Here is a 66,053-nt window from a genome sequence, read left to right on the forward strand (position 1 = left end):
TCACGAAAGGATCTGTTCCAATGATGGTTTTTTTTTTTTTTTTTTTAATTTATTTATTTATTTATTTTTGGCTATGTTGGGTCTTCGTTTCTGTTCAAGGGCTTTCTCTAGTTGTGGCAAGCGGGGGCCACTCTTCATCTCGGTACGCCGGCCTCTCACTGTCGTGGCCTCTCTTGTTGTGGAGCACAGGCTCCAGACGCGCAGGCTCAGCAGTTGTGGCTCACGGGCCCAGCCGCTCCACGGCACGTGGGATCCTCCCAGACCAGGGCTCGAACCCGTGTCCCCTGCATTAGCAGGCAGACTCCCAACCACTGCACCACCAGGGAAGCCCCCAATGATGGTTTTTAAAGATGGGTATGGAAGGCTGGAGGAGATCCTGAGGTGCTTGTCCTTCTTCTTAAAGCATATAGGCAACTGCTGCTGCCCCTCACTAATCTTAGGGGAATTTAGGGTGGTGAGTGGGTGGTGAGGAAATCTGATCACTGCGATCTGAATGGGGTGCCTGTGCAAATGGTGGAATTTAAGTACGCAGTTCTAGTCACACGCTGAGAAGCTGGCTCTCTCTTAAAAAATGCCCTGATTGGCAGCAGCAGCTGTGGACTCCTGTGCCCTACATACTAGCACCATAGCTGAATTCAAGCAACCGCTGTCAAGTCACTGACTGCAGGGTTGGAAGAGATGCACACAACCAGCTCTCACCAGCCAGTGAGCCACCCCAGCACCCACTGGAATAGTAACCGGGGGGCGGCCCCCCAAAAGCCACAGGAAGATCACAGCTTCTGCAGACTCTATGGGGAGCCTTGGGAAGCCTCAGCTCTCACCCTGCCTTTTTTGAAGATTAGAAAGTATCTATGCCACTCTGATTTACAGCAGCCATCCAGTTACCTTGATGGCCATCGAGGCTGCTGGTGGGAAGGCACCCTCAGAGTGGCCCTCAGCTCCTCTTTGGAATACACACCCTGTTGCCTTGCCTCGGGCTGGGACAGAGTCCCCTGCCCCAAGCAGGAAAGGCAGCCCTAAAGGGTTCTTGCAGTCAGTTCTTCAGAAAGCAGTTCATGTGGCGCCATTCCAGGAGGGAGGATGTGAGTGTGTCGGTGCCATCAACGACTCTTCTGCCTCTCACTTGGATCTGGATAATACTTTCCTCCCAAATTCCAGGAAATTGTAAACACCAAGGAGTCTGCTGTTCCTGGATTGGGCCTCAACCAGGGATCAGGCCCAGCTAGAAGGCAGCAGGCATCCCTGAAGAGATGGCGGAATGAGGGGGTGGGAAAGCAGTGAGGGACTGGGATGTGCCTGCTTCTGGCTGTGGAGGGACTCTGCTCCCCAGCTGGGGCATGGGAGCCAAAGGGCAGGTGCTCCTGAGATAGGCAGCTCTACAGGGAAGAGGAGGAACAGATGTGGAGTAAAGGGGCTTGTGCTGGGGATAGAGATCCTTGAGAACCTACACATTTTGCATACCATTAGGTCTTTCTCTCAAGTACTTAATACTTTCCTGAGCATAGAATCAGCACTTGAAAATAAGCTGAGGGAGAAACGAGACCTTTATTAGCCCCCAGAACATTTTTCAATATTAAGGCAAAAAGTAAAATGCAGGGGCAAGGAAGACCTGAAGAAGGACCAATAAAGGCCCCTAGGGCTCAACCAGGGCACACGGCAGAGGCCTTCTCTTCAGATCAAGGGTATGCAGCAGGTGGGCGGGAAAGGCGGCCTTGTTCCACTGAGATAGGCCAACCACTCAGCCCAAAGGGAAGCAGAACTGTGTCGGGCCAGGAGGGTTAGAACTTGCTAGCATAGAGGGTCATAACCCACTTGGGCACTCGGAGGAAGCCAGGCAAGTAGGAGGCCAGCCAGCCCAGGCTGGAGACATGGGAGAGAGCGGAGCTCAAAGACAAATAGTCCTGGACGGGGCGGCCTGCGGACCACAGGAAAAGAAGGATTAGACCCTTGCTTCCCACTCCTCAGACACCCCCACCCCGGCTGAGGAGACTGAATGGAAGGTGAGGGAGGAAGGAACAGGGAGAGAGAGTGGGAGAAGGGGTGAGCCGGGAACAGAAGGAAGAGAGGTCCAGGCTGGCTGCTGGGCCAGAGCTCTTACCATCAACGTCCTGCAGGCCGTAGCGCCGCGCCAGGTCACAGGATGGCAGTACCTTCCCGCTTAGGCTCAGGATATTGGGGTCTGTGGGCACACAGACAGCTGAGACACCCGGGTGTGGCCCAGGGTGACAAGGCTTGGGCCCAATGGCACAGGGCACTACTGAGACAGGCTTAGGGACCCAGACTTGTTTCTGTTTCTAGGAAGGTTCCTGGGCCTCTGGCTCTTGGCCATGTCTCCCAGGATCCAGTTCCTGAGGCTCCCACACCTCAAACTGGGCATCAGACCCTTTGGGGCTCCAGACGCCAGAGAAAAGAAGGGCGTATTCCTGGCTTGGGACCCTGAACTGGCTGCCACCACCCTGCAGATCCTCCAGGCCCTCTCCTGCTACCAGCTGCCCCCAACCTCTTCACCTGTTGCCAAGGCCACCACACATTTGCCACTCATTTCTGTGGTCTCCGCAGATGAGAAACGAAATTTGAACTGAAACACAGGGGTGGAGAAGTGAAGGGTTAATTTCCAAGAGCACTGCCCAAGTCCCTTCCCTGCTTTCAGCTTCTGTCCAGGAGACAGAGGCCCTCATCACTGCACCTGCGGGACTCAGCATCTCAGAAGGTATGGGAATAATTCCTCCCCACATCCAGTGAGTCCTGTACCTCAGTACCAGGACCCACTGCCTTTCCTAAGTGGAAGGATGTGGCGTTGCCAATTATGTCTGGGCCTTCTAGATTAGTTCAGAGCAGAGGTCAAGGGCATGGGCTTTGGAGCTGGATAATCTTTCCACTTATGGCACATGTGGCCTTGAGCAAGTTTCTTAGCCGCCCTGAGTTTCAGTTTCCCCGTCTGTGAAATGGAGACACCGTCTCCCTTACAGGAGAAAAGGACATAACATGTGTCAGTGCTCAGCCCTGCGCCTGCCGCGACAAGCACCTGGGTATTTACTCTGTTGTTACTGTCTTGCGGTTGGGGATGGAGTGGCTGATCCCCACATTTTCTGCCACCCTCGCCCTCCCCTTGCCAACCTGCTCAACAAGGGGATCAGCAGTGTTCTCCTCCTTCATCATGTGCTCCTTCAGCAGTTCTGTCTGCACCAACCCTGGCCAAAGCGACACGTAGCTGACCCCGTGGCGCCTCAGCTCCCGGGCACAGTCAGCAGCCAGCCTGTCGCACTGCAGAGGGACAGAAGGCCAGGTGGAGCCAGGGCACCTGGTCACGTCACCTCCCCCCTGCCTTCCCTGCTTCCACCGAGGATGCCCCAACCCCCTGGCCTTCCCAGGAGCCCTGTCTCAGCTGTCCACCTTCCCCAGTGCACTGCCTAGGCTGGCCAGCTGAGAGGAGCCCAGGCAAAGGAACCATCCATGCAGGGGCAGAGGAAGAGGTGAGGGTCAGTCAGCCTCACCACTCTTACTACCGGGGACTGTCTCTCCTGAGCTATGGGTACCACGACTGTCCCCAACCCCTGTGCCAGTGGGTCCTCACCGCAGCTTTGCCCACGCCATAGGGGACGTTGAAGATATACTGCAGTCCACCAATGGAGGAGATGACCACGATGAGCCCCCGGCCAGCTGGTACCATCAGCCGTGCCCCATACACAGAGCACAAGTAGTGGCCTCTAGAAGGTGGGGCAAAGAAGGAACGAACCACGTTCAGGGCTGTCTCGGGAAGTTTCTTCTGCCCCCTAATGGCTTCTGATCCAGGAGAAGGCTGCAAACCTGGTAAATCAAGGGCTTGAGGCCACATTCTGAGAGGGACACGGGTAATATTAACCACCGAAGGTTAAGAAACAGCAATCTTGGGCTTCCCTGGTGGCGCAGTGGTTGAGAGTCCACCTGCTGATGCAGGGGACATGGGTTCGTGCCCCAGTCCGGGAAGTTCCCACATGCTGCGGAGCGGCTGGGCCCGTGAGCCATGGCTGCTGAGCCTGCGCGTCCAGAGTCTGTGCTTCGCAACGGGAGAGGCCACAACAGTGAGAGGCCCGCGTACCGCAAAAAAAAAAAAAAAAAAAAAAAAAAAGAAAAGAAATGGCAATCTTTAGAAGACTATAATGGAAGAAAAGCACTCTGTCACGACAGCAATAACAAAGCTAAAATAGCTCAGGGGATAAAACATAATAAATGTATAGGATCTACAAGGAAAAACTATAAAGTTCTGCTTAATATAAAAGAACAAGTACAGACATAATTTGTTTAGAAGAATCAACATGTAAAACATCAGTTCTACTTAAACTAATCCACAGATTCAGTCAATTTGAGTTATATCTCAATAAGACTTCTGGAGAAATCAACAAAACAATCTAAAGCTCAATGAGAATAAATGTGTAAGAATAGCCAGGAAAATTCTGAAAAAGGAAGAGTAATATCGTGTGGGTGAGGGGGATATGCTCCCCTCACCCAGCCAACCTGCGTTAAAATGTACAATGACATAGTAGTTAAAAAAATGCAGGGCTTCCCTGGTGGCGCAGTGGTTGAGAGTCCGCCTGCCAATGCAGGGGACACGGGTTCATGCCCCAGTCTGGGAAGATCCCACATGCTGCAGAGCAACTAGGCCCGTAAGCCATGGCCGCTGAGCCTGCATGTCCGGAGTCTGTGCTCCGCAACGGGAGAGGCCACAACAGCGAGAGGCCCGCAAACCGCAAAAAAAAAAAAAAAAAAATGCAGGACTGGCATAACAATACGTAAGTAAGTCAATGAAAAAAAATACTCAATAATTAATCCAAGTGTAAAGGAGAATTCAGCGAATTACAAACAGAACATTTCAAACCAACGGGGCGAGATGGACCACACAATAAATGGATTTGGAACAACTGGTCAGTTATTTAGTGGGTGGGATTGGTTCTCTACCTCATTTATTGTTTTAAAATGCATTCCCAAAATATTTGAATATAAAAAAATGAGTGCACAAAAGCACTAAAAGAAAGCATGACAATGTGTTCATAAACTTGAGGTAGGGAAAACTTGTTTCAGTATCACACCTAGATAGAAATGTGACTTCTTAACAGTAAAACATATATATAGACAGAAAGATGTACAAATACATATATGTGTACACAATTAAGTATACATAGCTGAGGAGAGCATACATGCAAACAATGAGTAATAAATTGAGAAAGATACTTGTAAAACACACATCAAAGGAATCTAAAGATCTTGTACAAAGATCTCTTATAAATTGATGTGAAAAGAATAACTTAGTAACACATCTCACAAAAGAATCAAGAACCAATAAAAAGTGAAAAAAAAGCTCAACTTCACAAATAATAGAGAAGTGTAAATTAAAAAACACCTTCAGATATCTTTGGCCTATTAGAATGGCGAAACTTGCCTGACCTCGTGGCCTGATATTGTCTAGTATGATTGAGGACATGGGGAAACAGATATCCTCCTTCACTGTTGTGAGATTATAAATTGGTGGGGTCTTTTTAGAGGACAGTTTGATAATGCTTATTAAAATCTTTAAGAAGTCATATATTTTGACCTAATTTTTTTCCACTGTTGCAACAAATAAGGCTTAGATAAATAAATTATGGTATCTCTTCCTAGTGGAATATTTAAATGAATGGTAGAATATATACTAGGCTATTAACAGTAGCTATATCTCAGGCAAAAGAGGAAGCGGTGGTGACTAGGGGAATAAGATTGTACTGGTCTTCACAGTATATTTTTAAAAAAATAACACACACATACTTGGTAATCAGAAAGAAAGTTCTTTCGCATGGGAAACAGGACCCTCCAAATGAAAACAAGTAGAGTATGGTATCAAAAGGAAGCCCGGCCTCAGGCAATGCAGAGGAAAGGCACAGTAAGTGTGAATGTGTGTGTGGGAGGTGAAAGGAGGTGTTGGTGCACTTCCAGGAGGCTCACAGAGTGACCTTCACCTTGGAGAATTCATCAGGGCTCCAGGGCTGGGGTCCAGGCCTTTGTTTCACAGGCTCAAAACCCTGACCAGCAGGAGATGAGAGTGTGGAAGGCCCTCCTCTTTGGAGGGCTAAGGATATGGGTGTTGCCAATTTCTAGCTCTTTGGGTTTTCTTTTCTTTCTTTCTTTTTTTTTTTTGGCCACGCCATGCAGCACGCGGGATCTTAGTTCCCCAACCAGGGATTGAACCCACGCCCCCTGCAGTGGAAGGGTGGAGTCTTAACCACTGGACCACCAGGGAAGTCCAGGTTTTCTTTTCTTGATTGTTGGCTGACCATCCCCCTCTGTCCTCACAACGTTTATTTCACTTGGGAAATGACAAGTGGATTCTAATCCTGCTTCCCTGGGGTTGCCACTAGAAGCCGTGAGTGTCCTTAGACGCTTTAGAAGTAGATTTGCATATAATCTCTTGGTGACTCCCACAGGTGGCTGATCACACCCATGCAGTGTAGTTTCTGAGAGGGTACCCTCTTTCCAACAATAAACACAGACCTAACTGATGTATGTCATGCTGGGTGAACTCTAAACGCAGTGTTTCATCTCACTCCTTTGCCAGATGTATGTGTAACCCCATGACACCCCTGCCCTCCCAACTTGGACTTGGGAGTACCCTTGCCTGTGGGTCTGGAGTGAGGAGGGAAAGGCTAAGAGAGCTGGCACTCACTCTTCCTTACTGACCTTCTTCTGATCCAAAACAAAACAATTTCTTCCCCTAGCCATCTTCGGAAATACTGACTACAGGTGGCATGCTTTTCTGAGGGAAAGAGGCTCCCTTCTGGGTCATGCATTTAGATGGGCAGAAAATGAGGCAGGAGGGAGGGCAAGGGCAAATTCAGATGAAAATTACTGACAGAAACAAGGCAAAAGTTGACATTCTTAGGTACAGATTCACCTGGATTAAACTTCTTTAGAGGTTAGTGGACAAATGGGACAGAAGGGAGAAGAAAGAAACAAGGTCAGAGGGAAAAGGAGAGGGCACGTGGGAGAACGTCTGGGCCCTCAGCTTGGTTGAGTGAGTGAGGGGAGCCCAGGCCCTTAGCGGGGTGGCAGGGGAGGCACCTACCTGAGTCCGACGTTGTTGATATCATCCCAGATGGAGGCGGGGCTTTCCCAGAATGCCTTTTTAGTGTTGTTCAGGATCGCCTGGAAGACAGGGAGAGTGGTGAATAGGATGCTTTGAAGGCAGGAAGGGGCTGGATAATGGAAGGGATAACGGTGGGGATGAGGACTCAGGTCAGAGGGAAAGGTCAGGAGTGTGGAGCTGGGGTCAAAGTTCAAAGAGCACCTGGACCCCAGCATAGGCGTTGTTGACCAGCACATCCAGACGCCCCTGCTGTTCTCGATCCACCTGCTCAAACAGGCTTCGCACTTCACTCTCCTGGCTTGAATCACACACCACGGGCACACACCGGCCCCCTCGGGATTGTGCCTGGAGAGGGTTAGAGAGGATATGAGCTTCCCGTCGAACATAGTATGAGACATAACACAACTCCCCTCAACTCCCAGCGTCGGAGCTGAGAAGGCAATCATAGGACTCACAGCCAGCAGCTGAGGGAACATGGTGGGGAATACTGCCCTCTGGTGCCTGTTTGAGGAGTTTCAGGAATGCTAGGTCCTGTCATTGTAGAGTAAGGTGGATGGGGATCCCAGGTTTAAAATCTATAGACATTTACTGAGGCCTACCATGTGCAAGGCATTGTACTCTGCATGTGGAGGGTGAGGGACAAATAAGGCTTGGAGGCTGCTCTTGAGAAATGTGTATCTATCTTTTTCCTCATTATTGGTCATTTCCATTTCGTGTGCCCTTAGCTCCCACTCTTCACCACTCATGTGGAATCTCAACTTAAATTCACAGCCCTCTTACCCTCACTCCACCAACACTTCTGCCTGGTAAACGAGAAATCTAAGCTCTCAGACATGAACTATCTCTACTTCCTGTTCTGCCTCACCCTCTACAAATGTGCCCCCATCCTCCAACTTCAGAAAAAGAATACCTTATTCAAGAACAATCATCATATTCTCCAGAGCCATGCTCTGGGTCCCACCCTCTGACCTCCCTGCCTAACTGCTCACCCATATTCCCAGTGCATTCTGGGCACACTTAGCACTTACCATATTCATATTAATTACTTTTATCACTTACTATATTCACATTACATTGAAATGATCCGTTTCTGCCTTAGACTTCCTGCTGGACTCTCTTTTAAAAGCAGAAGTTATGTCTTACTAATCTTGGTAACCCCAGTGCTTCACCCAGTGCCTAGCATATCAAACACACCCCAGTATTTATTTAACTGAAATTCAGTAGAAAAGTCAAGTGAAAATGTACAAGTCAATAAAGTCTTAACAAAAACAGAGAAAAAGCACAGGTCCACAACTCTTAAGATGCAACTCCAAAATCCCTGAAGGTCTCAAACAGCAAGTTTCTTCATAAAATTCACTTGGTGGCAAAATATGACCTGATCTGAAATTACTTATGGGGTTTACTTATCCCACTTTGAGTAAAAATGTTCATGTTTACTGAGGAATATTTTGGTTTCAGGTAAGGGATTAAGAGGAGTGGTTAATGGGAAAGGCTCCCTGAGGTGGTTTCTGCCCCTGGAATCCCAGAAGAAGCACTCACCTCCTGAGCAGTGGCCTGCAGCGTGTCCAGATTGCGGCCAGTGATGTAAACTGTGGCACCTGCTTGGCAGAGCTGCAAAGCGATGCCCCGGCCAATACCCCTGGAAGCACCAGTAACCACGCACACTTGGCCCTTCATGGGAGCTGGCATGACTCACGAGCGAAGGGGTTAAATCTGTGGAAGCAAGGGCTTGCTCTGAGGGAAGCCTGCAGACTGTATATGCAGAGGGGGGACCTTGACAGTGATAGGAAGGGGAGCCAAGGTTGAGATCCTTTGATGGGAGAGAAGTTTCAGAGGGGGATAACCAGTGCAGGGCCCAGGACAAGGCTGGTTGTCACTTTTGGGAGGCCAAGGAGTGAATAAGGGGGATAACTAGTGCAGGCCCCAGAACATGGCTGGTTGTCCCTTTTGGGAGGCCAAGGAGTGAAGAAGTGGGGCTGTCCAGGAGGGCCACCTACTGAGACTTTCTGAGGGGGGTTGACTGGATGGGGGACTGTAGTGGGCGGTCCCTCCCAGCGTGTCCACGCGGAGTCCTGAGCTCTCTGGAGCTCTGGCCGTTGGTCCGGAGTTGAGACTTCCGGGTCGGGGGTGGGGGCGAGGCCAAGGGACCCCGAGCCCGAAGTGGAGGGAGCTCGCGCCCCTTACCTGCCACCTGTGCTGCTGCTGGAGTTCGCGCGCCGCCTCGCTCGCAAAGTTCTCGAAGTCGAGGACTTTAATTCTAGCCACGGGAGCGGGACAAGGTGACAACGACGGGGTCAGAGTACGAGGCTGGGGTGGAAGTCCGCGTTCTGACCCAGTTTCCGCTGGCGACGCGGAGGGGAGGATCAAAGAGTACCCCGCGGGTCTGGGGCAACTACCGGTGGGGTCAGGACTGGCAAGCGAGAGCTGGGAGATCCTGAGACTCAGCCACGCCCACCCCGGAGCGGCAGTCGCGGGGCTATGACGTAAATGCTGCGCCCTGAGCGCGCGGGCGTGACTAAACTCTGCCCGGCCCCGGCCCGCACGCGAGTGCGTGTGGTTCTCCCTGCGGCTAAGGAAGTTTTTGCGGACGGAGAGGCTCCGAAGCACTCATGGGGCTGGGTCCGCGCTCCCCCCACCAGGCGGGGCGCCGGTTCCCAGCTGGCGGCAAAAGAGGGCGCGGAGCCAAGGGCTCGGGGCGTCCCCCACCAGGGCGCCAGCGACAACCCTGCCCGCCTCCGGATGGGCGCTCAGAGCCGGCTCCGGATGCGCACCCTCACCTGAGCCCAGAAGCTCTGGGGTATTTCCGCCGGGCGCTATCCGCGCTGAAAGAGGTCTCCGAGACGGGAGAAGAACGAGGTAGGTAGCAACTTTGGGGTGGGATCAAGGGAGGCACTTAGTTGGGCGTAAAATCCAGGACCGGTAAGGACATTTTTGTGGGTCCCCAGGGTGTGAGGACTTAGTTTCATCTCCTATATCCCCTTCCTCCCTCCCCACCCCTTGGTTAAGTGATGGAACATAACCTTAGCCTCCTCTCATTCTCTTTAATATATGTCTTTTCTTGTTTTTCCAGAACTGATGGTGCACAATGTTTTGAAAGAAGTGGAGGCTCAGGCCCTAGCCTTGGCCACAAACAGGGCTGGTAGTGAGATGCTGCAGGAACTGTTGGGGTTCAGTCCCCTGAAACCGCTGTGTCGAGTATGGGCTGCTCTGCGGCCCAACTTGCGCTTTGTGGCCTGTCATCGATGTGGGGTCCATGTATTGCAGAGTGCTTTGCTGCAGCTGCCTCGATTGTTAGGGAGCCCTGCAGAGGAGGAGGAGGAGGAGGATGGGAAGGATGGTCCTTTGGAGACCCTGGAGGAGCTGGGCCTGGGACTAGCCGCTGAGGTGTGTGATGATTTTCTTTTCTACTGTGGAGACACACATGGCAGCTTCATGGTCAGAACTTTGCTGCAGGTTTTGGGAGGGACTCTTCTGGAGTCTGAGAGAGCCAGGCACCGTGGCTCCCAGTTACCTGGTAAGTATTACAAGAAAGGGATATGGACTCAGAGGGAAGGAGAGTTTAGGAAGTTCAGAAGGAGAGAATAAGCAGAAGATTTCTTCATGACCTTGAAGAATTAGCAGAGAAATTAGGTCAGGGATAGCAGGCCAAAGATTAGTGTGCCTAGAGGCCCAGAGGTGAGGATGCATAGGTGTGTTTAGGGAACAGCTGTTAGAAGAATGGGGGCGAGTGGAAGAGATGATTCACTTGAGCATTGCGTTTCAAACTTTTTTTTAGAACTCACAGTATGGAAAAGTTTTTTAAGCATGACTCGACATACATATGTGTATATATACACATGCTGGATTCAAGCAAAAGGTCAGGAAACAATACCCTTACTACATGCAACCCACTCTGATATTTTCTCCCCCCCCCCTTTTTTTTTTTTGCTGAGCCACACGCAGCTTGTGGGATCTTAGTTCCTCGACCAGGCATCAAACCTGTGCCCCGTGCAGTGGAAGCTTGGAGCCCTAACCACTGGACTGCCAGGGAGTTCCCTCCTTTTTCATTTTATTTTGTGTGTTACATTTTAAAAAATGCTTAGGACTTCCCTGGCGGTCCAGTGATTAAGAATCTGTGCTTTCACTTCAGGGGGTGTGGGTTTGATCCCTGGTTGGGGAAATAAGATCCCTCAGGCCACGCAGTGCGGCCAAAAACAAAAAAGCTTGTTGAGACCCACTAGATTGATTTCGTAATACACTCATAGGCAGCGGACCTACATTTTGAAAAACATTGGGAAATAAGATAGTGAGTTTAGGTGAGGCCTGATTTTGGAACACCTTGAATTCCTGATTGAGGAGTTTGGACTGTCTCCTGTGGACCATGGGGGAGCTGGTTGAAGTTTCTTAGAAAAATTAAAACGGAAATGTAGTCTCAGTTCAGTCATCCAGATCAGACAAGACATTCAGTTGTACCAGCTGAGTTGTATGTGTTCTGCATCTCCAAGCCGAATCCTTGTTCAACTACGGAATTATTCTTGCTCCTGGATGGCAGTTTGTGATCTCACCACTGCATACGTTCTTGATCTTCCTTCAGAAGCACAAAGGGCCCCATCTCGGGAATGTAAGGCAACCGATTTCAAGGTCCCTGAAACCTTCTTGAATTGTCTTCAGAACCTGAGCTCCTGCTTTCTGAAGGACATTGCTGGTAAGGAGGGAAATAAGAAGAAATCTAGGATCTTCTTTTTTGGAGGTGCTTCTCATCAAACAAGGCTCTTATTTTGATCAGTCTTATCCCTCTTGTTTTCAAATCTTATCTGGTTTGATGTTTTAAAGGCCCTATGTAGACCATTTGTGTCCACAGTCCCTTGAACCTTGTTGCCTGATTTCTGAGGTTTTATAGGTTGTCTGGATTTTGGGAAAGCCGCTTTTATTATTTCTGCCCTCCCCCACAGTGTTTATCACTGACAAGGTCTCCAGCTTCTGCCTTCAAGTAGCCTTACAGATCTTACACCGCAAGCTGCCCCAGTTTTGTGCCCACCTCTGCAATGCTGTGATGGGCTACTTGAGTAGCCGCAATTCCTCAGCAGATGGCAGGTATGGACAGGGCCTCAGGATTGACCAAGGTGGTGGACTGTGTGAAATGAATGACATGATATGGGTATTTTGTTTGTTTGTTTTAAAAGACAAAGGTTTTCATTCTGTGTATGTATGTGTGTACATATGTATATATATGAAATATATATATGATATATATATATGAGGTATATATATGAAATACATGTATATAGCCGTGTTATTTTTTTGTCCAGTTTTATTGACATGTAATTGACATATAGCACTATGTAAGTTTAAGGTGTGCAGCATGATTTGACTGACTTACCTCACAAAACAATTACCACAATAAGTTTAGTGAACATCCATCATCTCATTTACATACAAAATTAAAGAAATAGGAAAAATTTTTTATTCCTTGTGATGGGAACTCTTAACAACTTTCATGTAAAACATACAATAGTGTTAGTTATATTTATCATGTTATACATTACATCCTTAGTATTTATCTTATAAGTGGAAGTTTGTACCTTTGAGCGCTTTCCGCCAATTCCCCCTACCCCGAGGGCCCCTGCCTCTGGTAAACACAAATCTGACCTCTTTTCCTATAAGTTTGTTTGTTTGTGAAGTATAATTGACATACAACACTGTATTAGTTTGTCACACAACGTGATGATTTGCTATTTCAGTACACTTCAAAATGGTCACCATGGTAAGTCCAGTGATGTGGTTATTTTGGATGAAGTGAAGTGAAGACTACCTGATCACCTTCTCCTTGTCCCCAGTCCCCTACTGCTATTTCTGCGTGATCAGACGAGCTCCAGACTCCTGGAGCAGGTGCTGCTGGTGTCGGAGCCCTCAAGGCTCCAGAGCCTCTTTGAGGGTCACCTCCAAGGACAGCTGCAGACCCTGGCTGCACATCCTATTGCTAACTTCCCTTTGCAGCGTTTCCTGGATGCTATCACCACTCCTGAGCTGGTGAGTCCGGAACTTGGATGAGTGTTTCTTTTAGTTCTTGTTCATTGGGACTTGCTTTATTGTATGCCTGCTTCTGTATTTTCAACAGTGTGCTGGCCGTTCCCCTTGAGAGGTTATTCCTGGAGGCTTCCCAGAGCTTAGGGTGAAGGTGCCTTCTTCCCAGAAAGGATTTGCTTTGGCTTCTCTCAGGTGCCAATGCCAGCAGGAGACCGGTGTGATTCAGGTTCTCAGCCTGAGCTTCCATGGCTGGCTCAGGCTCTGGGTACTTGGCTACAAATCCATATGAGCAGTGGAGCTGCTGTCCTAGCTGCTCATTTCCTTTGCTGCTTAGTGCCAAGGCATGCTTCCCTGGGATCTCATGGGTTGAGATCTAGGGTAGAAGGGGAGGTTTAATTCTAGTCCTCCCTTATCCTGAGAGTATGGCCATTTATAATCCCCTCCCCATGGGAGGCCACACCTCTAAGACTGCCCCTTTGTTCTGGACCTTCCTTATCCATCCAAACCAAAGTCCTGGTATTGGCAATGCTTTTATGTTTTATCTAGCATTTTTAGTTGTTTTTGGCGGGAAGATTTCTCTGAATAACTCAGCCCACTGTTACCAGAATGCCAGATTCTTTAACCCATGTCTCCCCTCAGCTGTCCCCCGTGTTTGAGGAGCTAAGCCCTGCCCTGGAAGCTGTGCTGGCTCAGGGTCACTCAGGGGTAGTCATTGCCCTGGTCGGGGCCTGCCACAGAGTTGGAATCCACCAAGCCCAGGTCCTAAAGCTGTTGTTGGAGGTGAGTGGTGGTTACCCGCAACCCATTTATGCCCTCAGTTCAAATTCTGCCTGCTACGACTTAGCTAATCTTCAGTCGTTGTATCTGTGGACCCAAGAGGTCTAGTGCTCAGGGAGTTCACAGATAACAGGGGGAAATGAAGCCAAAACCATCTCATGGCCCTGGAATGAAAATTGTCTCCCAGGACAGAGAGAGAAGTTTTAAGGAATAAATATTTATTCGGCCCCTGTTACATATATGGAGGCTGTGGATACAGCAAGGCAGATGAGATCCTGTCCGCATGCAGCTTATGTTCTTGTGGAGTTAGGCATTCTCATCTGTCCTGAATGCTTTCCCCTGTCTGGGAAGTCGAGGTTAGGGATCAATTAGTTGAGGTTAGTTCTCAGTTTCATGTTTTGTCTTCCTTTCTAGGCGTTCCACTGCGCAGAGCCCTCTTCCCGGCAAGTGGCCTGTGTGCCTCTCTTTGCCACTTTGATGACTTATGAGGTGTACTATGGACTGGCGGAGGAGGAGGGGGCAGTGCCCGCGGAGCATCAGGTGAGGTAGGGGAGAGGCCAAACCTGTGACTAACTGGGGATCAGGCCTCCCAGGGCTTAGGAAGCCCCTCACCACTGAGGTGAGGGTGGTGAGATCTCTGGCTTCATCCAAGTGAAGGTGGCAGTTTGGTGGCTGCCTCCTAATTCCCTGTCTCTGTCCTTCCAGGTAGAAATGGCCACCGCCAGGGACCTGGGGGAAGTGACAGTCCTTGGGTCTCTACTGCTCCAGCATCTGCTGCACTTCTCCAGTTCTGGTCTTATACTTCGAAGTTTGGGTGCCTTGACAGGACCACAGCTTCTGACTCTGGCCCAAAGCCCTGCTGGTTCCCACGTGCTTGATGCTGTCCTGACCAGCCCCTCTGTGACACGCAAGCAGTGCCGCCGGGTGCTGAAGACCCTAAAGGTTAGATTTCTGGCTTCTGCTTTGATTCCTCTGCCATCCTCCATTTGGAGAATGTGAGCTTCCCCCAGAACTGTGCTTCAGAGTCACAGAGAGGATATGTAGTTCCTAGACTGCTTCAACTCAGCCTCTTAACTTCAGCCCTCATGCCCACCCCCACCCAACACACTTGTGTGGACTGCCCTAGAGGGCCCTACCTCGCTTGTCTCAATGCAGGGACAATATGTGGCTCTGGCCTGTAGTCGCCACGGCAGCCGTGTGCTTGATGCCATCTGGAGTGGGGCAGCCTTGGGGGCCCGGAAGGAAATTGCTGCTGAGCTGGGTGAGTACCAGCACCGATCTTTGACCTTTCCAAATGTTCCCTTTCCTCACTCTAAAGAGCTGGGTGGCTGGGAATGGACCCAAATTAAGCGGGGACTTCAGTTCCAAAGGGTGGTCTTGGCCATGGGTTCTTGGCAGTCTGTTCTCCCCTGCCACTCTGCAGACTGTGCAGCCCTGTGCTCCCACCCCTCCTCCTGACTTCTCTTCTTTGGACAGTGAGGTGTTAACTCTATCCTGAGGCAGACCCAGGGTTCCAAAAAAAATGGAGGGACCTTCACCCCAAGTAGAGTCTCTTCAAGGATGGGTGGGTGACTGCATGGTGATACTGAACATGAATGGTTCCCTTTGCAGGGGCGCGGAACCAGGAGCTGATAAGGGACCCTTTTGGCCACCATGTAGCTCGGAACGTGGCCCTGACTACCTTCCTGAAGCGGCGAGAGGCTTGGGAACAGCAGCAGGGGGCGGTGGCCAAGCGGAGGCGGGCCTTGAACTCAATACTTGAAGACTAAGGCCTTTGGATCTGGGACTGGGTGTTCATGGGGCAGGGGGAAACGGAGTATCTATCCTGTCCTGTTCCTAGTTTAAATTGGAGTCAAAAGTCTTATTGATAAACATTTTTATATTTTTATTGGAAACACCTTTGTTATTTTTGGGGGGAAGGGTACAAAGAAACAGAGATCCCAAGGTAAAGTTAGAGAGGGCTCTCTTCAGGGCACTGGGGAGCTTAGGGACAGGAGGGGAGTGGTAAGGACCTCTAGATGTAGCAGCAATCAGGGTGGGATCCAGATGCCTGTGGACAGGCTGTGGCCTTTCAGGGTAAGTGGGAGGCTGGAAAGATGGCTAGGAATGGATAGTATTCTTCAGCAGTGGGTATAGGCTGGGGTGGAAGGCGTTAGGCTGATGGGCCTGTCACTATGGGATCAGAAGACTGGAGAAAACAGGCGAGCTAGTGAGTCTGCATTGTGTGTAGGCCCCAAACTTGATGCTCTCACAGTCCTTACAGTCTGTCTCTTGGAATGAGTCTAGGGGCAGAAGCTCAAGAGCCCCTTCTCAGTAGGGTTGGAGGCGACCCTGCCGCTGCCACCGCTCAGTCCCTTCCACTGCATGACGAAGGGTGGAGGAAATTCCCAGCAGCATGTGGCCCAGGCCTTGCAGCAGTGCGGAGGCCCATCGGAGGAGCTCCCTGAAGTGCAGAGACAAGAGGAAGTCACGGGGTGGGGGAGCCTGGGAGGAAGCCACAGGCTGGGGTCTGGGGGTTTTCCACAGGGGAGAGCTAGCAGGGTAAGGGAGTGCAGCTGTATGGGTGGGGAAGTGTGACGTGTTGGTCTCTGACCTGAGTATTTTCTTTGGGCCGAGTCCTTGAATGTCACAGCTCATGGAGTAGAGCCCGTAGAACGTGGCTTTGACGTTCAGGCTGCCAAAGAGGTCTCGAGGGTTTTGCTTGTACACGTCAAAGGTGATGCGGGCGATGTCCTTGCTGTGCTTGGGCTTCTCTCGGCCCAGGCCATACGACAGCACCCCACTCTGTAGGGCCCCCCCATCGGAGCAATGGACCCTCACATACTGACACCCACCACTAATCCCCGTCAGCACTGGGACAGACCCACCCTTGCCTGGACTGTTGGTCCACTATAAGGAGTCCTCGACAACTCCTCACCTCTCCCGTCACCTCTGCCCCCAAGATCAGGGTCAGGCAGCAGAAGAGGCTTGGGAGAGACAGAAAGGGTCAGTGGCCTAAGTAGCCCCAGTGTGGGCCTCTCACCCTGCTGGGGCTCCAGCTCTGTCCCAACTCCAGCACCATCAGGCATGTGTCATCCTCCAACAGCTGGAAGAAGTCCTCGCTCTCCACTGTGGTCCCATCGTCCTCCAGCACAAGTGTTAGCACTCCACTCAGCGCCAGGGTCTCCAGCGCCTGCCCGGTGGCAAGTAGGAGGGAAGGGGCAGAGCTTATTCCATGCCCCTTCCCTGTCCAGCTGCCCAGCACCCAACGGTTGACCCTAGGTGCTGACTGATATCCCAACTCCCCTTCCTGGTGCTTTGCCATCCCTTCTAATGGCTCTAGCTCACGGTATTCTTTAGTTGCTGGGGGACCCTCACTAGGGGCTGTCCTTTTCCTATTTGTTCCTGCTTTGCTCCTACCATGTCACTGTCATCTCTCTCAGCTTCCCTCCAAGCCATGCCTACTGGTTAGGAATTGAAAAGCTAGCCAATTTCTCTCTTTTTTTTTTTTTGCGGTACGCGGGCCTCTCACTGTTGTGGCCTCTCCCGTTGCGGAGCACAGGCTCCGCACGCGCAGGCTCAGCGGCCGTGGCTCACGGGCCCAGCCGCTCCGCGGCATGTGGGATCTTCCCGGACTGGGGCACGAACCCGTGTCCCCTGCATCGGCAGGCGGACTCTCAACCACTGCGCCACCAGGGAAGCCCCTAGCCAGTTTCTCTTGAATGGATATAGGCATTATGCTGATGGGGCCTGTCACGATGGGGTCTTATCTCCAGTGTCCCACCTCACTCTCCCCGACCCTCACAGAACTATTTTCAGTAATAATGACTTTTAACCTTTTTGAGTCTTCACTAGTGTCAAGTATCTATGTAGCACTTTACATACATTATTCTGTTTTACTCCTTTCAGCAGCCCTAGGAGGTAGTTGTATTATTGTTCCCTTTTTACAGATGAAGAAACTGAGGTTTTGATAGGCTAACTTCCCAAGTTTTGACACTAGGAAGCGGCAGAATCAGGGTTTGAATTTGATCTGTCATACAAATTGCAGTTCCATACTGAGTTCTGAAATCTATCCCAACCCTGTCTCCTACTTTCCCGCCCCCAAAGAAAAGCCCACTCCTTGGGAAAAAAAAAGTGAATTGACTCAAATGCAGCAGAAGCTACTGGGCTCACCCCCCTGCTCTTAGCCCTCAGAGGGAGGGGCAGCCATGTAGCCGCAGCCCTTCCTGCTCATTATTCCAAGCTCACACTCTTCCCTAGCCCCTTGGCTGCCCCTGCTCTTGGAACCCAGGGACGTGGCCCACTCACCTTGTCTAGCAGTTCCCGGCGGGTGGCAGCTGTAAGGCCTTTCCGGGTGGCCCGCTTGTGATCACAGACGCGGAAAGGTCGCCGGGGTGGTGGAGCCGAGGTCCAGACCCTACGGCCCAATTCGGAGCTCATACTGGTTACTGACCTGGTAGGTGGGAAGAAAGGTCAAGAAGGAGTGAGGGGTTTGGTGAGTGCAGCAGGGGTGATGGGCGTGGGGTAGCTGGAGCGCTAGGGAAGTTGGGAGGGAGGGATCTAGGTGTGCAGATTAAAGTAGCTCAGGGAGAGAGGGAAAGACCACGGACTGGGGCGGGTGGCGGTTCAGGAGGTGGACAAGCCCACTGTGAAAAGGGGCAGGGAGGGGAAGGGGTACAAATTCGAAAGTTTTTTAGGGTCTAAAAGCAGCTTTGTCATCCTGCCTATATCCCCAGAGCTGGAGACTGGAGAGGAGGGTTAGAAATCACCGGAGCAGGCCGCTGGGGTCCAGGGCAGAGAGGTACTCCATGGTGGAGGGAAGGAGCAGGAGAGTTGCCTCTCCCGGGAGTTCTGGGCTCCGTGGTTCTCGGCGGGGTTGGAGCTGAAGTGGTGGTGTTTTCCGTTACGGAGCTGGGACCTCAGCCCCAGTGAGGTGGCGTATGAGTCAAGCCTGGACTCTGGACCCCCTGCCTGGCCAGTGAGAAGGGCAAAGTCCAGGGGGAAGGAGGAGGGGAAGGGCCAAGTGGGGTCGTGGAGGAAGGATGGAGGCCCAGATATGTCCAGCAAAAGCCATGGAAGATTGTGTGTGTGTCTCCGGTGGCAGCGTGTGATGTGAGGGTAAATGGGAACTATGTAATTGGATGGAATGTGATCTCCGGTGTGTTTCTTTATATCGAGGTAATTTCTAGGGCCAATTTCTTCTGGCTCCCAATCTGTGTGAAGCTGGTTATGTGATTTGCTCTGTATGTGCTGCCATCTACTGAAAAAGCCATGAACTGCAGCTTTAGGAACAGGGAGGCCATGCTGAGGATGGGCAGGGCTTGGAGAAAATAGGACTCCTCCAGGCAGTGTGCCTGGGTGGGGTGCGAGGGGACGATGGGTCCTGATCCATGGATCCAGAATCACCAGGATCCTGTCTGGGACCCTGGCCTTCCTGCTTTCATGCTCTTCCCTCTGTGGGCTAGGGGAGGGGCTGGCTCAACACTTCTCTTCAGAAGAACCGCCTGCTTCAGCTGCACTGGATTAGTCATTCTCTCACCTTTCTCCATTGGCCACTTTATAGGCATGAAGGAGATGTGGATGGAGGAAGAGGAGATGGGTCCTTTGATGGCATCAGGACTTCAGCATTCGGTGCCCCGTGTCCCATCTCTGATTTCAGCTGCAGTTGTGACGAACAGTTGTGAGGAAGCTCAGACTCTCACTCTCAGTGAATCCCTCACATGGGCATAAGTCTCTCTGATTTCCTGCCCAGGAGTCTTACCTGAAGCTGTAACAGCCCACTCAGCCCCCTGACAAGTATAGGCTGCAAGTGTGTATAAGGGCATTAATGCCTCTAGGACAACCCTCAAACGATGGGGAATGTGAGCTGGCCATAAACGCCCATCTTCTGTCTTTCTGGAAGTTATTTTGTGCACTCAGAGGTTCCTGATGCCCACTGAATATTGGAACTCAATAACACACTCTTACTGGCTTTCCTCTTCCCTCTCTTCCCCTGCTCCCTCACTCCTGCTTCCCGACCTGACCCCCCCAAATACAAGATTACCCATGCCCTCGACTCAGGCTCTGCTCTGGAGAGAACCCAAACTGAGACAAGACTGGTGTCCTGGCTCCCAAGGAACCCCCTTCTGGCTGTTGACTGGGCAGAAGCCTTTTTCCCTTTCCCTAAATTTCATCAATCTACCAAATTTCTTCCTTTCCAAGCTTTGCCCAACCTCACGACCTACAGAAATAAGTCTCTACACTGCGCCCTTTCCTTTTCCCTTGCGTTGTATCCTGGTGCAGCCTGGCAGGGTGGCCTCTTCATGGTTGTGAGTTAGGACTCCTCAACCAGGCTATAAGCCCCTCACACCTCCATGCATCTCCCATTCCGCCTGGAACTTAGCCCATGCTTTACACTGAAAGGTGTCATTGACAGCCCACTGAGAGCTGTGAGGGCGGAATGACTGGGGCAGGGTCCAAGGCAAGAGGTGAGAGGGGTAGGTAGGAAGCTGAGGAAAAAGGGGGCTCAGCAGGGTCAGGAGTCTGAAAACAGGCAAAGGTAGAGCAGCTGGGGGAATGAGGAGTTGGGTCGCCTTCTCTGCTGAGTTCAGGCAAGAGCGGCCAGACAGCGTAAGAGCTGCAGGGTGGGAGAATTGGGACCAGAGGGTGGGGGGCAGGGGGTGGGGAGGGATGAGCGCAGAAGCAGGACCCAGGGGCAGGATCCGGCAGTGTCCCTACTCAGCCACACGACCAGGGAAACTTATCTGCACCCCTTCAGCTTATGCTGTTTCCTGGGGAGGCGGGCTCTCACACGCCTGGACGTGTTAGTGATGGGAAGCAGCAGGGTGAGGGAGGGGCCCCAGGAAAGGCCCGAGAGGAGCCCCACCTTGTCCCTCCCTGTTTGCGCCTCACCCTCTGCCAACCTGACAGGCACAGGACAGGATTAGGCACCTGGCCCACTGCCCCTTTGCCTTTGGGCTTCCCCAAGCCCCTGGAGGGCCCCCAACCCTGCTCGCTCCCAGCTGGGTAAGTAGATCTGCCCATGAGACCATACTCCCTTCCACTCACTTTTGCCCTGAGGTATAGGCAACGGGGCTGGACGAAGAAGGAGAGGCCAGGTTAGGAGGGTGGAAGGTGGAGGCAGTGACAGCCTGGGAGTCAGGACTGGGGAGGTCGGCTGACCCAGAGCAGGGGATTTGGGTTCCAGGAAGCAGTGTTTGAGCTGGGGCTGGGGTCCTGGAGGAAGAGACAGAAGCTCCCAGACAGAAGAGAGGCAGGCTGCAGAGGAGTGAGGGAGGCACAGTCCCTTCTCACTAGCACCAGGCGTAACGTGGACTTTTGCCCCACCTGAAAGCGCTCCATGGCTCTTTCCAGCCTCCCGTAGGCGCCTAGGGATGTCGGGCTGCTACAATCCCCCGGGGAACGAGACGCTGCTGAGCTCGAAGACCTCGCGGGTCACAGGCACGGCCTTCCTGCTGCTGGCGGCGCTGCTGGGGCTGCCTGGCAACGGCTTCGTGGTGTGGAGCTTGGCGGGCTGGCGGCCCTCAGGGGGGCGACCGCTGGCGGCCACGCTCGTGCTGCACCTGGCGCTGGCCGACGGCTCGGTGCTGCTGCTCACGCCGCTCTTCGTGACCTTCCTGACCCGGCAGACCTGGCCGCTGGGCCAGGCGGGCTGCAAGGCCGTGTACTACGTGTGCGCGCTCAGCATGTACGCCAGCGTGCTGCTCACCAGCCTGCTCAGCCTGCAGCGCTGCCTCGCCGTCACCCGCCCCTTCCTGGCGCCCCGGCTGCGCAGCCCGGCCCTGGCCCGCCGCCTGCTGCTGGCCGTCTGGCTGGCCGCGCTGGTGCTCGCCAGCCCGGCCGCCGTCTACCGCCACCTCCGGGCGGACCGCGTGTGCCAGCTGTGCCACCCGTCGCCCGCCTACGCCGCCGCCCACCTGAGCCTGGAGACCCTGACCGCCTTCGTGCTGCCCTTCGGGCTGGTGCTCGGCTGCTACGGCGTGACGCTGGCGCGGCTGCGGGGCACCCGCTGGGGCGCCAGGCGGCACGGGGCGCGGGTGGGCCGGCTGGTGGGCGCCATCGTGCTGGCCTTCGGCTTGCTCTGGGTCCCCTACCACACTGTCAACGTGCTGCAGGCGCTCGCCGCGCTGGCTCCGCCCGAAGGAGCTTTGGCGAGGCTGGGCGGGGCGGGCCAGGCGGCGCGAGCCGGAACCACGGCTCTGGCCTTCTTCAGCTCCAGCGTCAACCCGCTGCTCTACCTCTTCACCGCCGGGGATCTACTGCCCCGGGCGGGTCCCCGCTTCCTCACGCGGCTCTTTGAGGGCTCCGGAGAGGCCCGATGGGGCGGCCACTCTAGTGTGGGGACCATGGAGCTCCGAGCTACCCCTCAGCACAAAGTGCTTGGGCAGGGCCGTGGCAATGGAGACCCTGGGGGCGGGGCGGAGGACAGTCAGGGATTAGACCCTTGACGTCAAACCCTACAACCGGGCCTGCTCTCCCCTATCCCCTTCCATCGCCTCCCAGAACTCAGGGAACCACTCTGGGCGGTTTGGGGATCCTTCTCTGACCATAGTTTGGATCTGTCTGGGCAGAATTATCATACATCTGGGGCAGGCTCAGTTTCCTCAAACTGAGGGACTATGAGTGGTGATGGTCAGTGTTAAGGAGTATCATGTACTTGCAGGTTGGCATGTGCCCAGGTGCCAGAGCTGCTTACTTGTTGCCAATAGCTATTGTGAAATACACTGGGTGGTCATTATGTTGCAGCAAAAATAGAAATGAGACTTTTCTGATAAGCAAGGAAAATAAGCAAACAATGAACAGGCTTGGGAAACAGCATAAACAGGCCTGAAAGAGTTAAGCAATCTTGGTTACTCTTTAGCTGTTACTACTAACAAACACGTGTAGCTAGACTTGTCCTTCACAAAGCTAAACAAAGCTAATTACTCTCCGATTCCATAGGAATTATACTCTGCACCTGGCATTCTTCTCCCCCTACACTCTCTCGCAGCATTAAAAGAAGGTCACGGGCTGATAACTTCAGGGACACCAGACCCGGCTGCCTTTTGCTAGCTGTGGCTGTTTTAAAATATTGCAAGAAGAAGAAGAATGCAAAACCTTCACCACTTTGATCCTTATCACTTACCCTGGACTGCAAGTTCCCCCTATAAGACCCTCTGTAAACCCCCAGGAGAAGGGGGGCACAGTTCTTGAGGTGCTAGCCTGCTGTGTTTCCCTCTTGCCTGGCCAAAGGAATAAAGCCACTCTTTTCTATTTCCTCCAGACTTTGTCTCCGTATGTCTATTCGGCATTGGTGGACAGGGAGCCAAGATTTTGGCAACAGTTACACGATGGCTTAAGCATTCTCCCTCCAGTGGTTCATCATACCTGAGTGATACCGAAGTCACCTAGTTCCCTGCTGGGTCGGGCCAAGGCTGGGCAATGCCAGCCTTCGGTGGCATCATGACCTGTCCTCCCCAGCCCAGGTGGCCTGGTTCCCCCAAGCCAACCCATAGAACCACTCTGGAAATAAAGAGAGAAAGAGGAAGGAAAGGTATGAGTGCTTGGATGAGGGGTGGTGATGGGGTCCATTCTTTGGGGTCTGTTAGAGCTGAGTGGAGAGGAAACTGGCTGTGGAAGGGGAAAGTCAATCTGTGGGGTTTGAAAGGAAAGTTTTCTTGTCTGTCTTGTGGTTGGTACAGTGGGGGAGGGGCCGTGGGAGTCTGAGACTTACCTTCTTTGAATCTAACTCTCCCTGCAAAGGTCACCTGACTCAAAAAGGAGCCCAGGAACAGGCATTCACTCACCCAGGGACCCTCTGGGGGCTGGGGATGAGGGGTATGGGGAGTGGTGTGGATATCTGGAAGACAGGAGGAATTTTTCAGGGAGGTGCCACCTCTCCTTTCTCTCTTTTTCCTCTCTGCCTAGTCTTGACTCCCTCCAAGACTGCTAGCTGTTCCTCATCTCCCCCAGTACTTCTCAGCCCCTATCTTTTGGAATCTTTCTATCTCTAGGTCTCAAAATTGTTCTGGATCCTGACACTTTTGAGTTTGGGGATGTAGGATGGGGTCCTTTTTAGGGGATGTCCCTGTGCACACACATGTGCTCACCATGGTGACCAACCCATCCCCATTTGCCCAGGACTTTCTCAGTTTTAGCACTGAGTCTCTTGTCCCAGCCCCCTCAGTCTCTGGCAAACTTAGATGGTTGTTCACCTGAGAGGTCACCCTGACCATCACCCCGGTTCTGCTTTGTGACTGTTCACACCACCCAGGCAGAGGCCAAGAGAGAGAGCAAAGGAAATCCAGTTCTCAGGGTCACATCAGGGCCACCAAAATGGGTTGGGATGAAGCTCCGGACCTGGGGGACAGAGAGTATGCCTAGAGTGTCTAGTCTAGGGCAGAGGAAGACAGGCCATTGAGAGAAATGGAGGTGGGGAGCAGTTTGGGACAGGAGGCAAAGACAACAGAGTTCCTGTCAGAAGGGACCTCTGGTTGACCCTGGAGCTCTGAGCCGGAAGCTTCTATCCCCAAACACCAACTTCATGGGCTTCTTCCTGTCCTCGCGCACCAGGGCAGAGGCTCCCCAGCTCCTGTTACACACTCCCCTTCTCACACACCCTCTGTGGTCAGAAAGCCCTTCCTCAACTCTGTCTTCAGTTCTTGCTGCGGTTTCAGCCCATTTCTTTTCGCCATATCCTCTGCCTGATAACTGCTGGGTCAACTCTGCTCTGGCTTTTCTCAAAGCAGGAAAGGTAGGGGCACTACAGAGGATAAGGGACCTCAATGACCACCATTACACTGTGCATCTTTCCTGAGAAGAGGCAGGGTTGGGAGGGAAGCAGGAAGGCTCATGGTCAGATGGAAGATAAGACTTTTTGGTTCTTAGCTTCACAGGAGAGTTCAAGAAGAGGAGACTGTCCTCCTTCCAGGGAGCCAGAAGAATGACCCTTCTGGGGCTGTTTCCCTTTCCACCCTCCTGGTTCCCCCTCTTGGCAGGGCAGGCATAAGGCATCGCTGCCCTCACTCCTTCATGTCTGCTCCCCTGTGCTCACCTCTGCTCTCTCGGTGTGTCTAAGGTGGGACAAAACAGTCAGCTGTGGGAAGGTAGGGAAGAGGTGGTGCTGACTTCCTTGTCCAGTACCCAGATCCTGGGTCCAAATTCATGTGGCAGGGTAGCCACATGGGCAAACACAAGGCAAGTGGTTCGGGAAGGGGAAGAAATTGTCATTCTGTGTGATACTAGAGAGACCATTTGGACTTTGACTTCTACCAAAGAGAATGGAGATTGACCTAGAATGGAACTAGTTCTTTTAAGTGAGGAGAGGGATAGGGGTGCTGGAAGAGGGTCCTCTCCCCTAAATCCCGGTCATGGCTTGAATCCAAGCCAAACACAGAATGCTGTCCTCTTTGACGTCACCTGACCCAAACCCAGGACCTAGCCACAGCATCAACCTACACTTCCTCTTAATCTAAAAATTGACATCGCTCACAGAAAATATAAAGATACCCAACATTCTGACCTCTCAGTCTGAGTCCATTTTCCCTCTCTGGCTTCCTTCCCTCCTTCTCCTGTATGATGCAATTTATTACTCTGTTCAATTCTTCAGTCTAGACCTGCATCTGAGGCCACACCCCAGCCTACTCACCCCCTCATCCCTCTTTCCTCTCTCACTGCCCCTTCCGGGGCTCTTCTCTTCTGGCCCCACCTCTGAGGAGTCCTCCTCCCAGCTGGGCTCTTCTGGAACATGAAGAATATTCCACCTCATCTAGTGAAGGGAGGCGGTAGGAGTTCTCACCCCACCCTCAGGAAGATGTGTCTTCTCCCTCCCCTACTCTGTGGTACTTTCTCTCTGGCTGACTTAGCTGATAGAACCTGGACCCCAGGCCAGGCCCCTGGCACTGGGACAGATCTGGGGATAGGCTACACCACTCTGTTCTCACCCTGGGATTGACACCAGCTTCCAACCAGGGCTCGGCAAAGCCTTAAGTAAGTTTCCTGGGAGTAGGGGAGGCGGGGGGAGGTGGGGGGTGGGTGAAGCCATAAGAGAAGGTCCAAAGGAATTGCCAAAGAAAGCCTGACCAGTGGTAAAATGACTTGGGAGGACTTAGTCTTGTCTCCTATCCACGAAATCCTCCCCATCCCTGTTATTCTTGGTGGGCCCCGGGAATCTCTGGGGCGAGTGGGTAGGTGGTTGGAAGAGGTCAGTGGGACTGAAGGGCTGAGGGCCTGGCGGGGGGAAAAGGAGCTAGCCTTTTGAGGGGTGCGGCATTGGTAAGGAAAGTCCCCACTTTGGTTCTGGGTTTCAGGGTCTCCTGAGGGAAGGAGGCTGAAGGGTCTGGAAATACTGCTTCTGCTGTTGCCATATATTTTGCAATTGGGTCTGTGGGCAGGAAGGGGCCCTGTGGCTCAGTTAGGAAATTAGTCTTTCTACTCAGCCAGATCCCCTTAAGACAGGTCAGTTGGCAGTGATGAGGGCAGTATACTGCAGAGGTGCGTCTGATGCTGGTGATCTTGGAGACAGAGTAGAATACACAGGCTAGGTGTGTCCAGGGTGTCAGGAAACCCTTGTCCCTCCCCTCATGTGCGTGTCCGCCCTCGCTCTCCAGGTCCTTGCAATGGCCGTGAACGCTACACCCCCTGAAGCACCCTCCTCCCCAGGTGTCATGCTCACCTCTCTGCTGTTATCGCCGCAATGTCAGTGGCGCTGGCTGTGGGGCCGCCCGGCAACAGCTCTGCGGTGCGGAGCATCCTGGTAGAGATGCGGAAGCGCTCGCCACTGCCCTGCTGGTGCTACACTTGGCCCTGGCCGACTTGACCATATTGCTCACTGCCCCCTGTTTCCTCTACTACACGGCCCAAGGCACCTGGACTTTTGGACTGGCTGGCTGCCGCCTGTTCCACTATGTCTGCGGAGTCAGCATGTATGCCAGCGTCCTGCTTATCACGGTCACGAGCTTGGACCGCTCGCTGGCGGTGGCCCTCCCCTCTGTGTCCCAGAAACTCGCACCAAGACAGTTGCCTGGCGGGCACTAGCAGGCGTCTGGGTGGTGTCTGTCCTGCTGGCCACACCCGTCATCTTGTACCGCAAGGTGACGTTGGGACCAGACAATAGGAGCCTGGTCTGCTTCCCGAAGTACCCCAGCGAAGCACATAGGGCTTTCCGTCTGTTCTTCGAGGTCGTCACCGGCTTCCTGCTGCCCTTCCGGGCCGTGGTGGCCAGCTACTCCGACATCTGGCGCCGGCTGCGGGTCCGGCGCTTCCGCCGCAGCCGCTGCACCGGCCGCCTGCTAGCCTTTATCATCCTGGCCTTCGCTGCCTTCTGGCTGCCCTACCATGTGGTGAACCTGGCCGAGGTGGTCCGCGTGCTGGCGGGAAAGACAGTGGGGTCCCGGCCCGAGAGTCAGCGGCTGCACCTGGCCCGCAAGCGCTCATAACGCTGGCCTTCCTGAGCAGCAGCGTGAACCCTGTGCTGTACGCATGCGCTGCCGGCGGCCTGCTGCTCTCGGCTGGCATGGACTTCGTCGCCAAGCTGTTGGAGGGCACCGGCTCCGAGGCGTCCAGCAGCCGCCTCGGGGGCACCCTGGCCCCCCGCCTCTCCCGAACCTGGCCCCGCCAGAGAGCCTCACTGTCTCCACCAACCCTCTCTAGCGAAGCGAAGTCAACTAGGCCTGCAGGGTGGTGGCAGCGTAAGGATGCTCGCTTTCCTCCTGGGGGAATACGCCCACGCTGGCCTGACCCAATTCTTCAACCTCCTCTTACCCAGGTGGCGGGTGGAGCGGAAGAGAGGGAGGAGAAGGGCAAGTCAGGGCAGAGTGGGAGCCTGGCCCCCACGGGCAGCTTTGCTATTAAAACTGAAGTCTGAAATTGCGTCAACCCTGTGTGTGGGGCATGTGTATTATGGTGGACTGGGGTGCTCCTGGTTGCCCTTATGGGTGTCCTTCTCAATAGCTGAGAGGCACATCCTTTAGTTTCCCATGATTTTCAGTTTTGGAAGAGACACAGACATAGAAATCAGACCTTCTTCCCTCCCTGCTTCTGAGGCAGGTGGCCTGCAGCTCATACTAAGAACAACACAGGGCTGCAGTCCCCTGAAGGAGCTGGCCAAGGAAGGCCACCCATGTGGGCTCATCACTCCAGACTCCCCGACTCAGCGGACCTTCACTCCCTGACTTAGCGAACCTTCTGAGAACACTTAGCACTGCTGTGAGGTGTCTGCCCTGAAGGCTGTGATGGGTACCTTTTTTTTTTTTTTTATATCTTTATTGGAGTATAATTGCTTTACAATGGTGTGTTAGTTTCTGCTTTATAACAAAGTGAATCGGTTATACATATACGTCTGTTCCCATATCTCTTCCCTCTTGCGTCTCCCTCCCTCCCACCCTCCCTATCCCACCCCTCTAGGTGGTCACAAAGCACCGAGCTGATCTCCCTGTGCTATGCGGCTGCTTCCCACTAGCTATCTATTTTACGTTTGGTAGTGTATATATGTCCATGCCTCTCTCTCGCTTTGTCACAGCTTACACTTCCCCCTCCCCGTGTCCTCAAGTCCATTCTCTAGTAGGTCTGTGTCTTTATTCCTTTCTTACCCCTAGGCTCTTCATGACATTTTTTTTTCTTAAATTCCATATATATGTGTTAGCATACGGTATTTGTCTTTCTCTTTCTGACTTACTTCACTCTGTATGACAAACTCTAGGTCTTATCCACCTCATTACAAATAGCTCAATTTCATTTCTTTTTATGGCTGAGTAATATTCCATTGTATATATGTGCCACATCTTCTTTATCCATTCATCCGATGATGGACACTTAGGTTGTTTCCATCTCCTGGCTATTGTAAATAGAGCTGCAATGAACATTTTGGTACATGACTCTTTTTGAATTATGGTTTTCTCAGGGTATATTTGATGGGTATCTTTATTAGCAGGACTCCAACTTCCTACCAGTAATCTTTGTCCTCTCAGTGGGAGATGTCCTAGGGGATTGCTTTCCTTCCCCGTGTCTCCCAAGGAGGCCTCACTTGAGAACCAAGTCATCAGATCTCATCCCCTAGAATTCTGCGCATCAGCATTCTGCCAGCCCCTAATACGCTCTGGTGCAGGCTGAAGCTGAGGGCCCTCTGTGGTGTGGTCACCCTTAGGAAATGAAGATTTTGCAGAAGTGAGAAGGCTGAGTCATTCTTTCCTAAGAATGACTGTTGCCTTGGAGAGTCTTGGACTGGCTCTGTTCCAACAGCGTTTTAAGAAGATGGTAGGGGCTTCCCTGGTGTCTCAGTGGTTAAGAATCTGCCTGCCAATGCAGTGGATACGGGTTCGAGCCCTGGTCCAGGAAGATCCCACATGCTGCGGAGCAACTAAGCCTGTGCGCCACAACTACTGAGCCTGCGCTCTACAGCCCGCGAACCACAACTACTGAGCCCATGTGCCACACGTACTGAAGCCCGTGCGCCTAGAGCCCGTGCTCCACAAGAGAAGCCACCGCAATGAGAAGCCCGCGCACTGCAACAAAGAGTAGCCCCCGCTCGCCACAACTAGAGAAAGCCTGCGCGCAGCAGTGAAGACCCAATGCAGCCCAAAATTAAAAATAAATAAATAAATAAATAAAATAAAAATATACGCTATTCGTTTTAAAAAAAATAGAAGATGGTAGCAGCGGTGTACTTTTTGAATGTCTCCTATAAAAAAAGAAAGACAACTAGGAGAAAACCCCCAAATCCACGTGCAACATCTGCAACAAACTTAGGGTGTCAAGATATCTCCCATGGACCCAAAAATATGAGCAAGTGGGAATGAGCCCTGGATGCTTCAAGACCCACGGAATATCGGCAACTGTGCAGAAGGATGCAAAAGGAAGCAGGGGGGAATCTGAGGGACCTGAGAACAGGAGACCCTCAAACTATCTGTCTACAGGTCCTTGCTAGAAAGAATGGTGGGCCTGTTTGAGAACAGCAGCCAAAACAGGGAGGGACCCAATAGATTATTTCCCAGGCCTCCCGCCCATGCTACATAGTAAGCACATAACAGGTGCTTATTTAGTGTTTGTTGAATGAATAAAGATCAAATGACATTTTACTGGAGATTCTTTCCAGTATTTGTGGATGGGGAGCAGGAAAGGACAAGTCTTTGTTTTGAGTCATGTGGATAAAATCCTTTCTGCTTCCAAGGGCACAAAACACTGGAACCACGTTGGCAGGCAGGCAGGAAGGCTGAGGCAGTCGTCTTGCTGAGCTTGTGAGAAAGAATCACTCCTTCTTAACACACTCATGCTCACACTTGCACACACACACTCAGTTTGGCCTGAGAAGAAGCCATACTACTGAGAGGCGAGGAGAAGATGCTCCCCAGATACACTAGTAGCTTCTGACATCAGTTCTAACCCAGACATACCAGAGTATCTTTATTGAGGATCTTATAGGTGGGAGGAGGGTGTGGGGTTCTCAGCCTAGGGTGGCCGAGGGAGGTCCAGTTCGTGTCAAATCTGTGTTCAGGAAGTAGGTGCAGAGCTGCCCTTTGCCTTTGACCTTGATGATGCCCCGGCTGTAGCAGGTGTAGCCTAAGGATTGCAGGGCGCAGGCTGTCTCTTCGGTCACCTGCAATTGGAGGGGGGTGAGGGAATGTGGGAGTGGCCCTATCCCCATCCCCCTGCCCCCATGCCTCCAATGTGGCTCCCTCACTTGGATCTTGCCCAGGACACCTGTACTCTCCATTCGGCTGGCCACGTTCACCGTGTTGCCCCAGATGTCATATTGTGGTTTCTGGGCCCCAATCACTCCGGCCACTACAGGTCCGTGGTTTAACCCTGACAAGAGGTACGGTAAAGAGGGGCCCTGAGGGGGGGATTTCAAGGAAGCGGAGGAGAAGATGAAGCTCAAGGAACTAGGGTGAAGAGCCCAGGGGCCTTGGAAGAAAGGAGGAGGGGCTGGAGGAGTGTGGCTTAGGGAAAGAATTGGATGGATCTCATAGCTTCTGGCCCAGCAGCTTCATGCTCCATCCCAAGGGGTGAGTCTGGAGGGGGCTCCCGGGGTGAGCTGGGGAGCAGCTAACAAAGGATTCAGGAGAGGGAGAGCTTGGGAAAGTGAGGAGGAGGTCCCAGACTATCCCAGCAAGGGAGGGTCCTCACCCACACGCAAGCGGAAGTTGTTGAATGAGTGCTTGTTGATGACGTCCAGCTTAGACCCAAGGGCCACGGCAAACTCTACCATGGTGCCAAGGTGGCTGCAGCTTTGCTCCGCATCCTGGCAAAGGGCCGGCCCACCGGGATGGATCAATGAGGTCACAGGGATAAGGCCCACTTATGGGCCCACCAATGAGAGCCCGGATGAGGGTTGGTAGGAAATGAAGGGACGCTGTACCTGCTGTGCGTCCTGTCCAGAGGTGGCGTTCAAGCCTGTAGCTGCCATGTAGGTGCTGCAGATAGTTTTGATTTTCTCCACCCCACTGAACTTGGGCTTGGAGAGCAGCTGTACGGAAAGGAGGCTGTGTCCCCAGTCTCTCTTGCTCTCTCCCAGAAGCCCAGCCCCAGGATTTTGGAAGCTAAAGGACCAGTTGTGGGGTCAGGGATGGTGGCAGGAGGAGAGTTGGTAGTGGGCAGAGTTGCTGGGGAGGGCAGAGCTGGGGGATCAGAGGAGAAGCAGGAGGACTGGGGAGGGAGGATGGGCCTCATGGCTGGGAGAGCGAAGTGGAAGGAGGGACTGGTGGGAAATGGGAAATTCTAGAATCCAGGTCATAGGGTCTGGGGAGACCTTTCAAGTTGTCACCTCATCAAAATCAGCAATTATCTCATTGAGCAGCCGCAGACACTCTAGCCCCTCATGGTTGATGCTGGATTCAGAGTAAAACTCCTTAAAGTCTGGGACTGAGGCGAAGAGGACACAAACACACTCGTAGGACTGGTGGTAGAGGTCCTGGGAGGGCAGGAGGTTGGGGTAAGGGGCTATGCCACATTCTTCCCCCTTCTGGGTCTACATGGGTCCTCCTCCCTGTGTCCACACTCCTCCGCCTTGGTTTAAGAAGGATCGGGAAGGAAGGAGAGGGGTAGGGCCAGGTTACCCCAGGGATGTGACTCAAGAGTTAAAGATTGGGTATCATTGCAATTCTATCATTGCAATTCCAGGAGAGACAGAGGTTCAGAGTCAAGATCACCTCACAGCAACGTGAAGGGAGTCTCTTTTGGAACTGGGATCATGTCCATGGGAATTATCTGTGTATCCTATCTTATTGCTGAAAAGTGTTAAGTCAGTTAAGTCAGCTTACAAAGATAGCTACAGTTTGGAAGATAAAATGAAGCAATAGCCTCCAGAGCTTTGAGGAAAGGATTTTGCTGTTCAAACTCAAAAAAAAAAAAAAAAAAAAAGAGCAGTAATAGGGAAAGGGGGAATCCTCATTAATCCTAGATTCTGGCTCTGAGCTTCCTAGTAGCCAATGAGAAGACAGAAACAGGATCAGTTACCAGATTTCCAGTGTCTATAAGAGAAGAAACCAGGAGAAGCAGAGCTACTACTGATCTTGAGAGCAGAGAGCATGTGGTGAGGCACAAGGCTGCGACATAGCCCCTGAGCCATTTCTTTTAACACCCTCTTGATACAGGCCAAGAGCATTTCCACAGCAGACAGTGTGAGGTGGTGGTGGTACAGAGAAGATGGTGTGGATATGTGAGTGACCTTCTGATCCTCTGACTGTAGCAAGATATTTGAGGATCTAGAGCAGCATCATTCAACCGAAGTTTCTGTGGTGATGGAAACGCCTATTATATGTGCCGCCCAGTATGGCGGCCACTAGCCACGAGCAGCTGTTGAACACTTGAAATGTGGCCAGTGTGACCGAGGAAGTGAATTTTCTATTTTCATTAATTTAAATTTAAATGGCCACACAAGGCCAATGGCTACCATACTGGATAATGCAGGGCTACAGAGATGGGTGGACTGTGTCCTTCACACAATTCCCATCGACATGCGATGAGGCTTCTGAAGTGTAGAGAGTGGCCATTAGAGAGGACACTCCTTCCAAGTAAGAACTTGGGCGGCAGAGATTCCGTGCTCACCAAAGACAGAGCCTAAGATCTTGTGAAAATGGAGCCACCTAAGAGGCACCAGGGCTCGGGCAGCCACCCAACCCATGGTACAGGAGTCAAGAGAGGATGGGCCAAGCCAAGACTTTCATCGTCTGGGGCTCAGGAGCTGGGGGTGGGGAGTCACCTCGTTGCGCCGATTCTGGCCGATGAACTGGGGGGCTACATGCGCGGGGAGCACATTCTCCAAGAGCAGTCGAGTCAGGTTTTCCATCGTCTCTGTCTCCTCCTGCTCTTGCCTCAGCTTCTTCTTCCACAGGAAGTCCAGGCGGCAGTAATACTCATTCTGGGGAGGGTCACCAGGGGGCCACGGGAAGAGACAGTACAGGGGGAGCCCCAGCTCCTGAGTGTCCACCCCTCACTCCATGACGCTTAAAACCATCCCCTACCCCCAGTTTAGAGAAAAGGCTTAAGGTGCAACTATCCCTTGGGAGACTGCCTTGAATCTAGATTCAAACTAGCAAGGAAAGTAGTGGTAGCAGACTTTTCCTTAAGCATGATTCTCCTAGATTGGGGTGGGAGGGAGGAGGGGAGGGGAGAATTTGAGGGCGCTCCCCTCGGGGAGTGAAGGAGAAAGAAAGGGAGCAGGAAGGTTCACTTAGAAGCGTCTAATGGACACCCATTGGGACTCCACCCTGGAGAGGTGAGAATAAGGGAAAGGCCATAAGAGAATAAGGGAAAGACCAAGTCACACACATGGGGACTCCGCCTCACCCTTCCTAGGGAGGCCCTGGAGGGCTGAGCTGGGAGACTTACCTGCCGAGCCAGGACCAGGAGGGTGAAGAAGAAGATGAAGAAGGAGATTGCTCCCATCAGTTTAGGCTCCTTCAGCACTCCTGGCCTGAGGAGGCTACAGATCAGGGCGTCCCTTTGCCCTGCCCCTGCTCGATGGCCTCTCCCCCCCAACCTCCCGCACTGGTGCCCACGTAGCCCTCGGCCTCCCTCTCCTTTTGCCCTGTGGGTGGTTCAGACAAAGAGATGAGAACAGTTCTGCTCTATCCCATCGCAGCCTGTGCCCCACTGTGCAGCGGCCGTGCGCACCTGGAGTCCAAGGTGCCCAGATAGAGGCGGGCGATGAGACAGTCGGACAGCCAGGCGTGGGAGTGCAGGAAGAGGGAGCAGCAGGCTGCCAGCCACAGCAGCAGCAGCAGCAGCTTCAGCTCGAAGCTCATGTGCAGGAAGAGGGAGCAGGAGAGGAACCCCAGCACGCAGCAGTGCATGGAGTACTGGGGGCCCGGGCAGGGCAGTCAGGAGGTGGGGCATGTCCCTCGGGCAGGGGCAGGGGACGCCCCAGGGCTCCTGTCCTGCCCCTCCCAGGGTCCAGTCCTATCAGGAGGGCAGAGGGTGTCGGCCACAAACACACACACACACACACACACACACACCAAGTGTGACTTATATCTGTCCCAGTCCACAAGATGAAGAGTTCTTCAACTAAGGGGTGGGGGAGGGGCGGAGGAAGGCTCTGGAGAAGGAGATTCAGGGCTGTGAGGGATACTCACGGGGACGCTGATGAGAGGCAGGGACCCAGGGAGCTCCCAGGAGAGGTTGGAAGCCGTGGAGGACACATTGGGAGCCCAGAAAGGGCAGTCTGATGCTGCCGGTAAGAAGACCTGCAGAAGGAGACAAGGAGCTGAGGCGGGCAGGCAGTTCCTTGGGCACAGTGGTGGCTTGTGCCAGGTTGCAGCTGACCCAGGGATGAGTTGTGGCCAGACTCCTCCAAAGGGGCGGAGCCTGCTATCTCTGGTTGGTGAGGGAGCCTCAGCGCTGGGGTCCTCGCTGGCAGGGGCCGGGGTGGGCAGGGATTGGGAGAGTGGGTGTCCTGAGCTCTAGTCTGTCATGGATCCACTGTGTGATCTTTTGCCAGCCACTTAACCTCTCTGGGCCCCAGCTTCTGCTTCTGTAACTTGGATAGGGGATGATTCCTAAGGTGCTTTTCAGGGATAGAATTCTAGGAACGATTCTAAGTTCTGAAAAATCAGCCAAACTCAGCTTACAAAATCATAGTGAGTAAGGTAAGTAAGGAAGGTCTGCATACATAGAAAAAAGATAGGAAGGATATCCACCAAAGTGTTATTAACAATGATTATGCCCAGGTGGTAGGTTGTGGGCGACTATAATTTTCTTTTATACTTGTCCAACATTTCCAGCATCCCCTGGCTTTAGTCCAGCAGTCCTCCCAAATCCAGGGGTCTTCTTTCAGGCTCTGGCAGGTCCAGCATGCCCTAATGGGGGTGCATAGGGCCCCCTCTCTCTCACCAGGCTGGTAATGGCCATGGAGAAGACAAGCAGGATGGTAGCGGTGCCCAGGGCAACTCGCAGTCCGGGCCGTGTGGCCACTAGGACAGACAGTGTGGGCAGCCAGTGCAGCATCTTGGGGCCTTTCAAGACACACTTCTGTGGAAGGAGCATGGGAGTCTTAGCCGTGGGGCTGGGGCACCCACTGCAGGCCAAGTCGTGGTCAGGGCCCCAGCTCGCCACTCTGCCCCCAAGCCCACCTCACCGTCAGGTGCTCTGAGAAGCAGACGAAGAGGAGGAGGAAGAAGAGGAGGAAGGTGATGCTATAGGTGATGGTCAGAGCTGGGGGCCTAAAGAGAGACAAGAGCGAGGCCTTAAAGAGCCAGAAGAGGCTTTCTGTGTGCTAGGAGGGTACCGTTCAGTCTGGTTGGGAGACAGGGGGAAAAGCGGTCCTGCGGATCTGAACCGGCTGCCGATGAGGTCTAGGCTGATGAAAGGCATTACATGCTGATGATCTGGGAAAGCTGAGGGGTCAAGGACAGTACTGGGATAATGTAGGGACAATATTGGAAGGGGACAGGGGACTCACAAGAGTGGCTGAGGCTGCATCAGACTGGTCTCTGCGCTTTCAGGCCAAAGCTCTTTCATCTGGCTGAGTTTTGAATGAGTCCTCACCCCTCCTAGCAGTGAACTGGGAGTGAGGATCTACTCTCTAAGCTCATTTGCTGTGAGATTTGGACTTCTCAATGGGAACAAAACGTCCTTCATGGGACTGTTGTTAGAATTGAAAGACAGGTATGTGAAAATGCTTGGGGTACATAGAAAGTCCACTGGATGTAAGATAGTAAGATGAGGGCTATGATTACCAGTTCCCCAGACCACATATTTCCATTTCCTCTGTGGCTCAGTGCCCTGAGCCGAGGGGACGTGGGCAAGGGAAGAAAGTGTGGGCCAGGGGTCTGGAAGAGCCAGGGGTTCAGTTTTTGAGAATCAGGGCTTCCCTTGCCTAGGGGTCCCTCACCTGTTTGTCACCAGCATCTGGATGATGAAGTTGGAGAAAAAAACCAGGAAGGTGCAGGCTGCATAGTATTTAAAGGCGGGGAGTGCAGAGAGCCGATACTGGAAGGGAGGGGGTCGGTGGAGACAGGGCACCAGTGCTGCCCATCACCTTGAAGGTGTCAGTCCCAGGCAAGGATTGGGTCCCCAGCCTCACTGTCCCCCCTCCAGTTCCACCCCAGGTAGCCTCTACCTGTTCCCCAAGGAGCTGCCCTCCTCCCTCCCATCACCACCCAGTAATTCAATAGATGGGTATGAGCCCTTCACCCGCCAGGGTCACAAACTGGGCCGACCTGGGGAGGGGAGGTGGGACCACAGGGCCTGCTCCCTCCCCAGGGTGGAGGAACTGAGGTTGGGAAGTCCTATGGTGACATCCCCCCAGTCTACCTCTTTCTCCATCTCCTTCTCTCTGAAGTACAGTGTCAATGGGTTGAAGTCCTCTGACTGTTTCCACTGTCTGGTGGAGGGTTGGGGCAGTAAGCCCGGAAGAGGAAGGGGCAGGGAGGAGGGCGTGGTCAGGTGAGTCGAAGGGCTAGGGCTGGGAAGGCTCTCCCTTCCTTCCAGGTCCTACCACCCCTCCTCTACCACATGAGCCCAGGCCTCCAGCCCTCCCAGCCCTCTCCTGCTCTCCGTACTTCTGAGAGTTGAGCTGTTCGATGACTTGGAAGAACTTGGCATCCCCGGTGTCTAGTTCATCATCTAGTCCCCGGGGGGTACGGCTCCTGCACAGTGAGAGCCCAGCCTGTCACCAGGGAGATCCTCAAAAGCATCTGGGCAAAGCAGGAGAAGCCCCCCAGGGAGGATGGAGGTAGGTCACTGGGACAGCCCCACTGTCAAAGTTGTTCAGGCCTCCTCACCGGTCTAGGCTCCAATGGGGGCTGAAGGAAGACAGGGCCTTCTCCTGCAGGGAGAACACAAGGATGGGGGAAGATGAAGGATGGTGAGCGTCCTCAACCATGGTGGAGCCTCTCTGCAGTGAGGCATTCCATTACCTACATCCGGCCTTGACTTGAGCATTTGACCTGGCTGCTTCCCTTGCCTCTAATGAAGCATTTGACCTGGCTGCTTCCCTTGCCTCTCTCTCTATATATATCTATCTCTCCCTGTATATCTCCATTTCTATCTCCATCTCTACCAAATCCCACCTACCCTCAAGGGAAGGTTCGAACCGTATTTACTTCTTCAAGCTTCCTCCTGACTCTTTGGACTCCCAGAGTCTCTATACTCTCTGATTTCCTCATAGTTTCTATTGCTTAGGAGGCAACCCTGGATCCTCTGTAGGCATGAGTGGCTGTTGATTCCTTGTCTCATCTTCCCTAAGGACTGCAACAGATTCCAAAGGCAGTGACTTGCCCATCACCCCATGCCAAAAAATCCCCGTTGGTTGAAACTGGAATGGCAATGCAGAACACTCTGAATCTCCTCTGCCCTTTCGTGATGGTCAGGCTGAGCTGGGAGGTGGTGAGGGAGGGAAACGAACATGGAGAAGAAAGGGAAAGAGGAAGAGAAACAAACCTGGTTACAGTCACTCTCTTCTGCACCAAAAGGAATACGCAATGTGTGCAGAGATGTGAGAAGGAGCACACAAGCAGGTGAAGACAAGCGCCAAGGAAGGGGGCGAAGATGTATGGTGACCGTCCTTCCCCACTCGCCTGGCTCATGTGAAGGAACCAGGGTCACAGGGGGCCACATCATCCCCCAAACCAAAACCTCGTGTATGTGAGAGGAGCAGAGAGGGAGAGACAGAGAGCGACTGAGAGGTATGTTCTAGGCATGGGGCCATCTATGCATCTATGCCTGATCCTCACTTTTATCAGACTACCTACCTGCGCCCCCCATCCGGGGCCCCATGCCTATAAGTTAGCTGGAGGCAGGGAAAACATCTTATTCATTTCTCTCTTCTCAAGAACTAACCTAGTGCCTGCAACATAGTAGGTGCTCAAAGATTGTGGAAGGAAGGAAGGAATGGATGGATGGTAGCCACCACACAAATAGCACCCCACGACCCCAAAGTTCTGCATTGTTTAATAGTAGGCTAAGTGTGATTCTCAGGATTCCTAACATTTGAATGAGACCCTGGGATATCAGGGGCTGAGAAGGGAGTCTCTGGGCTGGTGAGGTCCTGCCTCAGGAGATACCTTAGAGCAAGGGATTCCCACTCTGCCCTGAACTTCTTAGCCTGCATGCCAGTGGGGGGTTGGGGAGTTCCGGCATGGGTTCTAGGGGGCTTCCCCACCACGGGGATTGTATCCAATACTGTCTTACAGCCCCTGGGCTCCCGGCAAACCCCTTTCTACCCCACCCCCACTGGGAGGTCTCATCCTGCAACAGTCAGCTGGGTCTTGGGCTCTTCCTTCCTCTCCATCCTGCCAGCTTAGCCCTCTGACTGCTCCCCTCCCCCATGCTGAGGCTTGAAATTAAGCACTCGGCCACTGAGCCACTGCTGCCAAGGTCCACCCCCTCCCCACTCCCCACTGTTCCCCACTGATCTCTGGCCTGCTTTCCTGCTGGATGGGAGAAGAGTGGGGATGGGACACAGAAAGGGTACTCTGTAGTCACCCCATAGATTCAAGGAGGTTTACCTAGTAGAGAAGATCCTGGGAAGATCTGTGGATAGGTGGTTGGGAATGCTGAACAGGTTTTGGGCAGATCGGGTAAAATGGAGGAGAACAGGCTGAGGAATGTAATCCCAGGGCAAGCCTTTAGGGACATGGCCTGGGTCCCTGCATGAGGGGGTTCTGGCCACTTGTCATCAAGTACCAACCTCAAGAGTCGGCTGGTGGAGGAGATCCAGGCTCCTCCAGCAGCTGGTGAATCACTGACTACCTTGAAGTGCTATGCATAGATCAGCCAGTAACTGGCCCTGCCCTAACTTCCCCCAGAAGAGGGGTAGGCCGGCTCCCCTCTCTCCCTCCCCACTCCCGCCCACTCCTGGTGATTTTCTTCTTCAAGGCTATGAGAGATTTTCACTGTCACCTCATTTTATTTGTGTACAAGTGTTGGAGAGTAGGGGCAACAAGCGATTGGCCCCGCCTTCCCGGTCCCAGAGGGGACTGAAGGAGAGAGCGTGCAGTCGTAGGACTGAGCTAAACAGAGACACTTCCTGGTGGGAATAGGTGTGCACCACTGGCCTCAGAGTGAGGAGGAAGTATGGTACCAGGGGAAGGGGCTTTCCTGAGTAGAGGCTGGGGAGCAAAGGGACATGGTGTCTGTGGGATCTTGGGTCGACTCTGAGCTGAGCTCAGAGGGCAGTCATCTTTGCCCTTTCTCTGGAAAGAAGGCAAGGAAGGTCCTGAACCAGTAACTAGGGTGACCAGAAAGTTCAGGACCTTGTGATGTCAAGTGACTCACTGGTGGTGGGGGTGGGAGGGGCTGGAAGTGGGCAATGGGGGTGGGTTTACGTAAGTGTTGGGCTCATGAAGGAGGTGCACGTACCGGGAGAGGGGTGGAGGTGGACACAGGGCTCTCCACATGGCTCAGGTGGGCGAAAGGCTTGGCTGCACCCCAGGACTCCAGGTAGCGGGTCATCAGCAGTGATGGACGCATCTTGGGGCCCTCAAGAGAGGACAGCAACCCGCCTGCAGTGCCCTTCTCATCCTCCTCCTCAGCCTGGGGCACATGAGGGCTGAAAGTCAAGATCACAGACCCTTCCCCATTCTCCCCACACCCCTTAAAGGCTTGTGTCCCCTCTCCCACGATACACACTTCAGGACATAGGAGCTCAGTCTCTGGCATGGAAGAGATCAGGCCCATTGGCTGTGGATGGTTAGGGTGGGCCAGCCCATGGGGTCCAGGCTGGGGTCTTACCCGGGGATCGATGACAAGGTAGGTCGGCTCCCCTAGCTCCCGAAGGTATGGGTCCCCGTGTTCCATGGCTGCATCCTCCACAGCATAAGCCCCTGCCAGCAGTGCCAGCGTAGCCCCTGTGATATGTACTCGTCTGGAAGGAGGGGGCAGTGGGAATCAGAAGGGAGGGCTTCCAAATCTCTCATTTCTTTCGAGGATCATTCCTGGAGGTCTGACTTCAAGCAAGGCCCTGTGCTACAGGAGGTGTCTCCCAGCTCCCCTCCCTGTACCCCAGGATCTCTCTGAGCCCTACTTGGGAACGTGCCCATTTTAAAGAACTATGAAAACCAGGCATGTGGAAGCCCTGACTGGGCTCTTGCTATAGCCTGCTGGAGCCCCAGCTCTCACCCTGGCACTCCACTCGCCTCCATGTGGTTGGCCAGAGTGACGTCATGGGACCAGACATCATACTGCCATTTCTGCAGCCCGATGACCCCACAGAGCACGCTGCCCGAGTGCACACCCACACGCATGTTGATATCCACGCCGGTGGCTGCCCGAAGTTTCCTGAGCAGAGTGTGTGGAGAACAGCCTGAGTGCTGCCTTCAGCCCTACCCATGCAGCACCCCTCCCTCTCTCCAGGATGACTTTTACTACCCTGCCTGCCCCCACCCCACATCCATCCTGCACACCCGAGCTGACCTGATGGCCCGGCACATGTCCAGCCCCATGCGCACGCAGTTGATGGCGTGGTCTGGCAGCGAGAGCGGCAGCCCGGAGACACAGTAGTAACAGTCTCCCAGGATCTTGATCCGCATGCATTCATGCTCCTGGAGGAAGGGTGTACAGGGGGAGGGGTCACCTGGTTAGTGGTCAAAGGAGGCAGGAGGGAGTTGGGAAAAGTGGGAACAAATGTGGTATTCCTGAAGAACTTCTGAGGTTGGGACTGTCTGGGTCAGATCTAGGGACTCTCTTAACTTGATACGGGGCTGGCTGAGGTCTCCTATGTGGGTGTCTTTCTCAGAAGGGCTTCTGAAAGGTTGGGATGTCTGTGGCTCTCTCCAGCTTTGGCATGTGTAGCGTGTATCCAGATTTGAGCATATCAAAGTCATCTCAGGATTGAGGGTTTTTTTGGGGGGACACCCAAGATTAAGTTGCTTAGGGGCATCCCTGGGGACTGAGAAGGTAGCTGGGCTGAAGATGCAGAGGCCAGAGATTTCCCTTGGAAGGGCCTCCTAATGTTAGTGCATCAGAAAAATCTATCTAGATTTGGTTGCAGTGTCCAGAGACACCTATGCTGGGGCTCAGAGCCTGTTTGGGGGTGTTGTGTTTGGGGCATCTGTGAGGATGTCGAAAGGTCTCTCCAGGTTTGAGGTGTGCAGTGAGCAGTTCCATACCTGGGGATATTTGAGAGGGTTTCCTACCTGCAGTGGAGTATCTGGGAGCCCACATGGACTTGGAAGTGGGACTGGGATCTTATAAGTCAGGATTTTCCCTCGGAAGGCGCTCTCCAGGGTGGGGAGTTTGAAGGTGGGGAAGGAAGCCCGCTCTGACCTTGGCGATCTGGTCGAACTTGCCAAAGAGCTCGTTGAGCATGAGCACCAACTCCTTAGGGGAGCACTCACTGGCCAGCCGCGTGAAGCCCACGATGTCAGCATACAGCACGCTGGGCAGGGCAGACTGCATCAGTGGGGCTGGGGTCTCAGCCCACATTCCCTCCCATCTGCCATCCTTCCTCATACCTCACTCCCTGGTGCCTCTTGACATAGAGGCTGTGGAAGTTGTTGGTGCTCTCTGGCCGCGACCCCTGTCCAGCCTGTAGCCGTGCCATGATCTCCGCCTTCATCTCTCGGGCCAGGTAGGCAGGAAGGATGGACAAGAGAAGGTGTTCCTGGGGGAGGTGACTATGAGCACCAACACTCCTACCCCTAAAACCAGGAGCCTCAGCCCCCCAAACCCTTAGGAGCCCACAGACTTCCCCAGCCCCAGAGGTGTTCCCAGGGCGCTGGCCCAGGTCCTCCCCACCACCTACAGCCTGGCTCCACCCCTGCCCTGCACTGATCACCTTTAGGGACTGAACTTCCAGCACCGATACCGGAGTTAGAGCCCTTCGTTTAGTATCACAATGTTCTAAAATGCTTTCACAAGCTTCAGTTTGCTTGAGCCTCACAGCGGCCTTCCAAGGTGGGCGATAGCCACATTTTACAAAGTAGGAAACAGAGGGTCAAGCGACCCTGCCAAAGTCATTCAGCTTCCAGAGCCAGGTTGTGTGATCTGAACAACTCCCCTCTCCGAGCCCCTGTCCCTCCCGGCCTCCCGGGCCCAGCGGACCTGGTGCTTCTTCTCGGTGTCGAGTCTCCGGCGGGAGTGCAGGGAACTAAGCGCCTCCCGGAACGTGGCGCGCAGCGCGCGCTCCATCAGCGCCTTGTGGTATGCTCCGGCCACGTTCCCGCACAGGAACAACACCGCGTTTGCCGCCAGCTGTGAGGAAGGGTCAGTCTCAGAGGGCGCTGGACCCCGGGGTCGGGGGGCTATTGTGTGTAGCTGGATTGGTCTCTGAGAGGGCTGAGGAGGACTCTGCAGTTAAGAGACTGACGTATTTCGAGGCAACGGGTGCCACACTGTGGGACCCATAGGGGGCACTTCTCCCCACGCCCCCACCCCCGCTCCAAGCAGACTCTTGGCTGCTGCTCCAACACGGCCTCTTAGGTCTAGAAACCTTTGCACGTACGTTTCCTCTGCTGGGAATACTACTCCACCATCCCCACCCGCGCCGCAGCACAACACGACTCAAACTCCAATTTTTACATTTTCTGTGATGGTTCCGTCATCCACATCTGTCCCCACCACCCCAGTCCCCTGGCGAACTCCCTTCCCCGTGGGCCCAGAGCCCTCTTCTGGTGTTTGCAGGCATCGCGCTGCGCTCTGTACCAGCTCCACGAGGGCAAGGTCGGGGTCTGTGTTTGTACCCTGCGCCCAGCGTTGCGCCCTGCCTTGGAGTCACAGCTCATCAAACGGTTGGTGAATGCCCAGAGTTATCAAGTAGCGCTCAGCGGACTCAACCTGTGCTCCGTGCGTGCTCACCTGCGGCAGCAGCGCGGGCTGTGAGTCCGGCTGAGGCCCAAGATACAGTCCGAGGACCAGCAGGTGTGAGAGTGAAGAGGCGAGACCCGCGGCGGCGGCATCCCGCATGCCCAAGGGCAACATGGCATACACGGTGAAGATGACAAAAAGGAAAAAGGACACCTGGGGGGGACGGGCACGGGAAGTTGCACGCTTACACTGCTGCGCTGCTCCTCGGGGCCTGGGTGCGCGTTGGAGGCCCGGGAGTCCCCTCCCCACTGCTTGGCCTGCCTCACCTGGTCCCAGGCGCTCACCACGCCCCCGGTGAAGAGGAAGCCGTGGCCTAGCGCGAGCAGCGCTGCCCACACGAGGCCCGACAGGGGACGCGTCCAGCGCTGCAGTCGCTGCTCGCGGGAAGCCAGGCCCAGCAGCAGCGAGAAGCCGCCCAGCCCGCACAGCATAGTGGTCAGGAAGCCCGGGTCTGAGGCCAGCTCCTGCGGGGGAGGGGGTACATGAGGCAAGATTGGGGTGTGGAGTTTGGGGAGCTTGTCCAAGGAGAGGAGGAGTGGGCAGTCCCTCAGACCCGTTCTGAAAACTGTTTCAAACCCAAGTAAGAAGAGCAGGTAGGGCACCTTCACTTGCCATTCATATTAGGTTGAACCACATGAAATTGCTGATAATCTGGTTTTTTTTTTTTCTTTTTGAGTTTAAGATGCTGCCTCCGCCCTCTCTCTCTTTTTTCTTTTTTAACATCTTTATTGGAGTATAACTGCTTTACAATGTTGTGTTAGTTTCTGCTGTATAACAAAGTGAGTCAGCCATATGCATACATATATCCCCATATCCCCTCCCTCTTGTGTCTCCCTCCCACCTTCCCTATCCCACCCCTCTAGGTGGTCACAAAGCACCGACCTGATCTCCCTGTGCTAGGAGAGCCAGCAGTCCCCTGTGATTCAACCTACTCTCACTGGCATGCTGCAGGGGGACTGAACCTTGGGCCATCTACCCAGAAGACCTGGCTCCAACTTTATATTGGCCATTTGTGAATCCAGGAGCTTTCTGAGACTCAGTTTTCTCGGAACTAAAGCACCCCTTCCACCCCAACCTGGGATCCCAAAGCAAGTGAGAAATTCCAGCTCACAGAAGGCACTTAGGCATGAGTGTATCCAAATCTGGCCAATTTGCTGGGGAGATTCCCTGCCAGTGGCCAAGGCTCAGAGTTTCAGGCCCCGCCCCGCCCCCGGCCCCCCTGAGCAGAGCTTGGGCAGGGGGGCGCCCAGAACCTCCCTCGTCTGCCTGGGAGCTGGATCTCGCCATCACCTCAAGGCATAGAAGTCCCCAACTCCCACCCCGGTCTCCACCGTTTGTCCCCACCTCTTCCTGGACTTGGAGGAGGATGGGCAAGGATTGGTCACATCCAGTGGTTTTCCCACCTTGCCTCCGAAATATGAAAAGAAAACTTGGAGCAGGATACTTCCAGAAGTGGAATTGAAGATACCCTTTCCCCCCACAAAAGAAACTGGAAACGGGTTCATTTCGGAACTAAATGAGAGCGGGATGTAAAGTGTCTTCTGGGACTCTGTGGGTACAACTGTCCTATGGCCCCTAAGAGGGAAAGAAAACCAGGAAGCAGATTCCCATGGGGCCCAGTGTAATCCCCCCCGCACCGCCGGAAAACTGGAAATACCGGTGTTGGATTTATTCTAGGACCAGTAGATCACAGAAGCTTGTAAGGTCTGAGGTCTGTCAGTACCCGCAGAGAAATTAGAAGCATCGAGGGCTCAGCTATCTCCTTGTGCAGACCCGGAGACTGTGGCCCAGAGAGGCAGAGTGACTTGTGCAGGGTCACTGCAGTTCCTAGCAAGGTCTAGCACTTGGTTCCCGGGTCCCAGCCAAGAAAGCACATTGAAAAGAAGATCCACGTGGGACTACCCTGGTGGTGTCCAGTGGTTAAGACTCCGTGCTTCCGATGAAGGGACCGTGGGCTTGATCCCTGGTCAGGAACTAAGATCCCACATGCTGCAAGGCGCGGCCGAAACAAAAGAAAAGAAAAGAAGACCCACAAGTCCCAACCCTGAAAATGCCCCTGAGGCAGTGACCCTCTCGCTGTCCCTGATGAGGCACCCTGCACCAGAGCCCCACTCCCTGCCTGCCCCCCCCCACTCACCCTGCCGCTGGCCCAGGCAACAGCGAGCAGTGCCAAGAGCCCGACGAGCACGATCACCAGCAGCAGTAGCAGCAGTGGGTACTGCTGGCTCAGGCTGTAGTAGGTCTCGTAGAAGAGGTCTTCGCTGGGAGGCGGCCGGGGACTGAAGAGGCGGGCCATGGTCTCCCCTGCCCAGAGCTACACCGCCTGGGGGTGACCCCTGGGGCTGAGGAGGGCCAGGGTGGGTTACTGTCTGAGGCCCCAGCCAGCCCCAGCTGTGCCGTTCTCACCAGGTCCAAGCCACTTGCGCCCGGACCTCCCAACCTCGCTATCCCACCTCCTCCCAGGCACTCCCTGTGGCCTCCCTGCCTTCTCCCAGTTGGCAGTGAAGGGACTGCTCAATCTTGTGCTCCTCCTTCCTCAAACCCAGACTGCAGAGGTGCTCTAGCAAAAGCCTGGGGCACAGGGTTGAAGCAAAGAAGCCCCGGCTACCCCCTTTCCCCCAACTCACTGCCGCAGCTGAACGGGCTAACCCCAGGGCAGGTTTCAGAGTCACACTGGCTGCTAGGCTATTAGCTCTGAGCCCCGGGCAACAGGCACTTCCCTCCCGGCGCCTCGGCGCCCTCCCACTTCCCCGGTGGGACAGCCCGGCCCTTCCTGTGCCCTAGCCGGACTCCACAGGCCTCCTCCCCCACTCTGATTGTCTCTGCTAACTCCACAGCCTCCCCACATCTGTCCCCTCAAGGAAGAGGAATGCAGATCACGGGGTAGACGCAAGGGGTGGGGTGGACTGAGCCAAGCGTCAAATGTCAAAATGGGTTCAGAACCTTGGATGTGGGGAGACTGAGGGTGGGCTGGAGCGAAGGCTGGCAGGGATGCAGGGAAGAAGAACATGGTGCCATACAGGGGCTAGGTTCTAGGTCAGGATGGGAGGTGATCACTCCCTGCTCCTCCAGCCTAGATGGCAGCGCTGTGGCCGTATCTGAGTGGTCCATACTCCAGTGGTGTCCAGCTCCAGGGGAGGGGCCCATCTGCGTGTAGCTTTGTGGAGCCGTCACTGTCCACTCCCAGACACCAGCTGAGAATCAAAGGGTTCCAGTGTCTCCACGGAAGCAATGTGTGCATGGGTGTATGCAGCAGAGGGAGGTGGTAGAATGGGGGCTGACCTACGAGAGACTAGGGGCATCATGCAGGGCAAAGAAGTGCTGGGGTCTGCGAACTCCCATGGCGAGCCCCCTCCCCAGGACTCCACTGCCAAGTCTCCACAGCCCAGAGAAAAGGTGGTGGCAGGACCACAGCCTCTGTCCTCAGGGTTTGGTTTAGGGTGGGGTCTGGGCCTGCTCTACAGGAAGTGTTCTGCCCTGAGATTAGAGCTGCCCGGGAGCCAGACCTCCAGGATTCCTTCCTGCCGCCGCCAGCTGGGCCCTGACCTTGTGTGCCACAACTCTGCCCACCTACAGCCCTCAGCATCCCCCTTCCCGCCCTAGCCAGACACCGAAGTGCCTTCTACTCCCTCGATGTCAGCTCCCCCGCCTCTCATCCACGTCCCTTCCCGCCCCTGGCTGAAGCTTTAGCCTCGTTCGTGGTGCTTTGGTTAAAATTCCACATTTATTGACTCCTGGGGCCACAAAGACAGTTCGGGTGCAGGCCTGATGGCCCTCAGAGAAAGTCTAGGCTAGCTGCCTCAAGTCCAGGAGGCAGTTTAGAAGCTGCTTCAATTCCTGCTATTATGATGCCAGCCCTGTGGCCCACTCCAGGCTTCGGGTTCTTGCCGTCCTTCTTTCGAACCTATTCCTTGGGGGGTGCGCTGGGGGCCCCTATCCATGCCCCGAGGTGCCAGGCCCTGAACGGATGAGGCAGTTCTTTCTTGTATAATCATATGGTTGTTGTTTCCAATCTGTACCCCTTGGCTATGAAGTATGGTAGGAAACCGTGGCCCTTTAAGAGAAAGAGGATGATGGTGGGAGGGTTAAGCGCTCTCTAGACTCTAGACTCAAAGTGAGGAGGAGCCGCAGGGTGGAGAGGCAGTGGCACCTCGCGTTCACCCTGGGGAAATGCAAGTGTGGGGTCTCCGGGCCTGCCAGTGACTGGGTCAAGGTGTACCTTCAGCCTTGCTCTTCAGGCTGCACCTTCAGAATTGGGTTTGCAGAAGCTCAATAGGAGTGGCAACTAACATCTGAGACTCTGATATTTGGGTCTTTTCTGACGGGAAACCCTCTGGGCATACATGGCAACCATGGAATGGAATTCAGGGGTTCACAGAGCTGGTGTTGGGGAAAGTCAGAAGGCTCAGGGGCAAATCCAGGCTTTGCTGTGTGACCTCAGTGGATGTCAGTTTCTTCATTTATAAAATGAGAAAGTTGGGTTAGGTGGCCTCTAGCCCTTTCTCATTCCCCTCCCCAAGTACCCTGGATCTATATTTGGTCTTGAGGAAGAAGCTGGTGGAAGAATTGAGCAGGGGAAAGGAAGGAGGAAGGAGTGGGGAGTGGGTACCTGGTACTGGATTTGGCCCTGGCGCCCTGGGAGGCCAGTTGGTGTCACGTCTCTCAGCCCCCTGCAAACAACACAGGGCTCTCAGGCCCCCTGTCCTGGGCCTTGTCCCCCTACTGCAGACCCCCTCAGCCCCAAGTCTCCCCTAGCAAGGGGACAGGATTCACAGGAGTCCTAGTGTATCCCCTAGTCCTACCAATGTCTCACCTGATACCCTTGGGGTCCAGGACCTGGGGTCCAAGCTGAGGTGGGGCTGGGCTTCTGGTTTCTGACAGGTAAGGTCTCTGGATTTTGAGGAGGTCAGGCTGTTGAATCTGAAGAGGTCTCTGCTGTCCAGGCAGGCTGAACCTGCCCTCTCTGGGCCCTGATGCTCTCAGAAAGGTTTGTACATTTTTCAGGAACAGACCTGTCGTACCCCTCCAGATTCAGGTTCATCATTTCGGAGACCATGGAATCATGGCTTCCTGTGGTCGCCCCAGGGCCATCCATTTCTGTACTTTCCGGGCCTGGCTTGAGGACAGACAACAACCTGCTGCTGCCCCTGTGCTCAGACAGGAACTCCTTTACCTGCAAGGATGGGGAGCTGGCTGGGCATGGAGGTGGGAGAGCCAGAGCAAACCCAAGGGAGGAGTCTCTTGGTTCATATCTGTTGCCTGGGAACTCAGGGATGGGGCAGGGACACTGGGGACAAGAGTCAAGGCTTAGAGAACAGTGGTCAGTGGGGAGTCATTGGGTGGTCAAGGGAGCCACGTTGTGCCATGCTGCCCAGCTGCTAGGTGGGGTGAGGGCGTTGGCCACTCACTGAGGAGACTGCAGCATTCATCTTTTTACCAGATACATCTCCTTTCTTTACCAGATCGAGGACTTTCTGGGTGTTTGGTCGGCATTCTGGAGAGAAGGCAGAGTGGGTGGCAGGTGAGCAAAACTTCTTTTCCAGTGAAAAGCCCCTGCTGACAGATCCAGGCCTACCTCAACTGCCAGCTAAGTGGCCAGCGCACCTTGGAAGGAGGGCCTCTTCTGGGGCTCATGGCTCCAGCAGTGTTGCATTAAATCCTTCAGTACTTCCAAGCCAGGATCTCAGGGCCAGACTGGGGCAGCTCAGTCAATGCAGGCCGGATCTGCCTCTCACACACTGCTTCCCGCAGCAGTGATTTATGGTCCACTACTGGGGTGTGGGTGTGAGGAGAAGGCATTCAGAGTATGAAGGCCACCTGCACCATCACGGAAAGGGGCAGGGAGTGTAGGAGATGTGAGGAAGGGGTAGGGCCGCCTGAGCAGGTAAAGAAGGAGGAAGAAGCAGGAAGAGGAGGGCTTCGGGATTGGGGGTTTGGGGGAGGGGGCACCTGAGGTGAAGGATCCCAGAGTCTGCCTAGAGTTTTACCCTCAGCTTCTCTTCTGGCTCGCACTGCCCACATTAGGATCCCGAAGCTGCAGGAGACAAAAAGCTGAGGCCTGACCCAACTGCTGACGAGACTCCTTTCCATATACGATCCCTTAGAAGGACCCAGAGAGGTGTAGAAATTGGGGATGTATGTTTGGAGTACCTTACCTGTAGACATCACTGGCCATGGAGGCCTTCCAGTTTATATCAGCCAACAGTTCCGGGGTCAAGTAAGCTGGGGTGCTCCCTGACTCCCCAGATCCTGTCCCTGACTGTGAGCCTCCCAGAAACGCGGACAGGCCCAAATCTGCCAGCTGCAAAAGGAGATAAGGAGGAGATAGACAGAGATGGACAGGGCCTAGCAGCCTCCAGAATCCTTTCCTCTCCCCCACAGAAGGTGCGGGCCCTTCTGTGCCTGCACAGATATTATGATCCCAGCCTTGTAAAAGGGATGTTGAGGGTTAGCGGAATGGTAGGACCAGTGGGGCTCCTGGTTGGAGGTCTGGGTCCCCGCTCCATGGGGCTGGGTCAAGGTCTGAGTCTCCTGGACTAGGTCAGCCACGGGTCTTTGGAGGGCCCTGTGGGGTGGACCCATGGAACTGACCATGTTGGCCAAGGCCTCTATCACCTGGTATGGCAGGGGCTAAAGCTCCTGGATGATTCTTGACACTTGGGCAGCCCTGTGTCCAGAGGGAGATGCTGATGGTATTCAGAAGAGAGGGCTGCAGCAGGTCCTCTGTCCAGTGGGTGGGGCTGGAGCAGCTCTGGGGCAGGACCTCGTCCAGGGGTTGGGCTGTGTAATGGATGCGCTGACCTTGGCATGCAGCTCTGAGTCCAATAGGACGTTGGGGGGCTTGAGGTCCCGGTGTAGAAGCATGGGGTTCTGGCTGTGCAGGTAGCACATCCCGAGCACCAGCTCCTGCAGCAGGCGGCAGAGGAGCGGCCCCGGCCTTGGGCACTGGGGCTGTAGCAGCACCGCCAGGGAACCGTTCTCTATGAATTGAGTCACCAGAGCCGGCCCAGACACGTACTCCCCCTCCAGTCTCTTTGTGACCCCCAGCAGGGGCAGCACACGATTGTTAAACAGGCTTGCCATGGCCTTCACCTCCCTGGATATCGCCAGCCGGCACTCAGGCGCAGGTTGGAGCCGAGGTCCCTCCTGGGAAGATCCTTCCCTTGCGCACTCAGGCCCTGCCACGCAGCGGCCCCTCCTCCTCTGCCCAGCCTCCCAGACCAGACACCCGCCGCAAGCGGCTCGGGGCACTCACGAGTTCACGATCTTCACCGCCACTTCCAAACCCCAAGTCCTGTGCTGTGCCCGGAAGACAGCGCCAAATCCTGCACTCGGGGTTCTCCACTTCCTCGATGGGCACCAGCGGGGCTGAGGTACCGCTGTGCCTGAGAGAGGGGGCCTCATCACCTGCTGGCCAGGGCCCCAAGGCCGCGCGGCTCCCCGCACCGCCCCACCCCCCAAGCCCCGTGACTCAGCTCGTGTTGGTCAGTTCAATCCTCAGCCTCCCCCGTGAGCCCCACTGTGCCCTGGCCTTGGCACGTTCTGTGAGCAAGTCCGTGGGTGCCGTGTGTGTGTGTGTGTGTGTGTGTGTGTGTGTGTGTGTGTGTGTGTGGCTGCGGAACCATAGCTCACTCTCCACTCACCATAACTTAACACAAGACATCAGGCTGGAAGGTGCGAGAAGCTTCTGGAAGTTGCGAGCCCGCACGCATGGAAGAGGGGTTGGGGGCCGGGAGAGGGGTCAGTCTCTAGGCCACTGCACGGATTCCGCTTCCCGGGTTGCTTTCTCTACACTGCCTGGACCACTTCCTTCTTTGACGGAAGCCTCTGCAGTCCCGCCCTCAGGGGCGGGGGGAAGGGGGTGCCGGTGGGGTGCCGAACGGAAGCTAGTGCTGTTCCTCGGGTGCCACGGCCAGGTTCATTGTCACTGGGTATGCAGGGCGCCACGGAAGGAGTCCTTACCTTCTGGGAACCCACAATCAACCGCCTTCTAAGCTGCTGTCTCTCCCTTCTCCCACCGGATTCCCAGCTCCACCGCCAAGCCTGGGATGGTGAGGATTGGGGGAGATGTTGCTGAGGAGGACATTATGGTCCTACGCTTCCGCTCTCCCCCAGCTGCCTTAAGATCACAGCTAACACGTGTCTAAAGCTCACCGTGTAGGAGGTACATATTATAGATTAGCTTACGGTAATTCTCACATCAACCCTAAGGAGATAGGTACTGCTTTTGTTACTTCTTTATAGGTGAGGAAGCGGAAGCACGGATAGTGTAAGTACCTGGCCCAAGCGTGTGTGAAACTGACCTCCAAGCCTGGCTCTGAACCATCAAGCTTTGCTATTTTCACATAGGCTTCAGCTGGTGGGGGAGGTGGCTGGGGTAGGTGTGAAGCAACCAACAGTCTGCATTCCTGCCCTTGGTAGTGATTTGTCTGCTGGCAAGACCAAGACCCACTCCCAGGGTGTTGTGGTCAGCTAGGCGAATTGGGCCAGCCAGAGTGTTGCTGATATTGTGGTGTATACTGCAGTGGAAACACCTCAGAGCCTCTCTGCCCTCTCCCCCCAAGGCAAATCCTCCATGCAACTTCTCTGGTTAACAAATGTTCTTGCCAAGCATTTACTCTGGACAAGGGCCCTGGAGAACTCAGGAGCAAGGGGAGCCTTAAGGATTCAGGGTAGACAGAAGGTGTCCATATTTTACCTGCCCAAGGCCTGACCATGGCTGGAGGTTGTGGAATTAGATATAGCCAGCCTTAGGCACTCGGTTCTTTTTGGGGAGACCCAACCCTGTGGTTCATGGGTCATGGGCCAGGGCTCACCGGAGGGTGCTCACCTTGGTGTGAACTTTCCATTCTGTCCAGTGGTCCATGGGCCCTGCTAGTTGGAGCAAAAGTGGCCAGCAGTTAACTGTGGTTTCTCGAGCACCTGGAACTCCAGGATCCACATCATGGATTCTTGTGGAGTCAGTCCATGCTATTTTCAACCTATTTAGGGAATTCTTAGACTGTAGTCTCTTTGAAAGCTGGTACATGGTAGGTACCCAGTAAATATTTGTTGAATTGAACTAATAAATGAACAACGAAAACTTTTTTTTTTGGCGGTACGCGGGCCTCTCACTGTTGTGGCCTCTCCCGTTGCGGAGCACAGGCTCCGGACGCGCAGGCTCAGCGGCCACGGCTCACGGGCCCAGCCGCTCCACGGCATGTGGGATCCTCCTGGACCGGGGCACGGACCCGCGTCCCCTGCATCGGCAGGCGGACTCTCAACCACTGCGCCACCAGGGAAGCCCTCCTGGATTCTTTTTTGGGGAGCCCTCTCCAGTGCCCCGGGCATGCGCTTCTCCTTTAGTGTTCCAAGCAGGTCAAAAGTCTCTTTTCACTTGTTTTTCCTTAGCAAAGTGGAGGGACTGATGCTTTCACAAAGAACCATACTGTCTAGGGCCACCTGCCCCAGCAAATGGAATCCCTGTTTATCATTTGTTTCTTCACACACCGGTTTCCCAGTGGTGTCCCACTGGCAGAACCTAAGTTGCCTGTCTGCACACTCGAGGCAAGGGAGACTGGAAAGGGTAACTTCTTTTTTTTCTACCTTAGCATGAAGGGACTAAAAAGATTTTGAGCAGCCATCAATGACAAGTGTCCACACGCATACAACAACCATAATGCACCTTCTACTATCAGTGTGGAGTCCTTCTCTCTTCACTTACTGTGTCTAGTTAATGTTCATGATCTAATTTCTGTGCTCTCCTAGCCCCTCTCATCTGGTAAGGCAGTTTTCCCAGCTGGATATTCTCCTCCCTCTCTTCCCCCTCTCTCTCTCTCTCTCTCTCTCTCTCTCTGTCTCTCTCTGTCTCTCTCTGTCTCTCTCATAGGGAGTTGACTACAGCCTAATGGTCAAAGGTCCAGGCTCTCAGATCAGGCTACCTGGGATTCAATTGCGCTTCTGCAAGTTACTAGCTCTTTGACATTTGCCAAGTTACTCAACTTCTCTGAGCTTCAGTTAATTATAGTACCTACAGGGCTGGGCTGGTGTGGGGATGAAATAAAATAATACAGCACATTTCCAGGCACATGTTATGTGCTTAATAAGTGACAGACATTAATACAATCAACATTATTGCATTTCCAATCTGAGGAACATTTCTAATTCACTATAGGTAGAGCAGAGAAAAATGATTTCACTGCTGCTCAGTGAAATAGCTAGCTTTTCCTTCTGGTAAATTCCCAGCCCCACCCTTTCCTCCCAGGGCTCCTCTAATGACTCACCCATCAGGTATTCTCACTCCTCTCTTGCAGACAAGTGTCCTGAGGGAGCGATTGAGGAGGTCAGTTGCGTCCCTGCCTGTGGTCTAGAGGAGTTCCGGGCTTTAATCCTGAGTCTCTAGCTTCTTGGCTGTAAGGTTGTCTAAGGTTGAGAAGGTCACATGGTTGACCCAAAGATGGGCTTTGGGCCTGAGGCGGCTGCTTTTGGTGCTCCCTGCCACACATTCTCAGGCCGCCTTTGATCTGAGCTGCCGCTGCGGTGGATGGCCCCACGACCCTGCCAGTGCCCCATCCAAGAGGCCTGTCTCTGTTTTTCTCCCTCAGTTGACAGAACTGTGGTGAGAGGAGAGGAGAGTTAATGCCCTGGGGGTGACCCTCTCAGTGGAGGACATGGGTCAGTGCCCCAGCCTCCTTTCTTTCAAAGGGTCAATTCTGGGGTGTGTTCTACAGTTCTTCAGAGGGCCTCTGGCTAGACTGAGCTCCACAACAGGAGCTAGCTCAGTAGGTACCTTTTGGGGGCATTTTCTCCTACCCTGACTCACATTTTCTGCTCCGTCCCTCCTGACCCTTGGGACCACTCTCCAGGAAGTCTCAAGTTCTGGTCTCAGGCGCTATTTTCAGGGGAACACAATCTAAGCCCTCTGCCCTGTTTCCTCCTCATTGTTTATCCTCTGAATGTCTTTGTGACTAGGATCCCTCCCTGACTGGAAAGAAAGAAGAAAGGAGGGGAAAAGAAGTGAACAGAATGAATCTAACTCTCTCAGAGATGGGGAATCATGTATATGGGCACCTATGGCTCTCTCATCTCTTATCTCATTCAAATTTTAGCAACAAACCTGTGAGGCAGATAATTATTAGTCCCATTTTATGGATAAAGAAACTGAGAGGCTGTGAGAGGTTAAGTAACCAGCCTGAGGTTATACAAAAACTTTGTGGCACAGTGGGGTTTTAAACCCATATCTATGCTCCTTCAGCTGCTTTCTTTTATGGGTGAGGGCCTTTGAAAGAATCTGGAAGCAGGACTTTGAATCAATCAAGTAAGACTATCAGCTTTTTTAAGCTAAATATTTGAACAGTGTTATTGAAGTAGAGCTGACATTCAGTAAACTGCACATATTTAAGGCGTACAATGTGATGAGTTTTGACATATGTATATGTCGGTGAAACCATCACTACAATTAAGGTAATGAACATATTTATCACACCAGAAACTTCCTTGTGCCCCTTTTCAATCTTTCACTCTGCCTTTCTATGCTATTTCCCCTTTCCTGGTAACCACTAATCTGCTTTCCGTCACTTTGTGATTGGTTGGCATTTTCTATTTTATATAAATGGAATCACATAGCATGTATTCTTTTTTGTCTGACCTCTTTCACTTAATGTGATTATTTTGAGATTCACCTATATTGTTGTGTGCATAAGTAGTTTATTCCTTTTTATTGCCAAGCAGTACTTCATTGTACCACAATTTCTTCACCAGTTTGCCTGTTCATGGACAATAATTTTTGGCTATTACAAACGTACATGTCATGTACACATCTTTGTATGGACCTATATTTTCAATTCTCTTGAATAAATATCTAGGAGTGGAATGCTCAATCATATGATAGGTACATATTTAACTTTTGAAGAAACTGCCAAACATTTTGCCAGCATGGTTGTACCATTTTACATTCCCACCAGCATTGGGTGAGTCTGAGCTCACACGGAACTATCCACCACAGAGGGTCCTAAACAAGATGAACCCAAACAGACCTACACCAAGACATATTATAATAAAAATGGCAAAAATTAAAGATAAAGAGTGGATTCTAAAGGCAGCAAGATAAAAACAAAGAGTTAATTACAAGGGAACCCCCATAAGGCTTTCAGCTGACTTCTCTACAGAAACACTGCAGGCCAGAAGAAAGTGGCAAAATATATTCAAAGTCTTGAAAAGGAAAAATCTGCAACCTAGAATACTCTACCCAGCACTATTATCATTTAGAATACGAGGAGAAATAAAGAATTTCTCAGACAAGCAAAAACTAAAAGAATTCAGCAATACTAAACCTCTCCTAAAAGAAACATTGAAAGGTCTTCTTTATATAGAAAAGAAGCAAGAAGATATAGGAAGGAGAAAATCATAACTGGAAAGTAAACCACTTAAATTAGCCAGTATACAGATTAAAAAGAAAAAAAACCAACTATTTGTGCAACGAGGATCGCATGTGCTGCAACTAAGACCCGGCACAGCCAAATAAATAAATAAATATTTTTTAAAAAGTAGAAGAAAAGAGAGAGAACCCAAATAAACAAAATAAGAAATGAAAAAGGAGAAATCTCAACTGATACTACAGAAATACAAAAAAAAAAAGAATACTGTGAACAATTATATGCCAAAAAAATTGACAACCTAGAAGAAATGGATGACTTTCTAGAAATATACGGCCCACCAAAACTGAATCAAGAAGAAACAGATAATTTGAATAGCCACTAGAAGTGAAATAGAATCTGTGATTAAAAAATTCCCTATAAACAAAAGTCCAGGACCAGAATGCTTCACAGGCAAATTCTACCAAACATACGAAGAACTTATACTGATTCTTCTCAAACTCTTCCAAAAGATTGAAGAGGGAACACTCCCAAAGATATTCTATGAAGCCACCATCACACTGATACCAAAACCAGACAAAGATACTACCAAAAAAGAAAATTACAGGTCACTATCTTTGATGAATATAGATGCAAAAATTGTCAACAAAATATTAGCAAATTGAACCCAACAACACATAAAAAAGATCATACAACACGACCAAGTGGGATTCATCCCAAGTTCACAAGGATGGTTCAACATATGCAAATCAATCAATGTAATACACCATATAAACAAAAGAAAAGTCAAAAACCACATAATCATCTCAATAGATGCAGAAAAAGCATTTGACAAAATTCAACATCGATTCATGATAAAAACTCTTACCAAAGTGGGTATAGAGGTAACATACCTCAACATAGTATAAGCTGTTTTCGACAAACCCACAGCCAATATAATAGTCAACAGTGAAAAGCTGAAAGCCTTCCCACTAAAATCTGGAACAAGACAAGGATGTCCACTCTCACCACTTCTATTCAACATTATATTGGGGACTTCCCTGGTGGCGCAGTGGTTAAGAATCTGCCTGCCAATGCAGGGGACACAGGTTCGATCTCTGGTCTGGGAAGATCCCACATGCCGCAGAGCAACTAAGCCCACGAGCCACAACTACTGAGCCCATGTGCCACAACTACTGGAGTCCATACGCCTAGAGCCCGTGCCCCACAACAAGAGAAGCCACCGCAATGAGAAGCCCGCGGACCACAATGAGGAGTAGCCCCCTCTCGCTGCAACCGGAGAAAGCCCGTGCACAGCAACGAAGACCCAATGCAACCAAAAATAAAAGAAACCCCCCAACCCCCCCCCGAAAACCCCATAGTATTGGAAGTCCTAGCCACAGCAATCAGAAAAAAAAAAAAGGTATCCAAATAGGAAGGGAAGAAGTAAAATTGTCATTATATACAGATGACATGATACTATATTTAGAAAACCCTAAGGACTCCACACAAAAACTACTAGATCTAATAAATGAATTCAGCAAAGTAGCAGGATGCAAGACTAACATTCAGAAATCAGTTGCATTTCTTTACACTAACAATGAAATATCAGAAAGGGAATGTATTTCCCACCTCTCATAGGACCTGATCCATGACCAAGTCTCATTTAATTTTTCCAACTCAGGAAATTGCTTTACTTAATATCTTTTGAGTGTCTATTATGTGCCAGGCACTGTAATTATGCATCATACACTTCTATCCAGCCACTAACCTTAAGTAGATACTAGTTCCCCTGTTTTATACATGAGGAAATTGACACAAAGATTAAGGAGTTTTCCCAAAGACAACTCTGAAATGGTGAAGCCTAAATCTAGCCCAGGTCTATCAATCTGACTCCAAATCTGTGTTCTTCCCACTATACTATACTACCTCTCTCCTTCCTACTTTTCTGAGCAGACAGAAATTACTTTCCTTCCTATCTCTTCAACATTACTCCATATCTTCACCTATTTTTTTTTAAATTAAAGTATTATTTACCATGTTGTGGCAATCTCTGCTTACGGCAAAGTGACTCAGTTATACACACAGAGAAGTTCTTTTTTTTAATGTTCTTTGCCATTATGGTTTATCCCAGGAGATTGGATATAATTCCCTGTGCTATATAGTAGGACCTCGTTGTTTATCCATTCTAAATGTAATAGTTTGCACCTACCAACCCCAAACTCCCAGTCCATCCCTCTCCCTCTCCTCCTCCCCCTTGGCAACCACAATTCTGATCTCTATGTCTGTGAGTCTATTTCTGTTTTGTAGATAGGTTTGTTTGTGCCATATTTTAGATTCCACATATAAGTGATATCATGTGGTATTTGTCTTTCTCTTTCTGACTTACTTCACTTAGTATGATAATCTCTAGTGGCATCCATGTTGCTGTAAATGGCATTATTTCATTCATTTTTATAGCTGAGTAGTATTCTATTGTATATATGTACCACATCTTCTTATCCATTCCTCTGTCATGGACATTTAGGTTGTTTCCATGTTTTGACTATTGTGAATAGTGCTGCTATGAACATAGGGGTGCATGTATCTTTTCAATTTAGAGTTTTGTCTGGATATATGCCCAGGAGTGGGATTGCTGGATCATATGGTAATTATACTTTTGCCTGATGATTCAGGAGAAGCATAGTTGTTGCTGAGACCTGAGAAAAAAGTATCCCTGGGTACAGAGTGAGGACTCCGAATAGTTGCTGTAGATGTCGTGGACAGCATTCCTAAAATAGGATAACCATGACTGTCATGAAGCTGCTTCTTTTTTATTTATATAAATTTATTTATTTTATTTATTTATTTTTGGCTATGCTCGGTCTTCATTGCTGCGTGCAGGCTTTCTCTAGTTGCGGTGAGCGGGGGCTACTCTTCGTTGTGGTGCTCGGGCCTCTCATTGAGGTGGCTTCTCTTGTTGCGGAGCACAGGCTCTAGGTGCGCAGGCTTCAGTAGTTGTGGTACGTGGGCTCAGCAGTTGTGACCTGCAGGCTCTAGAGCTCAGGATCAGTCATTGGGTGCACGGGCTTAGTTGCTCCGTGGCATGTGGGATCTTCCCGGACCAGGGCTCGAACCTGTGTCCCCTGCATTGGCAGGCAGTCTCAACCACTGCGCCACCAGGGAAGCCCAAGAATATCTCATATTAGAGGAAATATGAGTAACTGAATTTTATGGATAATCCCTACATCCCATTTCTCTAGTTTGCAGAGGCTGCTAATTGACCCCAATAGTCTTTCTTCCCATCTTCTTTAGTAATAGAACCTGATATTTTCAGGTGAATATATGTCCACTTGGAATAAATACACTTCCCAGCCTCCCTTATACCTATATGTGACCATGTGACTAAATTCTGGACAATTGGAAGTAAATATAAATGGAGTGCGGAGGAAGTGGTGTGTATTCTTCTGCTCTTTGTTTTCCTGTTGGTTTAAAAGTGAATGTGATGGCTGTACCTTGAGCAGCCGTCTTCCATGAAGTGGGATGCTAATGATGGTGGAGCAGCAAGATGGAAGGAGTTGGGAGTCTCATAGTTGTGGCGTTGACATACTACACCTTGAATTTTTACCTGTAGAGCCTTTATATGAGAGAGAAATAAACTTCTATCTTATTTAAGCCACTGATATTTCAGGTTTTTATGTCATACCCAGCCAAACCTAATTCTAACAGATGCACCTAGTTATTAAAACACTATCTCTTACCAACTCTTCAATCGGTCAACAAATATTTTCTATCAATCTCTGTATCCCAGAGCTTAGCATGGTGACGGCACATAATAGATGTTCAATAAATGTGAGAGATTAAATATACAAATGGACAATGGCCAGACCACATATAACAATAGAACTCTGACCTGTAATCTACAGCAACTCCCCAGGCCATTATCCACAGTAACCAGCCTAGGAAGCCAGCCTACTATATATGTCAGGCTTGCAGGAATTCAGACCACTATCTCTAGCAACCAGCCTAGGAAGCCAAAAATTAAGTCCTGTAACAATCTTCTCCACACAGCTAGATCTTGATTAATAAGTGACAGCTTCCCTAAGTTTTGTTCCTGCTTCCAAATTAGGACCAACTAGAGAAAGCCAAACAATGCATCTTTAACCAATCACACAGGAGGCCCTGCCTTCAGTTAGCCCACCTACAGCTTCCCCATACCAATAGCTTCCAATCAGGTCATACCCAAAGCCATTCCTTTTTTCCACAATAAAGCTTCCCTACTCCTTTACCTGACTTTGAGTCTCTGCCAAAATGCAAGTGAGGGTGGCTGACTCCCTTGCTGGAGGAAGCTCTGAACAAATAGCTTTTGCCTGTTCTCATTTGATTGGTTTTCATTTATTTCCACTAGTGTTTATTAAATATATGAAATGTAAAAAAAAAAAAGATTTTGGTAGATAAAAAGACAGCCAAGTTTCCTTTCAGAGAATTTATACTCTAGCGGGGTACACAGACATTAAACAGTGTTTACACAGTTATATTATTACAGTTGGGAGATGTGTTATGACTGCTATGAGAATGCTATGAGATTATAGCTGAGATCTAGAGATTAGTAGAAGTTTGGCAAAGAAGGTTGTGTGTCAAGAGAGATCCAGGTAGGAGAAACAGTAACTGCAAAATCCTGGAAGTGGGAAGGACTTGGTACACACCAGGAACTGAAAATGTCCAGGACCGTGAAGAGACTGTGCCTCAGGTCCTCGTGTCTAGCTCCCCAGAACTACTACTGTCTAGCTCCTACATGCCCATCCTTCCTGAAGCCTGATTCTCCTTTTCTTTTAGTTCTGTGATCTCTCCTGTCAAAACGTTCCTCTTTTGCTTAAGTTATATGGAGCCAGTTTCTGTTGCTTCCAACCAGTCATCTCTTATTGATAGAATTGCTTTGTTACATCTCCTGAATTACCAGTTATTGTTAAACTCTTTTATTAGCATGTAGCATTTCACATTTACATTTTATCCCCCAATTAGATAACATGTAACTGGAAGGAACCACTAAGTTTTGGGGTGGTTGGTTACACAGCATTTCCTCAGGCTTGAGGTCCAGGATTTAGGTGATGAGATCTGGGCCCTTGTGCCTGAGCTTGGTGCCAAGATGGGATGAGACTTGAAGGTCTTATGGGGAGGGGATAAGTGTGGGAAGGATGTGTATTGTTATGACTAGACTGTGACAGATTTTATTTTCTAAAGATGACCATGTGTATGTGTTTATCACATTCTGCATGCTCTTCTTGCAATGTAACTGATACTTCTTCCACCTAGAGTTGGGGTCTCTGTTCTCACCCCTTGATTCTGGCCAGGGGCTTGTGACTTTCAAGACTAGGTCATGAAAATGATGTAGTTTCTACCTGGAGCTCTCTCTCAAAGTTGCCATTTTGTAAGGAATCCCAAGCCACAAGGAACAGTCATATGTATGTGGTACAGCCAATTGCTCTAGCTAGTCTCAGCCACCAGTCAATGTCAACAGCTAGACCTGTGACAATTCTAGCTCCTAGCCTTCAAGTCCCTCACCAGACATTGTGGAGCAGATAGGAGCCTTCCTCACTGCTGAATTTCTTACTCACAGAAACCATGAGAGATAATAAATGATCATTGTGGTCTGAAGCCACAAAGTTTTGGAAGTGATTTGTTATGCAGTAATAGAAACTATTACATTATGTAAAAACTTGAAGTTTTTGTGTTTAAAATTTTTCAGTGAAGGAGACATCTGAAAGCTGTTAGCTTCAACCCTGGAGAAACAAAGACATATTGTAATTTTTGGAATTTATTGTGAAATGGGATTTTTAACGAATTGTGCCAATCTTTTCCTTAGATTTTTTCTAAATATATATATTGCTTTCTGTGGAGAAAATTTTTAAATTAAAATCAATATTTAGTCATAAAAATGAATGATGTACTGATGCGTATTACCAATGGATGAACTTTGAAAACCTTATGCTAAGTGGAAGAAGCCGGACACAAAAGGCAACATTATGTGATTCTGTTTACATGGAATGTCCAGAATAGGCAAATCTAGAGACAGAAAGTGAATTAGTGGTTTCTAGGGAGAAAGGGAAGGGGAGAATGGGGAGTGACTACTAACAGGTAAGGCATTTCTTTTTGGGGTGATGAAAATATCCTGGAATTAGATATGGTGATAGTTGCACAACCTTGTGAATATACTAAAAAGGTAGGAGCTGTACACGGAGTTGTACACTTCAAAAGAGTGAATTTTATAGAATGTGGATTATATCTCAATAACAAATTAAGATTATTAAAAAGTTTCCTTTGATCAACCATAAGTGAGATAGATCAACAAATCTGGCTATACTGTCCATATGTGAAGATCAATTTTGACAAAGTCACTGACAAATTTGCAAAAATTAAGACTTGGAACAGAAATTGTAATGTTATAATTCATTTCTATGACAGACCAATATGTAAGTATATGTTTTCCCTTTGTATTTAAAATAAAAGTATATGAAATAATTGCAATGATTAATCTGTTGCCTTTTCCTGTCTTTTACTGTTTTATCTATCTATCTATCTATCTATGTATTTACTGGCCTTGTTAGACATATGAGCATAGGAAGTCAATAAAAGAAAATTATTACTCTTTCCATTTTTTCTGGCTATTATTTTTCATATCATGATTAATACCGAAATTATTTTTTTGTTATAGAGAAGAGTTTAAAAATGATATGCTTCTGTTGTCAAATGTGTAAAATATGCCATTGGTGTTAGATACTGTTATTGAGAGTCTAAGAAAAAATCAAGGTCTAAACTGGAATGGCAATGAAGGGAATGCAAAGGAAGGAGATAGGTAGATAGATATAGATATAGATATAGATATAGATAGATACATAGGTAAATAGATACTCTATGAATAAAACAGTTCTGTACAGTTAGGGGGCAAGGAAGAGGGAGATGTCAAGTACGAAATGTATCTCCAGCCTGATAATAACTGGCAATTCTTGGGAGTATGGTTTATAAATATAGGTACCCAATGCCTAGAAATGCCTCTGAACATAGAGGTTCCTCAATACATATTTTTTGTTTGACTGAATGATCTTGTATAGCAGCGGTCCCCAACCTTTTTGGTGCCAGGGACCGGTTTCGTGTAAGACAATTCTTCCACGGACGCGGTGGGTGGGGGGATGATGGTTTCGGATGATTCAAGCGCATTACATTTATTGTGCCCTTTATTTCTATTATTATTACGTTGTAATATATAATGAAATAATTATACAACTCACCGTAATGCTGACAGGAGGCGGAGCTCAGGCGATAATGCGAGCGACGGGAAGCCGCTGTAAATACAGATGAAGTTATGCACGCTCACCTGCCGCTCACCTCCTGCTGTGCGGCCCGGTTCCTAACAGGCCGAGGACTGGTACGGGGGGGGGGGGGTGTTGGGGATCCCTGTTGTGTAGGACACATTTTAATTGCTTCACTTACTCTCCATCCATCTTTTTACTCCAGCTATTACTGTGGCAACCAACTGCTTGTCCATGTCACCTGACAGGACCTACTCACAGGCACAACTCCTATCTTTTTTGCATCTTGCCCAGGGGCTTCTTTGCTGCAGCCTTGTGGGACACCTACAGTTTTCTGACCCTCGTGTAAGACTGGAAGAGTGAGGGAATTAACACACAAGGGGCAACTCTTGACAATTGGGGGTGAGGGCAAGCAGACGAATATCCCATCTCTTGAATCACATTCTGTATGGCTCCACAGAAGGTGCCCAGGGGGGACAATGTTCCAGTTGCTCAGGGTGGTAACCAGCTCCACATCACACCCTTGGACTTTCCCCTTTCACTCTTTCCAGCCCCCCACTTTTGTCCCTTGTGATTGCTCTCCGCAATAAACTACCTGCATCTCATTCTTTTTTCAGGCTCTGATTTTTGGGGGAAAGCCCACCCTAAGACAGATTCCTACGTATAATGTGGTATAGTGGAATTAGCACTGGACAAGGACCCAGGAAACCTGGGTTCCAGACCTAGCTCTGTCACTAACCTCAAATAAAGAGTTGGATGATTTTATTACTATTTTCAGATGCACATGTATTGACAGGAAAAGCTCTCCAAGCCATTTGTTAACTGCGAAAAAAACAAAAAGTCAAGAAATATGCTTGCAGCGTGGTCTGAAGTACACAGAAAGAGCAGGCATGTGTACGTATATAGATTAAAAAATTTGTACAAAATGGCGGAGTAGCAATCGAAGCTTACTATATATTTTTGTATGGCTTGAATCGTTTACAAGGAGACGGTATTTTGTGTAACTGAAAAGAAAAAAAAAGAAATAAAAAGAAAGTCCACCTCCAAGGCGTTGAATCATGCTTGTGAAAGTGGAGAGCATAAGTCAAAGCGCTCCACGAACACAAGGTGAGAAAGCGGAGCTGTGTTCAGGTGTGTGCGCTAGGGGGCAGCCGAGCGAGGACAAAGGCCTGACGGGCGAGAAATCGGACCTGCGGGAGGGAGGGCGGCTGAGTCTTTGTAGTCGCCAGGGGGCAGATGTGTAGGGCAACCGAAACCTACAACCATCCACTCTTCCCCTGGCAGGATGTTGCAGAAGTCATAAATTCCATCCCTCTGCTGCAGCCGAGACAGATTCGAGGGTTTTCAGAGTCATGGGGATCCCCCTTCCACTCCCCACCGAGGGAAGCTTGGCGCTCTGAGCAGCCTGTAAGCTCGTTCATACCACATTTACGCTCAACAACTCTTTTCTCCGCCCGCACCCCCGGCCCCCACCGGCAGAGGGGAAATTGAGTCACTGGAAGGCGAGGCCAGAGTCGCCAGGGGAATGTGCGCCAACGCCAGCCTTCAGGGCCTTCCAGATGCTGGGAGGACGGGGAGGGACCTCCAGGAAAATACACAAAGTGGGGTGAGAGGGGGGAGCGGCAGGCTGGGCAGGAGCTGAGCCAGACACATGGAGAAACGCTGCCCAGGATCAAAGGAAATATGACATTTGAAAAGAATGTGCACGTCTGCTTGTTCTGCGGAGGCGGGCAGGGCGGGGGCGGCGTGTGTGGGATCAGGGGCTGGAGCGGGGTCGAGGTCTCTACCCCTGCCCTTCTCGCCTCCGCTTCCCAAGTTCCTCTGCCCGCCTCTTAGGTGGAGGCTGGCCGGACGTTTCAGGATGTTCCTCGCTCTCCCTCCCCGTGGGTCTCTCCTTCCTTTATTTCCGAGATGAAGCTGGAAGGGAAATGTAACCTGAGGAGACCAACCGAAGGGGGAAAAAAAAGAAAAGAAAAGAAAAAAATCAAACCAGGCCGCCTCCCCGCTCGGCCTCGGAACATTCTTCCCTCCCCGCCCGCCTGGCTTCTTCTCCCCGCCCCTCCGGCGTCTGGGCCCTGGGCTCGCCGCCGGGGCAGCTCCGCACGTCACTGGGGTCCCCCGGGGCTGGGGGGGTCCCCAGGGCGGGCCAGAGGAAGGGTGGGAGGGAAGGGAGGGGAGCCGCATCGGCCGCAGCGGAGCTCGGGCCGGCCGGGCCGGGCCAGCCCTCCCCTCTTTCCCGGCCCCGCCGAGCCTGTTTCTCATTAGAGTAACGGGCGCGGTCCCACCCCGGCTGCGGAGTGTTTGTAAACGTCTGACCCGAGGGCCGTCGCTTAACCCTTTAGATGCAGGGCTGGGGCGCCGCTGGGGGTGCGGCCCTGAGCCGGAGGGATTTAGATTAAAGATAGCTGCGGCTTGTTAGACAGGTTTGTAGCCTACGGTCTGCTAGGGGGAATGGTACCCGCCTCCCACCTCCCACCCCCCACCCCCCACCCCCCACTCCAGTCCGGCGTCCAAGTAACTAATCTCGATCTAAATCTCTCTCACAAGACAGGGCCCCACCATGCCTGCCCTTCCTAGAAATTCCAGTCCGAGTCTTTCTTCCTCCTCCCGCACAGGTGACAGGTGTCCAACCCTGGGGCCCACAAGGTCGCTGGGCTGCGGGGCTCTGGTAAACCTGGTCAGGATTATCAGGAGAGCTGGAGCGGGTTGCCATCGGATCTGAGATTCATTCCAGACTATGGTTCTAGGGAGGAGGGAGCCGACTTCCCTAAGGGGCTAATTAATGGCCCCTCTGGGCGGCTGAGACTAGGGCAGCGGTAAAGTCCGGCCTGGATCCTCGCCCATCAGGAGCCGTGGACCTTTGAACAGTGACCCAAGACCGCTAAATGTTCTTCATTTTGGGGGGAGGGGGAGAGATGACCGGTGGAGGGCCTGATTCGGCAGGTCAAAGGCTTCCAGAAGGCCTAGGCAGAGCGGCCTTAGGCTAGGGTCTTCAAAGGAATGGACTTCTCCTGTTCAGAGCAGCCTGGAGCCATTCTGCACCCCAGAGCCTGGCTGGCCTTAGGCTTGGAGGAAAAGGGGAGGAGAGGTTGTCCTTCCTTGCTAGTTTCTGGCTGCACAATTCTTCAGAAAGTGTCTTCCCTGGGCCCTCTACACTGTGGGCCCAGGATGTGGCCCCTTTAAGGCTCTCGGACCCGGAGCCCCTGAATTTAGACTAAGTTGGGGATTGTGGTGGTAGTGCTCCCTGCGGGGAAATGATTGTCACAACTGCGGGCCAATAGGCATCATTATGGTCCTACCACGCTTGAGAGACCGTTTTCCAATTCAGTTTTGTTCTTTTTTTTTTTTTTTTTTTTTTTG

At 51.9% G+C, this 66,053-nt stretch overlaps 7 protein-coding genes across 15 annotated transcripts; 3 read left to right on the forward strand and 4 right to left on the reverse strand.

Annotated features, from left to right (window-relative positions):
* Positions 1 to 1,521: 1,521 nt before the first annotated feature.
* DHRS1 (dehydrogenase/reductase 1) lies at positions 1,522 to 9,547 on the reverse strand. The gene is made up of 9 exons (XM_082619020.1): positions 9,278 to 9,547; positions 8,633 to 8,806; positions 7,295 to 7,438; positions 7,073 to 7,152; positions 3,575 to 3,707; positions 3,118 to 3,264; positions 2,509 to 2,578; positions 2,099 to 2,179; positions 1,522 to 1,915 (listed from the first exon to the last, which is right to left on the reverse strand). Exons 2-9 carry the CDS (start codon positions 8,780 to 8,782, stop codon positions 1,779 to 1,781), a joined length of 942 nt encoding a protein of 313 aa, XP_082475146.1. The 5' UTR covers positions 8,783 to 8,806; positions 9,278 to 9,547; the 3' UTR covers positions 1,522 to 1,778.
* Positions 9,548 to 9,614: 67 nt separating this feature from the next.
* NOP9 (NOP9 nucleolar protein) lies at positions 9,615 to 15,771 on the forward strand. Its single transcript, XM_082617936.1, has 10 exons — positions 9,615 to 9,949; positions 10,164 to 10,607; positions 11,667 to 11,777; positions 12,025 to 12,166; positions 12,910 to 13,102; positions 13,739 to 13,879; positions 14,291 to 14,416; positions 14,582 to 14,818; positions 15,032 to 15,137; positions 15,488 to 15,771. Exons 1-10 carry the CDS (start codon positions 9,703 to 9,705, stop codon positions 15,643 to 15,645), a joined length of 1,905 nt encoding a protein of 634 aa, XP_082474062.1. The 5' UTR covers positions 9,615 to 9,702; the 3' UTR covers positions 15,646 to 15,771.
* Positions 15,772 to 15,776: 5 nt separating this feature from the next.
* Positions 15,777 to 21,275, reverse strand: CIDEB (cell death inducing DFFA like effector b). 2 transcript variants are annotated; one of them, XM_082617943.1, is made up of 6 exons: positions 21,182 to 21,275; positions 19,395 to 19,514; positions 18,164 to 18,308; positions 16,899 to 17,048; positions 16,470 to 16,660; positions 15,777 to 16,319 (listed from the first exon to the last, which is right to left on the reverse strand). In XM_082617943.1, the coding sequence occupies exons 3-6, from the start codon at positions 18,293 to 18,295 to the stop codon at positions 16,187 to 16,189; spliced, it is 606 nt and encodes a 201-aa protein (XP_082474069.1). In that variant the 5' UTR covers positions 18,296 to 18,308; positions 19,395 to 19,514; positions 21,182 to 21,275; the 3' UTR covers positions 15,777 to 16,186. The 2 variants fall into 2 exon arrangements, with proteins under 2 accessions (XP_082474069.1, XP_082474068.1); XM_082617942.1 differs by lacking the exons at positions 19,395 to 19,514; positions 21,182 to 21,275 and adding an exon at positions 18,625 to 18,764.
* Positions 18,227 to 23,107, forward strand: LTB4R2 (leukotriene B4 receptor 2). Of its 2 annotated transcripts, none has more exons than XM_082617937.1 (2): positions 18,227 to 18,311; positions 21,209 to 23,107. In XM_082617937.1, exon 2 carries the CDS (start codon positions 21,229 to 21,231, stop codon positions 22,300 to 22,302), a length of 1,074 nt encoding a protein of 357 aa, XP_082474063.1. In that variant the 5' UTR covers positions 18,227 to 18,311; positions 21,209 to 21,228; the 3' UTR covers positions 22,303 to 23,107. The 2 variants fall into 2 exon arrangements, with proteins under 2 accessions (XP_082474063.1, XP_082474064.1); XM_082617938.1 differs by lacking the exon at positions 18,227 to 18,311 and adding an exon at positions 20,842 to 20,860.
* A 3,311-nt stretch (positions 23,108 to 26,418) lies between these two features.
* LTB4R (leukotriene B4 receptor) lies at positions 26,419 to 27,595 on the forward strand. The gene is given in 7 exon segments (XM_082617050.1): positions 26,419 to 26,515; positions 26,518 to 26,607; positions 26,610 to 26,834; positions 26,837 to 27,256; positions 27,259 to 27,421; positions 27,423 to 27,450; positions 27,452 to 27,595. Coding segments are annotated over 7 exon segments (1,023 nt in total). The 5' UTR covers positions 26,419 to 26,451; the 3' UTR covers positions 27,485 to 27,595.
* Positions 27,596 to 30,217: 2,622 nt separating this feature from the next.
* ADCY4 (adenylate cyclase 4) lies at positions 30,218 to 45,955 on the reverse strand. 7 transcript variants are annotated; one of them, XM_082619872.1, is made up of 26 exons: positions 45,703 to 45,937; positions 45,213 to 45,417; positions 43,342 to 43,539; positions 43,067 to 43,228; positions 42,314 to 42,463; positions 41,725 to 41,873; positions 41,537 to 41,648; positions 40,685 to 40,812; positions 40,391 to 40,549; positions 40,004 to 40,136; positions 39,632 to 39,805; positions 37,054 to 37,097; positions 36,832 to 36,918; positions 36,584 to 36,653; positions 36,162 to 36,259; positions 35,406 to 35,490; positions 35,162 to 35,299; positions 34,405 to 34,515; positions 33,944 to 34,128; positions 33,659 to 33,743; positions 33,030 to 33,188; positions 31,593 to 31,739; positions 31,188 to 31,295; positions 30,956 to 31,070; positions 30,510 to 30,634; positions 30,218 to 30,425 (listed from the first exon to the last, which is right to left on the reverse strand). In XM_082619872.1, exons 2-26 carry the CDS (start codon positions 45,369 to 45,371, stop codon positions 30,273 to 30,275), a joined length of 3,234 nt encoding a protein of 1,077 aa, XP_082475998.1. In that variant the 5' UTR covers positions 45,372 to 45,417; positions 45,703 to 45,937; the 3' UTR covers positions 30,218 to 30,272. The 7 variants fall into 7 exon arrangements, 6 of the variants coding, with proteins under 6 accessions (XP_082475998.1, XP_082475997.1, XP_082475996.1 ...); XM_082619871.1 differs by having other exon boundaries at positions 39,632 to 40,136; positions 45,213 to 45,398; positions 45,703 to 45,945; XM_082619870.1 differs by having other exon boundaries at positions 39,632 to 40,136; positions 45,703 to 45,944.
* Positions 45,956 to 46,770: 815 nt separating this feature from the next.
* Positions 46,771 to 51,941, reverse strand: RIPK3 (receptor interacting serine/threonine kinase 3; the record flags this gene model as incomplete). The annotated part of the gene is given in 13 exon segments (XM_082618771.1): positions 46,771 to 47,129; positions 47,685 to 47,745; positions 47,889 to 47,981; positions 47,985 to 48,248; positions 48,484 to 48,569; positions 48,680 to 48,757; positions 48,760 to 48,846; positions 49,063 to 49,109; positions 49,231 to 49,376; positions 49,877 to 50,221; positions 50,339 to 50,405; positions 50,407 to 50,460; positions 51,892 to 51,941. Coding segments are annotated over 13 exon segments (1,602 nt in total). The 3' UTR covers positions 46,771 to 46,905.
* Positions 51,942 to 66,053: the final 14,112 nt, after the last annotated feature.

This window comes from Mesoplodon mirus (assembly GCF_964341445.2).
Source record: "Mesoplodon mirus genome assembly, chromosome: 4".
In the NCBI taxonomy this organism is placed as follows: Eukaryota; Metazoa; Chordata; class Mammalia; order Artiodactyla; family Ziphiidae; genus Mesoplodon; species Mesoplodon mirus.

Coding starts and splice junctions, on each gene's coding strand:
- ADCY4 (XM_082619871.1), bottom strand. CDS start 45,371: ATGGCCCGCCTCTTCAGTCCCCGGCCGCCTCCCAGCGAAGACCTCTTC. Junction 40,550..40,684: donor GACATGTGCCGGGCCATCAG/GTCAGCTCGGGT, acceptor CACTCTGCTCAG/GAAACTTCGGGCAGCCACCG. Junction 37,098..39,631: donor CCACCTCCACCCCTCTCCCG/GTACGTGCACCT, acceptor TTCTCCCTGCAG/GAGAAGGCCCTGTCTTCCTT.
- CIDEB (XM_082617942.1), bottom strand. CDS start 18,665: ATGGAGTACCTCTCTGCCCTGGACCCCAGCGGCCTGCTCCG. Junction 18,309..18,624: donor GACCCCAGCGGCCTGCTCCG/GTGATTTCTAAC, acceptor CCCACCTACCAG/GTCAGTAACCAGTATGAGCT. Junction 16,320..16,469: donor GGCCCAAAGAAAATACTCAG/GTCAGAGACCAA, acceptor TCTGCACTTCAG/GGAGCTCCTCCGATGGGCCT.
- DHRS1 (XM_082619020.1), bottom strand. CDS start 8,782: ATGCCAGCTCCCATGAAGGGCCAAGTGTGCGTGGTTACTGGTGCTTCC. Junction 7,153..7,294: donor ACGCCTATGCTGGGGTCCAG/GTGCTCTTTGAA, acceptor CCTGTCTTCCAG/GCGATCCTGAACAACACTAA. Junction 1,916..2,098: donor CGGCCTGCAGGACGTTGATG/GTAAGAGCTCTG, acceptor TGTGGTCCGCAG/GCCGCCCCGTCCAGGACTAT.
- NOP9 (XM_082617936.1), top strand. CDS start 9,703: ATGGGGCTGGGTCCGCGCTCCCCCCACCAGGCGGGGCGCCGGTTCCCA. Junction 10,608..11,666: donor CCGTGGCTCCCAGTTACCTG/GTAAGTATTACA, acceptor ATCTTCCTTCAG/AAGCACAAAGGGCCCCATCT. Junction 13,880..14,290: donor TCCTAAAGCTGTTGTTGGAG/GTGAGTGGTGGT, acceptor CTTCCTTTCTAG/GCGTTCCACTGCGCAGAGCC.
- LTB4R2 (XM_082617937.1), top strand. CDS start 21,229: ATGTCGGGCTGCTACAATCCCCCGGGGAACGAGACGCTGCTGAGCTCG.